The sequence below is a fragment of the Carcharhinus amblyrhynchos genome, chromosome 7 (assembly GCF_965287045.1).
Source record: "Carcharhinus amblyrhynchos chromosome 7, sCarAmb.v2.hapA, whole genome shotgun sequence".
Lineage (NCBI taxonomy): Eukaryota > Metazoa > Chordata > Chondrichthyes > Carcharhiniformes > Carcharhinidae > Carcharhinus > Carcharhinus amblyrhynchos.
The window spans coordinates 3,312,489-3,381,689 of NC_137330.1; the positions used below are offsets into that span (position 1 = coordinate 3,312,489).

Consider the following 69,201-nt stretch of genomic DNA (forward strand, 5'->3'; position numbering starts at 1 on the left):
ACAGTAAAGCAATGGTCCATATATTTCTGAGTCAGGGTCTTATTTGCTGGTGGTTGTAGTCCAATTCTGTCAGTACGGCTAATTTGTTCGAATTTCACATGTCTTGCTTTCAATTTGACAAATTGCTGGTGTCAGTGACTGACGATTCCAAGTCACAACAGGCAGTAAATTAATACGAACAGTTGTGCCCCATGAATGAGACCAGAAACATGATTTTGCTGAGAGGTTGGGGCAGGGCTGGCTGCAAAGGAATGTAACAATGTTAATTTGATCACTACACTTAAAATGTGCTAATCTTATTCCTGACCCTATGGCATGCTGACAACATTATTTATGTGGTGGAGGGATGTGTTTTCCTGAATCAAAATCACACAGTTTAGGGCCCACAACTTGTCCCAGATGGATCTGAACAAAATCTTGTAATATGCTTACAGTCACCCATGGTCATCTTTATGTTGTTATTTATACTCGCGTTGCTGCGTGGCACTGGATAATTCTGTGATCATTTCTATCCAGGTCCTACGATTTATGTCATTCATTTGTACGTGTCAGAAGGGTCTAATGTATGCATCACAACTTCTGGCTGACTACTTTCCACTGCCGAATATTGCTTCACCATGGACAAATAGGGCAGCATGCAGCGACCTAAAATGCAATGCCGAAAAGAGCTGTCCGATCCCCTCACCATCAAATCAGCGAAAGCAGCTCTGTTGTATGTTGTGATGTCTCACATTTCCAACTCAGTGCCTCACTCATTCTTTGCATGGTATGTACCGCACGTATTCAAAATGTATTCATTTCTGGAAATTACAAATGTTGAATACGAGCTTGAAGGTGACAAGAGCCCTGGCAACTTCAGCATTTCTGGCCTCTCTGATTCTTTTATATCACCACCGGTTATCTAGCTTGACGTCTCTGCCTGGCAGGAGCCACAGCTTAGAACTTACGGTATAAGCATCTATCCTCCTAAGACCGAAGATGTAATGGAAGATGTAGGCCATTCGGCCCATAGAGTGTGCTCCGCCATTTCATGAGATTACGACAGGTCTGATGTGCTAATGCTTTACTCCACTTCCCCATCCTTTTTGACATAGACTTTGGTTGACTGGCTGATTCAACATCTGTCTATATCAGCTTATAGATCTCTGCGGTAAAGAATTCCACAGATGTGTTATCCTCTCAGACAAGAAGTTCCTCCTCAGCTCTGTGTTAATGAACGACCCTTTGATATAAGGTGAGTTGTTCCTACAGGCGGATACGACATCTGAGCATCCACACTGTCAAACTAGCTGAGAATTTCAGATGTCTCAATGAGATCGACTCTCATTCCACTAATCTGCCATTAGTATCGGTCCAAGCTATTCAAAATATCTTAGAGTCTTAAACGCATGCAAAAGATCCTTAGGCCCAACGTGTCCATGTCGCCTTATTTTTTAAAGAGTAGCAAATCTAATCGAAATTCCTTCACTTGGCCCATATCACTCTAAGCCCATCTTGTCCGTGTAAATGTCGAAATGCTTTTTAAAAACATAATTGCACCCGCATCTACTACTACCTCTGGTAGCTTGTTCCAGACGCTCATCACCGTCTGTGTGAAAAAAAATGCCCCTCTGGACACTTTTGTATATTTTAGTTCCCACTTAAACCTATGCCTTCTACTTTTATACTCCCCACTTCTGTGGGAAAAAAAAAATGACTATCTAGCTTTTCTGTGACCCACATTATTTCAGAGACCTCTGTAAGAGCACAGCTTTCTACACTTCAGGGGGGAAAAAAAAAGTCACAATCTGTCCAGGCGCTCATTATTACTCAAACTATTAAGGCCCAGTAGCATCCTAGTAACTCTTCTCTGTTCTCTTTCTAGTTTAAACATATCATTTCTATAATAGGGTGACCAGAATAGCACACATTATTCCAAGTGTGGCCTTACCAATGTCTTGTACAATTTCAACAAGACATCCCAACTCCTGTATTTAAAGTTCTGATTAATGAAACCAAGCATACTGAATGTCTTCTTCAACACTCTGTCCTCCTATGACTCCACTTTCAAGGAGCTATGACCTGTACCCTTAGATCAATTTGCTCTGCAACTGTCCCCAGCGCACCCCCCCCCCCCCCCCCACACACACACACACACAAACACACCATTAACTGAGTATGTCCTGCCTTGGTTCAATCTGGTAAAACGCATCACCTCGATTTTGTCTAACTTAAACTCCATCTGTCATTGGTCAGCCCACTGGCCCAATTGATCAAGATCCCGTTGCAATACGAGATAACCTTCTTCACTGCCCACTATGCCATCAATCTTGGTGTCATCTGCGAAGTTATTATGCCTCCTATTTTCTCGTCTAAATCATTAATATAAATGACAAAAAGCAGTGGACCTAGCACTTATCACTGAGGCACATCACTGGTCACAGGCCACCAATTTGAAAAACTAGCCTCGACAACCACCCTCTGGCTTATGTCAATAAGCAATTCTGTATCTATTTAGATTCCTTACCGTGGATCCCGTGGCATGTAACTTTATTCAACAACTACCATGAGGTACCGTGTGAAAGGCCTTCATTAAGCCCATGACTGCAACATCAACTGCTCTGCCCTCATTAGCCTTCTTGGTTATCCCTTCAAAAAATTCATTCAAATTTGTGAGGCATGTTTTTATCTTAACTCACGAAGCCATGCTGGCTGTCCTTTATCAGTCCTTGCATCTCTAAGTGCCTATTAATCCTGTCTCTCAAAATACCTTCCAACAACTTACCCACCACAGATGTGAGGCTCACAGGGGTGTAGTTCCCAGGCTTTTCCTGCAGCCATTTTTTTTAACAAAGGAACAAAATTTGCCACCCTGCAGTGTTCAGCCACCTCACTTGTGACTATCGATGATTCAAGCATCTCGGCTAGGGGACCCACAATTTCCACCCTCGCCTCCCACAATGTCCTGGGATACGTGTTATCAGGTCCCGGGGATTTGTTTACCTTGATGCGCGTTAAGACTTCCAGCACCTTCTTCTCTGTAATATATACACTACTCAAGACACCACAATTTATTTCCCCAAGTTCCCTCACACCCATGCTTTTCTCAAAAGTAAATACGGATAAGTAATATTCATTTTTGATCTCTCCCATCTCTTGTGGATCCACACATAGATTACCTTGTTGATTCTTCTGAGGCCCTACTCTTTTCCTGGTTACCCTTTTGCCCTTTATGTGTTTGTAGAAGATCTTTGGATTCTCATTTGCCTTATCTGCCAAAACAATCTCGTGTCCCATTTTTGCCCTCCCAATTTCTCTCTTAACTCTACTCCTACACCCGTTTTATTGTTTAAGGGACTCACTTGATCCTAGCTGCCTTTGCATGCCATGTGTCTCATTCATATTCTATAACAGGGCCTCAATATTCGAGTCATACAGGCTTCTCAACTTCTACCAGTCTTACCCTTCATTCTAGGAGGAATGTGCTTACGCTGAATCTGGTTAACACACTTCTCACTTATCAGACGTCTCTTTGCCTTCCCACAGATTCCCCCAATTAACAGTTGAAAGTTCCTACCTGATATTATCGAAATTTAGAATGTTAACTTTTGGGCCAGACGTATCATTCTCCACAGCTATATTTAAGCGAATAGAATTATGGTCATTGGTCACAAAATGATCCCTCACTAACACTTCTGTCACCTGCCCTTCCTTATCTACCAAGAGGAGGTCAAGTTTTGCCATCTTTCTAATCAGTCATCCATATATTGAGTGAAAAACTCCTCCTGAATGCACTCAACAAATTTCTCTTCATCCAAGCCTCTCATACTATGGCTGTCTCAGTCAATTTGAAAAAAAAATGTTAAAATCCCCTACTAATACCACCCTGATTTTTTTTTTCTGGGAGTTGCTGTAATCTTCTTACGTATTTTCTCCTCAATTTCCCGATATCTTGGGATTTTAGGGTTGTGCAGTGTTGTACAATACTATCAATATGATTTCTCCTTTCTTACTTCTCAGTTCTACCTATATTGAGTCAGTGGCCGAACCCTTAGCTATATCCTCTCTCAGTACTGCTATGATGTTTTCTCTAATCAAAATTGCAACTCCCCCTCCTCTCTTACCTCCTGTTTTAACTTTTCAATATTTTCTGAACCCTGGAAGATTGAGCTGCCAGTCCTGTTCTTCACTTAGCCATGTTTCAGTACTTGCTATTATATCCCAATCCCACGTATCCATCATCATGCCCTGAGCACATCTGCCTTGCCTGTCAGGCCTCTTTCATTGAAAAAAAACAGTTATACCTGGGATTCCCTTGCTCTCTGTCTTGCTTTTGCTTGATCTGTCTGGTACTATGATTATTGACACTGCCCTTCCTACTTAGTGTGCTCTTTTTAACTTTCATGCTGCCCTCAAGTTTCTCGTCTATCTCCCAACTGTTTTGAATCCTTGTGAAAGTAGTTTAAACTCTCCCGAGTGACTCTTCCTAATCCCCCCGCCAGATGTTAGTCACCCTCCAGTTCAGGTGTAACCAGTCCCTCATGAAGAGGTCACCCCTTCCCCAGAGGAGACCCCAATGCTCCACAAATCTAAATGCCTGCCCACATTACAACGTTTGAACCCACACATTCATCTACCCAATCTCCGTATTCCTACTCTCCCTAGCACATGACACCGGTAATGGGCCAGAAATTACAACCTTCAGGGTCCTGCTCTTTAGCCTTCTGCCTAACTCTGTACATTCACAATTCAGGAGCACATCCCTTTTCCGATCTATGTCATTGGTAACAACATGCGCAAATACCTCTGGCTGCTCAACCTCCCCCTTAAAAATGTCCTGAAACCGCCCGGAAACCTTCTTGACCCTGGCACGAGGGAGGCAACACACCATCTGGGGGTGCCGATCGCAGCCACAGAAACGCCTGCCTTTCCATCAAACTAGTGAGTCCACTACTACCACTGCTCGTTTGCTCTTTCCCTGATCGTGCTCCACAGCAGAACCAGCTGTGGTGCCACAGGCCTGGCTGCTGCTGGTATCTCCCCCTGTCAGGCTATCCCCCTCAACAGTAACCAAAACGATATACCTTTTTGAAGGGGAAATAGCCACAGGAGACTCCTGCACTACCTGCCTGCCTCTCCTGGAGGTCACCCGTCGACCTGACTGAACCTATGACTCGTGCAATTCCTTTACAGCGCAAAATGCTGCACGCATTTCCTGCACAAATGATCGCCTAAAGGCGTGCTGTGTATCGCATAAGGAATGGGATTTCAGGCAACTTCACTGAAATGAACAAGCGTAATCTAACAAAGAACAAACAACAAAAAGAGCCCGGGAAACAAGCCCTTCGGCCCAACGAGCCCGCGCCGCCATTTTAACATTACCAGTCCCCCCTCCACCCATGACCCTTATCTATTGTTTATAACGAAGCAATCAATCCATTCATTCATTTCTTAAATCCAGATTCCATCTTATTTAACCTGTTAATTTTAGTTTGTGCACCTATAATTCAGATTTCTGGCCTCATTATCTCCCCATGCTCTATCGAAACGCCTCTTTTTTTTCATATCAGAAACCCACCTCTTCCATAACTATCCCAAATGTACTCGCGCACAACCTTTATTATTCTGTGAAGCTGCACTCACAGAACTGGAGATACCAATATATTTATCCAGTGATTTCGCAAAAGCATAAAGCAGTTATACGAGCTGAGATCCAAATACTTGAGTCCATCCTTAGAGGCAATAATTACCTACCCGGCGTTGGCCAACCAATCAAGTAAATGTGCTTCGGTCCGCCTTGCTGTCCAACAAGGGGCATACACGCGGCGGGTCGTGCGAAGGCTGCTCTTGGATGTTTCGAGAGTAGCCTAGCGCTTCACGTCGTTAGTGTACGCTTAAACTGGACCAGCTGATGGGCAACACGACAGCTCAGTGACTATCACTGTTTGTTGTGCGGATACATGGATTTGGGCCAGTATCTGTGAGAGTTTGCGCATTCTCCCCGTGCTGGCGTGGATTTTCTCCGGGTGCTCCGGTTTCCTCCCACACCCCAAAGATATGCACTTAGGCTGATTGGTGTAACAAATTGTCCCTAAATTCGTCTCCCCTCAATCTGGTTTCCAATGTGGAGTGCCATAAGCGTAGACAAGGGTCATGGGTGGAAGAGGGAACTCACGATGTTAAAATGGCGGCGCGGGCTCGTTGGGCCGAAGAGCCTGTTTCCAGTGCTGTGTTGTTCTTTGTTCTTTGTTGTTTGTTGTTTAATAGCAAAAAGCATGTGGAGGAAACAATAGACTGATATGCGGCAAATTTCCATTTTAATGCAAAAAGAGCAGAATGTTTCATTACTAATTACACTACCACATACAATGAAAAATATGGTTCACATTCATTTTGACACAAAACGAGATTCTCAAAAAAAACCTCAATATTTACAACCTAGAAAGTTCTCCTACTCACCAAAGTCTCCACGTCTCCAGATTCACTGCTATGTAAGTTGAACTTCTCGTAATATTGTTCCATATAATGCCAAATATTGCCATCACAGCTCTCCTTGGCATACCTTGACATAGTCACTGATCTTGCTTCCAAACAAGTATCTACAGAAATACCTGGAAAGTCATGATGAATATTGTTCTCAGTTCAGGGTCAAACAATACAAATAATGAGAAACAAATTTGTACATCTTGCGCAATTACTAGGTAACGCCCTGCAATATTGTTGTTCACAATATCTTAGTGAGAATGTATTAAAAGAAAAGACATCAATAAACATGCACAACTTATACAGACATTCACGGAATCCCCAGAAAACAACAAGGCCAAAATGGCCAATTTAGAAGAACACTTTATTTGCCATTTAAGAGTATATGCTTGAAATTGAATGGTTAGCAGTGCATCTTATTAATGCAATGTAAATACTATTACATGAGACTTGACAGGACAGATATAAGGTTTCCCCTCTCCCAAGAACAAAGAACAACACAGCACGGGAAACAGGTCCTTCGTCCCAACGAGCCCGTGCAGCCATTTTAACATTGTGAGTGTCCTCTTCTACTTCGACTTTTGTCTACAACTATTGGACTCCACAATAAAGGAACCATAACCAGATTGAGGGACGCCTAATTTAGGGACAATTTGTTAACACCAATTAGCCTAAGAGCACGTTTTTGGGGTGTGGGAAGAAACCGGAGCACCCGGAGAAAACCCACGCAAGCACGAGGAGAATGTGCAAACTCCCACAAACACTGGCCCAAATCCATGTATCTGCACAGCAAACAGTGATAATCACTGAGTTGTCAAGTTGCCCGTCAACTGGACCAGTTTAAGCGTACACTAAGGACGTGAAGCACTAGGCCACTCTCCAAGCAACATCCAAGAGTAGTCCTCGCACGACTCACGGCGTGTATCCACCTTGTTGGATAACAAGGCGGACCGAATTACCTGTGTATTAAAAGAAAAGACATCAATAAACATGCACAACTTATACAGACATTCACGGAATCCCCAGAAGCTCAGAAGTAAGACAAGTGAACCATAAAATATGTTGGAAGGTTCATCGGAGTCAATTGATTCCCAGGAACGTCCCAAGGCTCTTGATCTTTATTTAGAAGAGTCTCCTGTATCCCTCCATCTCAAGTCCGCTCATGTGCCTGTCTAAGTAAACCTTAAACAACTCTAGCGTGCCTGCCTCCACCACCCTACTTGGCAGTGCACTCCAGGCCCCCACACCCTCTGCGTGAAAAAACACCCTCTAACATCCGAATTATACCTCGCCCCCCTCACCCTAAGCCCGTGGCCCCTCGTAATTTTTGTATCCAACCTAGGAAAAAGCTTGCCAGTGTTCACTCTATCTATACCCTTCATAATCTCTCCTCAGAGCTCAGTCCTTTCATACCAGGCAGCACCCTGGTAAACCTCCCCTGCACTGTCTCCAGGGCCTCCACGTCCTTGCGGTAGTAAGGCGACCAGGACTGGACGCAGTACTCCAAATGCGGTCTAACTAACGTTCTATGCAACTGCAACATTAGACGCCAGCTTTTATATTCTATACCCCTTCCTATAAAGGCAAGCATGCCATAAGCCTTCTTCTATCACGAGTTCTTCATGGGCAGAGACATACAAGACAAACTGTATTGCCGATCTATAATACAATTGAGCTGATAGATTAATTCGCCCCATTGATGAGGGCAGATAAGAGTCAATCAAATTACAGTGGTGTCGATGTCACATGTAGGGCAGACCAGATACTAAATAAAGACTCCCTTTCCTTAATTGTTTTAGTGAACTTTTTTTTGCTGTTTTTGCAAGTACTAGCTTTACAGATAAACAGAAGTGGAGGGAAATTAATTGATGTCACCAGAAAACAAGCCAATACTTAGACGTTACAAACTCAATAGCGGAACCACTGTGCCACCACCACCAACTAAATATGCAATATGATCAGTCGCAGTCTAAATACTTGTTTTGTGGAATGGAAAGCGTATGTTGGAAAATCGTCGTTACGTTTCCTTTTCTGTGCGTTTAGTACTGATGGATTTCTGTAATTGAAGGGACAGTGATCGATGAAGAACAAGATCTGCAAGGTGAAATGTAGGTAAAGATCAACAAATGAGATGATAAAATTGGTAACAGGGAATTGATATAGTGATTTGTATTCTGCCTGTATTTGATAAAAGCTTCCACCAGTCGGGAAGCAATTTTGACTTAGTTTATGGAGTTCCAGTGCAACATGGCAAGCTTCTTCAAAAAAAGAAAAGAAACATCGTTTGCAAATTTTGCTGTCAAATTAATGATCATACAATTTGGGGTACATAGACGTGAGCTATAGTACCTTCGGTTTTTTTTAATGTTTCATTTGTAAACGGAAACGTTTTATTCTTCCCAATGTGTTCGTTGTTAACGCTGTATCTCCCTCTATTAAAATTAACATCCAGAAGTATATAGTCATGGAGCAATTTAAGCAAAACCATTAGATTCAGCCTTTTCTGATTCCAAGATGTGTCTGACTGTTCCCACAAGAATGGTTGGGACGTCTAAAAATTATTATGGATGCATCATAGTTATGTGTAATTGTCGCCACTCACAGCAACTGCACTTAGATGATCACTTACTGCTTTGGGAGATGGCATTGAACATCAGGCCATGCCTTACCACTGGCCTCCAGATGATGGCGCCTTATTCTGAGGGATCAATTATGAGATTCTGAAATCTGTGCGTCAAAATATCATCGAATTTAGCACGTGACAAAAATAGCACATCAGAGATGCATGGTCATAATGTAATCCGGCAATACTTGCGATGGAAAAGATTTAAACATTCTACCAAGCAGTTATATCAGTTTTCAAATAAGATTTGTGCAAATATTTACCAACTTAACAACTTAGTTCACCAATTATCATCGTTAACTTCAGCAGTTCTTCGAGGGGAACCGAACCGGGCTTTGCTTTGTGAATTTCCTGTATCGTGAAAAGAAGAGAGGAACCAGGGGAGAGATTGATTGCTATGCATGTTAAAAACTCAGCAGCTTATTTTCTCCAAATGTATCCATTGACTCTGAAAGTAGAGATAACACAACCGCTAGAAATATAGGTTCATGTGACCACTGTAAGCTTCAGTTAAGTTGTGTTTTTGTTGAAACATTTCTAGGCAAATAGCACATTGTTGCCATTATGGGCTTCTCACTTTCTGTCCCCACAATGTCATCTGCACGCCAGAACTTTTTTTTTAATGTAACAAAATAGCGTTTTTAAGGTCAGGTTTGTTCTCATTCTTTGTTCTGATGACACAGGTTCGACGGTGTAACTTAAATCCAGTGAAATGGATGTAGAATTATACCATTGAAGAGTGTGCCCCATTGGTTATAAGTGGGCCGTTGATGGTATAGATGTTATGAATCGTTCGAATTTAAAGCTTAACAGTATTCATCTGTGGTATTAATCATTTAGACATGAAAGTAGAAATGATAAGTTAACTCAGGGCATTGGTGAGGCCGCAGCTGGAGTACTGTGTGCAGTTTTGGGCGCCGCACCTGCGCAAGGATATTTTGGCCCTGGAGGGAGTGCAGAGGAGGTTTACTAGGCTGATACCGGAGTTGAGGGGATTGAGCTATGAGGAGAGGCTGAATAAACTAGGCTTGTACTCGTTAGAGTTTAGAAGAATGAGGGGAGATCTCATTGAGACGTATAAGATGATGAATGGGATGGATAGGATAGAGGTGGAGAGACTCTTCCCGCTCAAAAAAGACAGTAGGACTAGGGGGCACAGCCTCAAGATAAAGGGGAGGCGGTTTAGAACGGAGTTGAGGAGGAACTTCTTCACTCAAAGGGTGGTGAATCTCTGGAATTCTCTGCCCGTTGAAGTGGTGGAGGCTGCCTCGCTAAATATTTTTAAGAAGCGGGTTGATGGGTTCTTGATAAGAGAGGGGATTAAGGGTTATGGGGAGAGGGCGGGAAAGTGGAACTGAGCCACAACAGATCAGCCATGATCTTATTGAATGGCGGGGCAGGCTCGAAGGGCTAGATGGCCTACTCCTGCTCCTATTTCTTATGTTCTTATGTTCTTATATACTTCGTTTCTGTCTTCACAAAGAATCTTAGAATGGCTGAACCCCTCCATGACAAAAGAGGGAATTCGGCCCACCAAGCCTACACCATCTCTTTGACAGAGTATCTTACTCAGGCCCTTGCCCCCACCCTATCCCGTTACCCCATTCAATTTATGTGGCTAATCCTCCTAAGCTACACATATTAGGGCAATTTAGCATAACCAATCCAAATAACATGAACACATTTGGACTGTGGGTGTGAACCGGAGCACTCGGAGGAAAGCCATTCATACACGGTGAGAATGTGCAATGTTCACGCAGACAGTCACCCAAGGCCGGAATTGAACGTGGTCCCTGGTGCTGCGAGGTGGCAGTGCAAGCTTCGACTGCCAGCGCAACTCCGAACAAATTTACAGCTCGTGGAAATGAACCCCGGTTACCAGGGTGACAAGTTGGGGTTCTTACCATTTTACTACCTACCAAAGAACACTAACGTTGCCATCGTCCATAATGATCAGAGGCTTCTCTCCCATAAAGGGAGCTAACTGGGTGTGATTTAACCTGAGGGTCATCACACCTCAAGCGACGAACATGGTTAAGAAGACGGGAGCCATCTGTTTAACATCAGTTATCCCGGGTATTGAACCTTTCGGCATGTCTCTCGGTCACGATCCAGCTGTCCAGCCAACCGAGCGATCTAACCTCCAGATGCTGAGTAACAGACACCCTGTAACGCCATGCAATTTATTCATTTAAAACAGTTAGTGATTGGTAAATCAGTCATGATTACATTAATTGGTACAACAGGCTCGGAGGCCTCCAATGCTGTTCCTATTTCATTCGGTTTTAGAAACAATTAATGTCGGAACTATCAAATTTCTCCACATTAAAAATAATTATTTCAAATGTGTATCGCAGTTCATTTAAACGTTTGTAATTAGACAATTAGCCACCGTTTTATATTGCAGGGCATTCCATACACTAAGAAAAACATTCCTCATGATGTTTTATTTTTCCATTTTTATACTTTAACATTCTGTGTCAACCCGCCTGTTCATGAATTTCAACTGATTAAAATCGCGATATCCATCAGCATTGCATTTTTTTAAAAGACTTTAGTATTACAACTTCTTGCAAATCAAACAAAAAAAAGCATGTTAATCTTTCCTCACATGATTCAGACAGCTGGCTGGTACTTTAAATCAGCAAGATTGATAGCCTGTCCTCTCAGCAATAACCACTTCCCTGTTTGCCAGCAGATCGTTGCAAACGCATCTGATTTATTTTCCTGTGTTAGGACGGTTATCTTGCTTTCACAGTACAACTGGGCCTTGGCAGATATCGGACACTGTGGTCACCGTGACTAAAGAGGAAATGTGATCTCAAAGTCCAAGTATCGATATTTGGCTTGCGCGGATTCCAGTTTATTTTACCACCGTATGTTTTTTTTCCAGTTTATACTCATGTTGTGTTTTCTTTAGTCTTTTCCTGTAAGTTAGAAGATGAAAAATGTTAGAAAAAAATCGTAGTTTGATAGGGTGTCGCAATAGTGGAATAAAACTATCCTATTGTTAGTCCCAAACCTCGTTAATTTCTGACAGTAAAGACAAGTAAGACAATGCAGACAAGATTATTGAAATCAATCGCTGGATGGGAGACTGAGACGCACTTTGTTCACCACAAATGTACCTGCCACTGGATAATGCATCCCCCATCTTTTATGCAGGACAACCGTTACTTGGTGTGTTGTCAATACATATCACAAAAAAAACATTTTATATGTTCTACTTGTAGTGGTTAGAATGAACCACAATTCCGTTCCCTCCTATTGTGGACGCTGACATGAATTATAATCCTGCAAACGTTCCTTCCTAGAATTAATTGCGGTGAAAACTCCGGACGTACTCCCCAGCTGAATAGCAGGTAACGGAAAGTGACATTTTTTTTGTGGCACATGGGTATTTTTGAATAATTTAACGTTTGCAGCATGGAACTGTGTAATCTACCCTGTAAAATTAATTTAGCCGACATTGCTTCATCAAACATAATTTAAATTTTCAGCTTGAGATTCATGACCTTGTAGATTATGTCGTGTCAACTGCATAGACAGACACACTTTAAATGTCATTGGTCCTCTACGTCTGGAATGCCTTTAAGTTATTTGTTCCAGGAACCACCCGTTTCTCTGTGAAAACAAAATCCCTGAATGTCCCAATGTATCAGCTGCATGTTGTTATCAATCGATGTCCCTTTATCATCACAACTCATGCCACACCAAACGTTTTCACTCGAGTGATCGGACCAAATAAAAGTAGGGGAAGGCCATTCAGCCATCGAGCCACCTTAGTGATTAAAGCAGTTATTGGCTGACCTGACTTGGCCTTGAATATCACTTCTCTGCATTTACTAGAGAACAACATAAATGGAAGCTCGTCTTGTCCACCAGCCCTAATCGAGTTGACTTCTTTACTTAAGGCAATTGAGATCCATCAAAGGATTTCCCTCCATTTATCTGTCCACTTCCCTTATCCCTGCATTCTATCAGAGGACAAAAATCTCACTATCAGTGACAAACGATGCACTCAACGATGGGACGCCCTTAACGCCCCGAGGTACAAGATTGCATAGTTTCCCTGCCATTGGAGTTAAGCAAATACAACACTCGAACATAATGTGCACCTCAAACGGAGACTCCGCCCCAGTGTTTTGGATGCCTTAATCAGTCAAAATAATTTATCTGCGTCCACCCTACTAAGGCAATGCAGATGTATGTCAGGTTCAATTATATCATCCTTCATTCCACTATTCAAAATGTGAGAGGAAGTATCTGATTGTCTCATGCAAGTGAGCAAATTAATTAAACTCCGCTCTGCCTCCCCCAATGAAATTATACAATTTGTGCAATGTGGAGGCCAAAACATTCAACGCCGTATCCCAAATGTAAATACACGAAAACGGTATAAAAATCACAATGATTTACAGCGCCGGAAGAAAGAACTTTGGGCCACCATGTTCTCGCCGTTCATTAAACACCCATCTATTCTAATCCAATTTCCATACACGCACTATAGCCTTCTGTGCTCTAGCGTTTTAACTGCTCATCTAAATGCTTCTTAAATATTGCAAGGGTGCTCCACTCTCCCACCCTTTCAGACAGCGGCTTCTAGGTTCCCACAACGAACTGGGTGGAAAGTTTTTTTTTCCTTCAATCACCTCTGCAAACGTGTCCTTATCTTAAATCTATTCCTCTTGGTTATTCATCTCTCCAATCAGGGGAAGGGTGTATCCCTCTCTACCCTATAATCTCACTGTTTATAAACTTCGATCAGGTCCCATCGGCCGTTTCTGCACGGAGGAAAATAACTCCAGTCAGAACCGCCTTTCTTTAGAACTGAAACACTCCAGTACATGCAACGTCATGGGGAAACTCCTTTGCATCAATTCCAGTGGAAGCGCATCTTGCCTGCAGGGTGCGATAAGAACATAACCGCCATCTAACGAGCGTTTTGTTCTCCTTCATAATTCTCCTGCTCCTATATTTTCTGCCTTGGCTAAGAAAGGCAAGTTTCCTATATGCACTTCTAAAAACTTATCTACTTGTCCTGCTGTTTTCAGTAATTTATGCACATGAATCCCAAGGCTCCTCTGGCCGTTTGTAGCTCCTAATGTCCTACCATTCATTGTATGTTCCCTTGACGTGCCAGACCTCCTAAAACAGATTGCATCACGTTTCCATGGTCAACTTCCATGTACCACTTCGTTGTTCACCTAAACAACAACTCTATGTTATTCTGTAACCTGAGTTTTTTTCTCTCTTTTTACTTACCACTGTAGCAAGAGTAGGAATGAAGCGGCTGCATTGCCCTAAATGGTGTGGAGCTCCTTGACAATTCCTGAAGTTGCACTAAGCCAGGCAACTGGAGAGAATTCCCTTAAATTCATGAATTATCCTTGGAGATGGTGGACATGATTTGCGAGCGCGGAGGTGGGATGTAGTCCGTTTTTCACCAGTTCTTGGAACTACATTTTTACATGGCTTTCCGAGTTCAGTTTCTGGCCAGCTAGAGAGCAGCGAATTTTAAAACTTTTTTTTTGTAAAAGGAAAGTGGCTTATCACCATGGCATGATATAATTCGTCAACAAGACGCATAACGACATAATTGTTTCGGAGTCCAGTGTCCTCGAAGTAAAGTTAGTGTGAATGAAGTCGCACAGGCTCAGAGGTGAGCTGTCAAAATAGATGGAGAACTTGCTTGGACAGGGAAGGCAGAGGTTAACAGTGGAATGGTGTGTCCCTGCATGGAGGGTTGTGCCTAGTGGCGATCTCAGGGATCAGTGCTGAAGACCATTGTTGGTCGTAATATATAGATAAATATTTAAATGATTTGGAGGAAAATTAATCTGGTTTGATTAGAATGTTTATGGACAACAGAAAGGTTGGTGAAATTGTGAGTAACAAAGAGGGCTACCTGAGGATGCAGCAGGGTATTGTTCTGTTGGGGGCTTGGGCGAAGAGAAGACTGATGGAGTTTAATTCAAACAAATGTGAGGTAATGCATTTTGGAAGGTCTAATATAGTTGGGAACTATACAGTAAATGACAGGACCCTTAAGAGTATTGATAGGGGCAGGGATCTGTGCGTAAAAGTGCGCAATTCACTGAAAGTGGCAACATAGGAGGAGAAGGCATATAACATGGGCCCGGATTTTGAGTTTAAAAATTGGCAAGTCATAGTGCAGCTTTATAGACCTTTAGTTAGGCCACACTTGAAATACCATGTTCAATTCTGGTCGCCACACTACCAGAAGGATCTGGAGGCTTTGCAGAGGGTACAGACATACTTACCAGAATGTTGTCTGGTATGGAGGGTAATAAAAGTATAAGCTTGTGGTTAAGGTAAAAGCAGACTGTAAAAAGGTCTATTTGTGTCTGTAGAGAAAGAGCACGATGAAAACAAATGCAATTCCCTTGCGATTATAATCAATGTTTTTATTTAATGATGAACATATCAATGTTGACTTACGACGGATACCCGTCGATTCTCCCTTCATAAACGAGGACAAATATAACCGTTATGGTCTATTCTGGGCTCAAATAGTTTTGTGATAAGTGTGCACTGAACGAAGTCAATATTTGTAGTCAGGTTATGTTGAGGAAATTGTTGGTATTGAATGTCGAGTAAAGCTGAGATCCTGATCATCTGCATACCAAAGCACATGAGGAACTTGATCTAGAAACAATGGATGCATTGCTGTTCGCCTTCCAGCATTCTAAAACTCTAGAACAATTATTGCAGGTTTGAGGATAATTTATTCAAGCCCACCATTTAGAAAAGTGAGATAGAGAGAATGCTAGAGAGCATAGACGAGTCAGCCTGACATCAGTACTGGGGGCAATGTTGGAGTCCATTAGCAAAATGGCATAAGAACAGCAATCATTAAAAAGACGGCATCACCAGATATTGTCAGCATAGATTTATGACAAGGAAATCACGCTTGATAAATATACAGATTTGTTTCGAGTTGATGAGAGGTAGCACGTGAATGATGTTTAAATGAAATTTGAGGAGGCCTTTGACAAGGTGGAAATGTACAATAAGGGCCAAGTAAATGTCTGAACAAATGAATACATACTTTGATTCTGTCTTCACAAAATAGGACACAAATCAAATGCCAGGAATATTAGAGATTGCAAGATTTAGTGAGAGGGAAGAACTGAGAGATATCAATATTAGTTGAGAAATTATGCTGCGAAAATTTATGAGATTGCAGGCAGGCAAATCCCCAGGGCCTGATAATCTACACCTCAAAGTGTTTAAGGAAGTAAATCTAGAAATAGTGGATGCATTGGTGGTCATCTTCCTGGATTCTACAGACTCTGCAACAGTCCCTGCAGATTGATGGGTAGCTAATGCCACTCAAATAAGGTAGAGAGAAAATAAGGAATTTCAGAGCTGTCGGCTTAAGATCAGTAGTGAGGAAAATCTCTAATCCATTATCAAGTATTGTATAGCGGTGCATTTAGAAAGCAGTACCAGGATCAGGCAGAGTCAGCATGGATTTATGTAAGAGAAATCCCTACAAAATTGCTTCACAAATCTGCTGAAATTCTTTGAAGAAGCGCGTAGTAGAGTTGACGAGGGGGAACCAGTCGATGTGATATATTTGGACTTTCAGAAAGTGCTTGACAAAGCCCCTACAAGAGATTATCATGCCAAATTAGACTGCATGACATTGGGGGAAGTGCATTGAGATGTGTAGAATGCTGATTGGCAGAGAGGAAACAAAGTGTGGGAATCTATTAGTGCTTTTCAAATCGGCAAACAGTAACTCGTGGGGTGCCACGGGGTCAGTGCCAGGAACCCAGCTGTTCACGATGTGCATTAGAGATTTGGATGAGGGAACAAAATGTAAAGTCTCAACGTTTGCTGACAATACCAAGATGTTGGGGGGAGGGGTTGGGATGTAGAGATCCTTCAGAATGATCTGGACAGGTTGCATGAGTGGGCCAATCAATGGCAGTGTAATTTGGATATGAGTGAGTTTATTCACTTTGGAAGCAAAAACGAGAAGGCAGATAATTATCTGAATGGCTGTAAATCAGGAGGGGGGAATGTACAGCGTGACCTGGGTGTCCTTGTGCACCAGTCACTGAAGGTAAGCATGCAGGTGCAACAGACAGTAAAGAGGGAAAATGGAACGTTGGCCTTCATTGCGAGAAGTTTCAAGTACAGGAGCAGCAGCGAAGGTACAGCAGCAAAGACATACTAGGCTGATTCCAGCCGTGGCGGGACTGATATATGAGGAGAGGTTGACTACGTTAGGATTGTTTTCGCTGAAGTTCAGACGAATGAGGGGTATTTTATCGAGACTTATAAAAATCAAACAGAACTAGACAGGGTCAATGCAGGGAAGATATAGAACGAGAGGTCACAGTCTGAGGATTCAGGATAGACCATTTAGGATGGAGGTGAGGAGACACTTCTTCACCCGAAGGTTGGTAAGTCTGTGGAATTCATTACCGCAGGAAGTAATTGATGACACAACTTTGAATATATTCAAGAGGCGGCTGGATATCGCACTTGAGGTTTGGTAATTGAGTTGGATGACTGTAATGAATGGCGGAACAGGGTCGAAGGGCCAAATGTTTCAATGTCACAAATTGACCGGTAAAATGCAAATGCATGGGTTTGGGAGTATGTTATTGTGATGGGTAGAAAACTAGACGACAGTCAACATCAAACAGTAGGAATAAACGGAGTCAATTGTCAAATGACAGATATAGACTGATGGAGTCAGCAAGGATTAATACTCATAGCTATTCGCAATGCATATTAATGATTTAAATGAGGGAAGTAAATGTAAAATCAGCATATTTGTAGCTGACACAATGCTGGATGTGATGGTGTGCTGTGAAGGTAATGCAGAGATGGTTCAGTATGATTTGGAAAATATGAGTAAGCAGACAGATGCATGACATATCCGTGTAATGTGGATTAATGTAAGACTATCGAATTCAGTGGAAAAAAAAGAAACAAGAAAACAGGTATTTTTCTGAATGGCAAAAGACTGAGAGGCGAGTCTGTATTGAAATTCTGGAATCCTTGTACATCTGTCGCTGAAAGTGAGTATGCAGGTGCAAAAGACTGTAAAGAATGCAAATATGTTGTTCATCGCAAGATGGACCGAGTACTCACCCAGGGATGTCTCTGTACAGCTAAACAGACCCTTGGGGAGACCACACATCGAACATTCGGTGGAGATTCGGTCTGCAAAGAACTTTCTTGCTATGTTTGGAGGGGGGAGAGGGGAGGGATGGGTGGGGGTGGGGGGGAGGTGGAATTGCCGGAACAATGATTCTGACGGCCGAGGAAGATGGAGTCAGGAGTCATAGACTAAGCATCTGTCGTGGAAAATTTAATATTGAGATTAGAAGAAAATTAATCACCCGGAGATTGACGAAGCTGTGGAATGTTCTACCACAGCAAGCAGTTGTGGGCAAACATGATAGATTTACAAGGAGCTAGATATACTCTTGGATCTCGTGAAGTCAAACGTTATGGGAGAAAACGGGAAGCGGTTACTTAGTTGGATGATTAGCCATGATTATAATGAATGGCAGATAAGGATCCAGTATATTGCCGCCAATGTCTATGTTTCTCGATGGTCTCCATTTTTCTATCAATTAAAACGCCGTTCTGCTTGCAGCAACCACGTGGCAAATTCTTGTTTTGTTGCATGAACATCACAAATCTCTTTGAAAATCAACACTAACAGGCTTCTCACGTTTGGAAAAACAAGTTTTCTTCTCAAGTTCAAAAAGGATCATTCCAGAATTCACTCTATCAGCCATCTTGATTCGCCACCCGTTCCTAGACCTGTTTATTTTCAAAGCCTTCATACGTCCTCCCCGAAAGTTAATCTTCCATCTGCGTTAATTTACGGCAAACTTAGATGAATTAATTTTTGTCCCTTCAGCAAACACAGTATTGTAGATTACAACTAGCGGGGGGCCCAACAATGAACCATGGGGCAACCCGCCACCTTGAACAAAACCGGCTTTCTCTGACACTCTGCACTGTGTGTTTTGAGCTATTCTCTATCCATGTTAAAACATTACCCCAAGCTCCATAAACTCATATCCTAACTGTTAAAATTTTGTGAGACACATATTTTGCAAACCTAGGTATACTGCATGAATTCTTGCCTTTCATTGACCCTACTAATTACATCCTCTATCATTCTAATGAATTTCGCAAAATGAATTTCTATTCAGTAAAATCATTTTGACTCATTTTAATCAGACAATGATTTTTTAATTCTTTGCCACTTTGCATTGGTAACACTTCCTCGGGACTAGCCTCCAATTTCTGTTCTAATATCAAATATTAGAATATGGACTTAAAGTTCACTATTTATTATTTCCTCCATGTTTGGAAAAGCAAGATAACATTGGCCAACTTCCAATCTACAAAGAACAAATATAATTACAACAAAGGAACAGGTTGTTTTGTCCTCAAAGCATGCACCAACCATGCTGCCTGACTAAACAACAATCCTGGACCTTTCTGGGGACTACATCCCTCTGTTCTCATCTCATTCATGCATTTGTCCGGGCGCCCTTAAAGGTCATCCTCGTATTGACTTCCATTACTTCCCTCGGCAACGATTTTCAGGCACCCAACAACTTATGTGTGAAAAAAAACTTGTCTCGTACATCTTCTTTAAACCTTATCCCTCGCACCTTAAACCTATGCTCCCTAGCATTTGATTCTTCCACCCTGGGAAGAAGCTGCTGACTATTGACTCCATCCATGCCCCCCATGATCTTCCAGGCTTCGATCAGGTCGCCCCTCAGCCTCTGCCGTTCCAGTGGGAACAAATCAAGTCTATCCAACCGCTCCTCCATACCAGAAAACACCCTGGTAGCTCTTTTCGATGCCGTCCCCAGAGCTTCCACATCCTTCTGGTAATGTGACGACCAGAACTGAACATTGTATTCCAAGCGCAGCCTAACTAATGTTCTCTAAATCTGCAACATGACATGCCAACTTTAAAACTCATTGTACCGGCCGATTAAGGCAAGCATGTTGTATGCCTAATTGACAACCTTTTCAAACTGCCTTGCCAGTGTCTGTGGCCTGTGTGCTTGTGCACCCAGATCCGTCTGTTTATCAATACTATTAAGGGTTCTGACGTTTACTGTACACTTCCTATCTTTATTGGACCTTCCAAAATGCATTACCTAAGATCAAGTGTGTGTAGTATGTAATGACACCAAACCCAACATAAAGAAATAAAAGAAGCATTACAATATTATAGACAGCTTTGCCACCATCTCTGCAGCTATCTCATTTGGAGACCCTAGCTCTAGAAAATTTGTTATGGTGTTCAGTCCGATTTCAATCTCTTTGAACTCTCCAACATTATTTTTCTGTTGATCTTATTTTGCTTAATTTCTGCAATCTTTCCATGCATGCTTAACTTTCCATTTTTCATGCAAAACTTGTGCCTGCTCATGGAAATGTAGAAAACAAAAATAACGTCTCCCTCATTTCCTCATTCATCACAAAAATCCTGCCTCAACTTCGTGGAGAGTAACGTTCTTGAGTACATTTTTTTTTATATACACTGTTTTTTTTAGGTTTGTTTTCACATTTCTGGATAGTTTGCAGGAATATTCTATTATCCCTTTTTTAAATTAATTTTCGTTGTTTTGAAGAAAACTCCCAATCCACAGATTCCTCACTGCAAATTTCAACATCATCAGTTCCTCATTAATTTGTCCTTGACCTCCTGAGTGAGCAATAGATGTGTATGTTTCACTGAAATGTTATTCTTTAATGTGTATATTTTGGAACAAATTGAATATTTTATTTAAATGTTTTCCAGTGTTCAGGTGCCTTCATGCATTTTATCTTTTTTTCCAATTTACACTCAGCCTGTTCTCCCCTCATACCTGAGTGATCGGATTTGTTCAAGAATTGTGCCTGTGATCAAAAAGTGTCACCTTCAAATTTAATATGAAATTGAATTGTATTGATATCACTGTTCCCCAATGGATTATGTGACACGATTAATGATTAACTGTGTCACGTTCTATGACATTAGGTCGAAGATAATTGTATCTTCTATGAAAATATTCTACAAACGTAACTTTTGCACCATAACATTGTCCCAGTTTATATGCAGATTTTAGAATCCTCCACCCAAGACCACAAAGCTATTACATTAAATGTTTACATTGTGTTGCGAGGTCTTTCCAGAGACTGGGTATCAGCGAAAATCCTCAGCAAATACAATGACTCACAAAGCCAATGTCCCGATTAAAGGTCTATCTTTATTTCATCAACGATCAATTGGAGAGATTTAGCACTGCTCAAGACCTTTCTCAAGAGAATGCCCTCAGCATTCAAATCGCACTTGAAGTTTGCTGTCCCGGCATGGTGGCATTGTGGTCAACACCATTATTTCACACCTCTAGTGATCTGGGTTCTATTCCCAGCTTGGGTCACTGTTTGTTTGGAGTCTCTATGTTCTCCCTCTGTCTGCATTGGTTTCCTCGAGATGCTCCGGCTTCCTCTCACGATCTGAAGCGCATGCTGTTTAGGTGCATTGCCATGCTTAACTTTCCCTCAGTGTTTCCGAACAGGCAACAAAATTTGACGACTGGAGGATTTTCACACGAGTGTTATTGTAAGTCTACTTTTGACAAATAAATGAACTTACTAGACACCCGTTAAAACAATTATACTTTTCTCAACTTTGCTTTTCCCGCCTTCCATTCGTTATGGAGCAATCATCATTAGTGGAAATTAATCATTATGAACAGTGGTAATATACCTTATTCAAATGCATTTTACTATTTGACCTCATTGGATTTCAATGGTCGTAGGGTCAAAATGACTTTTCCCCGTATAGCTTAAGAGTCATAGAAACTGAAAATCATAGAATCCTGAGTTGTAGAAGGAAGTCATTCATCCCATGGAGTCTGCAGAAACCACAATTCCACTCAGGCCCTATCCCCATAGACCCATGAATTTCGCCTAGTTAGTTCATCTGACATTAAGAGTCAATTCACCAAGGCCAATCCACCTAACCCGTGCATCTTTTGACTTTGGGAAGAAACCGGAGCACAGAGAGGAAGTCCACGCAGACACGGAGAGAACGCACAAACTCCACACAGACGGTAACCTGAAGGCTCAATTGAACCCAGGTCCCTGGTGCTGTGAGGCAGCTGTGCTAACCATGGTGCCTGAGTGCCTCCCAAACCCAAACACTTAGCTACAAAGGTCAAAACTACTATTCATACCCACCCTTATTTTCCCAATGTCCGAGCAGACAACCGAAATTTTCACGTCTGAGGAGGACTGTCTTGTCAGGACAACGTCAACAGCCCTATTCACGATGTGGCTTTGGAAACCATAGATTTCATAACTGTTGCTGATAGAACTATGTACATTCTGTGGTTTCATTATTCCAAAGAATGCCGTTTTTCTGCCAGGCCTTCACCCCATCATGTCTTGCCACAGCCTGCATTTGGCTAAGGTTTAGAATTAGTTAAAACACAAAGCTGAAATGTATTTTAAAACAACTAATTCATGTTAAAATCAGAAATACTTATTCAAATTACATACGTGTTTAAATTACTTACTTTGTTCACACTGTCTCCATGCAGACATATCACCTGTTAATTTGTGACTATGATCTGAGGTCATTCCACTTAGTGCTGAAAAGTTATTATAGAACATTGATCATTACAGCGCAGTACAGGCCCTTCAGCCCTCGATTTTGCGCTAACCTGTGAAACCAATCTAAAGCCCACCTAACCTACACTATTCCAACATCATCCATATATTTATCCAATAACCATTTAAATGCCCTGTATGTTGGTGAGTCCACTATTGTTGCCGGCAGGGCATTTCACGCCCTTACTACTCTCTGAGTAAAGAACCTACCTCTGGCATCTGTCCTATATCTATCACCCCTCAATTTAAAACGATGCCACCTCGTGCTAGCCATCACCTTCGAGGAAAAATACTCTCACTATCCACCCTGTCTAATCCTCTGATCATCTTGTATGTCTCTATTATGTCACCTCTTAACTTTTTTTCTCTTTAACGAAAACAGTCTCAAGCCCCTCAGCCTTTCCTCATAAGACCTTCCCAGCACACCAGGCAACATCCCGGTAAATCTCCTCTGCACCCTTTCCAATGCTTCCGCATCTTTCCTATCATGTGGCGACCAGAACTATACACAATAGTCCAAGTGCAGCCACATGAGAGTTTTGTACAGCTGCGACATGAACTCAAGGCTCCGAAACACAATCCCTCTGCCAGTAAAAACTAGCACACCATTAGCCTTCTTAACAACCCTATCAAGCTGGATGCAACCTTTCAGGGATCTATGCACATGGACACAGAGATCGCTCTGCACATCCACAATACCAAGTATCTTACCATTAGCCTAGTACTCTGTATTATTTTTATTCCTTCCAAAGTGAATACTTCACAATTTTCCGCATTAAACTCCATTTGCCACCTCTCAGCCCAGCTCTGCAGCCTATCTATGTCCCTCTGCAACATCCTTCCGCACTTGTCCAGAACTCCACTCACTTTTGTATCATCCGCAAATTTACTACCCATCCTTCTACGCCCTCATCCAGGTCATTTGTAAAAAAAAGACACCAGCGGTGGCCCCAAAATAGCTCCTTGCCTTACGCCACTGGTAATTGAATTCCAGGTTGAATATTTCCCATCAACCACTACCCTTTGTCTTCTTACAGCCAGCCAATTTCTATCCAAACCGTTAAATCAACCTCAACCCCATGCCTCTGTATTTTCTACAATAGCCTACCTTGGGAACCTTATCAAACACTTTATTGAAATCTTATGCACCATACCAACTGTTTTACCCGCATCTACCTCTTTGGTCACCTTCTCAAATAACTCAATGAGGTTTGTGAGCCACGACCTACACTTCACAAAATCGTGTTGACGATCCCTATTCAAATTATTCCTTTCTAGATTATTATAAATCCTTATAATCCTTTCCAAAACTTTACCCACAAGGGAAGTGAGGCTCACTGGTTTATAATTACTAGGGTTGACTCTACTCCCCTTCTTGAACAAGGGAACAACATTTGCTATCCTCCAGTCGTCTGGCACTACTCTTGGGGACAATGATGACATAAAGATCAAAGCCAATGGCTCTGCAATCTCCTCGCTAGCCCCCCAGAGAATCGCAGGATAAATCCGATCTGTTCGGAGGACTTATCTATTTTCACACTTTTCAGAATTGCTAACACTTCCTCCTTATGAATCTCAATCTCTCATGGTCTAATAGCCTGTGTCTCAGTATTCTCCTCGACAACATTTTTTTTTTGCCTGTGTGAATACTGTTGAAAAATATTCATTTAACGCCTCTCCTATCTCTTCAGATTCCACACACAACTTTCCACTACTGTCCTTGACTGGCCCTAATCTTATCCTAATCATTCTTTTATTCCTGACATATCTATAGAACGCTTTAGGGTTTTCGTTGATCCTACCTGCCAAAAACGTTCCATGTCCCCTCCTGGCTCTTCTTAGCTCTCTCTTTAGGTCCTTCCTGCCTAACTTGTAACTCTCACGCGCCCTAACTGAGCCTTCCACGTTTCACCTTTACATAAGTCTCCTTCTACTCTTCACAATAGATTCAACTTCTTTCGTAAACTACGGTTCCTTCTCTTGACCACTTCCTCCCTGGCTGATAGGTACGTACTTATCAAGTACACGCAATAGCTATTCCTTGAAACAAAAAACTCCACATTTCAATTGTGTTCATCCCCTGCAGTTTCCTTCCACACCCTACGCATCTTAAATCTCGCCTAGTCGCATCATAATTTCCTTTCACCCAGCTATAAATTTTGCCCTGCGGTATATGCCTATCCCTTTCCATCGCTAAAGTAAATGTAATTGAACTGAGGTCACTATCACCAAAGTGCTCATCTAGCTGCAAATCTAACACCTGGTCTGCTTCATTACCCAGTACCGAATCCAATGTAGCCTCGCCTCTCGTTAGCCTATCTACATAGTGTGTCAGGAAAATCATCCTGCACACATTGGACCAAAACTGGCCTATCTGAAGTACTCGACCTATAGCGTTTCCAGTCAATATTTGTAAAGATAGAGTCTCCCTTAACAACTACTCTGTCTCAATCTTTTGATTCACTAATTGTTTGATTTTTTTTCCTAACCTATTACAAATTTCTCCACTCGTGGGCCAATAATTTCCTAATTGATGCACTTTCAAATACTATAACTGCAGTGAGAGAGTTTACAAACTATACCCAACAGTGTTTTGTGACAAGCGCAATAGCTAATTTTGAAAGTTGCTGACTCCACTTCATGATCACCTGAACCCAGGTCCTTATTCAATAACGTCCTTGAGAGTTAGCATTCTCTGTACGTATTAGCCTACCTCTTCCGAAATTCTGGTTACTTTTTCCCAAGCATTGTTTATGCAGAAATATAAAATGTTCTTGTGTTGTTATTTCGTTCCCAACCGTAAACAAATTACAGCAATGCTCGTTTACTTCTGCTGGTCCTTTCATACTCTAGTATCGAAGTTATATCAATTACACCCAAATGATGGGTCTAACTGCTGTTATTATAGAACTGTGTCATGTATTATACTGCAACCTGAACAGTTGTCACCTTTACCCTTGCTCACGAACCACTTTCAGAGTGTTGTTGAAAACCGAGCCACGTTGTTGAACCTTTTCGTAATGCCTGACAATATATTACAATTTTCAGAGAGGAAAGATATCCATACTACATGTACAAATGACATTTTTTTTTTAGCAGCTCCACTTTGATTGCTTGAGGTGTAGACATGGGGACATCTCCAGCGAGCAGTTGCCCAATTACATTGTATTTATTCACAGGCCCAAATCAACTCTCATTCATCAAATCATTGTTTCGTGGCACTATGGAACAGCAACTCCTCATTTTTTTATGAAAAAGGAACAACTCCTGGACATATTGATGTAGCAGAGGGCAGGATCATGGGAGATATAATTCTGGTTAATTTTGTATTCTATTTTCAAGGTTTCAAATCCTGATTCTGTGCGCTGTAAGGCTGGTTATTTTCATGCTGACTCCTGCCTCTCAGCCTACATTTCAAATTGTTTGTAAGTATCTGACCACTGACAGAACTACAACCGATATGTTCCTAACCTTCGTGCCAACTAATGCATACCTCTCTACTGTCAGGCAATCATACATTCACTCTGCCCACACACTGAAAATCGTATACTTGACCACTGTCACACTGACTAAATAAAATAAATACTGTCACCCGAAATGTTGTTAACTTTTACAACGAGGAGTTAGATTGAAAGTGTTGTCACTCAAGAACTCTCACCACGATTAAGTGAGAAATGCCACACTAACTGTACCTTGCCTATTTTTGCTATTTACAACTGCAAGTCTGACCACAAGAACTGCAACGCCCAGTACTAGTTGGATGAATATATTCGGTGTGAACAGCATTCTTTAGAAAACTGTTATGCTGGCAATTGGTCCCTTGTCCACAATCACACACAATATGATTGGAATTGCTGTCAAATTGTCAACTTTGATCCTGCACAAAAAATTAATCCGAAATATCAAAACTATTATGGTGATCTGAATAATCGCAACATTAATTATGTGGTCTTGAAAACGACCGCAGTGCTAAGTGAACACTCAGGTCGTTGTGCATGCTTTACTGCTCATTAACTGTTCTTGTTGTTATTTACACCCGCAAACTATTTACACAAAAGAGCTGTGTGTACATTATTGAAACAATCCTCTAATAGTTCATCACTCATTGGCACAAAAATTATACTCAGATAGTATAATTGTACATGATGACTAAAGCGGCGAAAATTCTTTATGATAAGGATGTCCCGAAATTCCATGCGTTTACAAGGTGAGACCGTCACGTGCAGACTGTTGTATTACCTATTTCGTTTCCAATGTTCGAAATGTTCTGCAAACAATTCACTATGTCTTTCCTGTATTCCATTATGATGGTGGATTCTGCATTTCAAAAAAAAGTGTTGCAGCCATAACCCCCCAGCCCCCCAGCCTGTGCCCCGAACACCCACACCACCATCTGCTCCACCGGCTCCGTGCTCCCTTAGTTTCACCTTTTCGAATTTGTTAACTTGACGTTTACCGTCTCCTTTTCATGGCGCATTTCATGAAGGGTGCATTCAGAATAATGAGCATCTTATGCACGCTTAATGGAATTATGTATTTGTGCTGAAATTGCACCTTTCCAATCTCTGCTGCCTCCCTTCATTCTGTATTTCTACCTCAAGAGGGCCTACAAGCCCTACAAGGAGAGACACATTAGTCAATATTAAGGTTTGTTTTTTCATTCAGACGATACATACTTATTCACATTTAAGCACTGAATTCCCACGCTAGTTTCGGCACTGCAAAACGTAACATTTGCCTACATCCGATCGACACCACTTAGGCTATGTTTGCTCAGTTGCTTAGTATCTGACTCATAATCTTCTGTTTTCGTTATTGGAGTTGAATTTGCCTACGATTGGACATGTTTAAAGCTTTGTCATACTCTGTACATGATAGATATCATGACTCAACCACCTTATTTTGTGAAACAACTATGTTGCATTCACTTATGGGAAGTGTACTTCGGAACAAAAAATGGTTTGGCCTGACGTTGAAACGTACAGGAAATTACTTTCAGTGCAGTTTCCTGTGCATTCTCTGTCTTTACAATCATCTCAAAATGTTGTTCAGGCTGCTTTTCCTTACGTTGGGTAAGTTTGTTTATCCCAGTGCCATCAGATATTAACAATTATGTTGTTGGCTTTGCTAGACATTAGGTAGCCTTGTTTTCATAGGCAGGGAGTTGCGATGGTTCGATCTTATTTAATGTTGTAAGCCTTTGTAAGCCATTGCTAGAACTTCTGTCACAGAACGAGGACGCTGGCACCTCACTGTCTCACTTAATACTTTCCCAAAAACGTTTCCTCGTCGGCTTATAAAATGCCTTGCCCCAGGGAAAAAAACCTGTAAATTTGTTGTATCTGTGCGTTAGAGAGAACAATTGTGGCTATTTTGGATCATTTTTTGAACATTGTTTCTCCTTGATCTTTGCAGGGTGTTTTTCACAAGCACAGAGAATCTCCAACAAAGGTCAGTGCCTCTTAATCCAAAGCCATTGACTTTGCCTGTTAAAAAAAAGATTTAAAAAGGCTGCTTCAAAAGCATGGGTTACCAAACGGCTGTAAATGCTCTGCGTGTTGTACAGCTCTTTTTTTGTTACCCAAGCTGGCTTAGTAATTGACCCCTGACTTACTGTGTTTCACTTCTGCTATTCAAATCCGGCGAGTCATAAAGGCGAAGGAATTGAGTAACATTGTCAAGAGCGTAATTTAAATTTGTTTAAAAAATTATGTTAAAATATCCTAGCGACGAACTGAGATACGATAGAAAAATGGGAATCTAAAATGATAGATGTTTCTGCCGATCTGTGTTTGGATAGCCAAAGTTATAAATATGGACCTTCCTTGCATATCGCAATGTACCATCTAAATGTTGGCTACGTGAGTGTATGTGCTTGTTAGGGCGACTAACGCAACCGATAGTGAGAAAATAAAGAGGAACTGTCGCAACATTTCCTGCAGCTTTTCTCAAGAGCAGAAAGTTGAGTTTAACATTTTGACTTAGTGCTTTCTACAAGCCCACTCGATTCAGGAAGCACAGGAATATAATGTTTGAAGAACTGTTATGCACAAAAACAGGGGAGGGAAGGAAATGTCCATTCAAGTGTATTTAATTATTACACTCGAGCACAATCGACTTTCGATTGTAATTTATAAGGTTGGCTAAAGAAAGGCATGACAACATCTCCCGAGGGGCGACGTGGTGGCACAGAGTTTAGCACTACTTCCTCATAGCGCCAGGGACCTGGGTTCAATAATGGCTTCTGGTTACTGTCTCTGTGGAGTTGATGCATTCTCCCTGTCTCTGCACGTGTTTCCTCCAGGTTCTCTGGTATCCTCCCTCAGTCCAAAGATGTGGGGGTTAGAGTTGATTGGCCATGCCAAATTGCCTGTAATGTTAGAAGGTGAGGAGGGTAAATATGTGGTGTTACGGAATAGTACTTGGGTGTGATTGCTGTCGGTGCAGGCTCGATGGGCCGAATGACCTCCTTCTGCACTGTAGGGATTTTATGGGATGCTATGAGAAATGAACATTAGAGGTGCCAGTAGTATTCAACAATAATTCCAAAGAACAGCAAGGATACAAATCATGAGTGTATGAAATATAGGAAAAACATGTATGTCACCTAATACTAGATTATTTGGATGAGGGCGTCGCTGGGTCGGCTAACGTCTGTTGCCCGTCCAAATTCACATCCAGTTGACTATTTGCTGTGCCATTTAAGAACAAATGGTGTGAGCAAAATACCAGGGAGCAGAAAAAAAAGAGTGGCAACGTCCGCAAGTAGCAAGTTCCAATTTGACGTTTGACGTCAGAATTGAAGGGAGGGAAAATATATCAAAGTTGAAATTGATAGAAAAAAAAGTTAAGAATAAAAGACTGTGTTGGAAGTAATAGGGTCGGTTGCAATGAAGTAATAAATGCATTTTAGTAAGATATGAGGAAGTTCGAGAAATGTTACAATCTAAAGAGGCCTAAGTTAACTTTGAGTCTGGAGGGCTGCCACTTGCCTAAATGCAGCATCAGGGGGCACCAAGGCAACATGTGGAGAATATGTAAACTCTACACAGACAGTGACCCAAGCCAGGAAAAGAACCCGGGTCGCTGGCTATGAGAGGCAGCAGTGTTAACCACTGTGCCAACGTGCCACCCCTGTTTCAGAAACTTAGATTGTGTTCCATCAAAGTTGAAGGCATAAGATTTAATTGCATCAACCAGGTTGAGGTTCTAACGTTCACTGTTTGTTTTATCATCAAAGACCGTGCTCAGTGACCTCCCGAAATGTGCGAATAAATTCATTTCCAGAACACTTTGAAGCAGTACTTTCCAAACCAAAAATAACTCATCATCTCCACATCACATATTGTAATTTTGGAAACCATCTTCCAAAGGCATAGTACAAGCCTCCCAGGCCAAATATTTCCTATTCAGAGCCCCACAGCACAGGGGCTCTTCACCCCATCGAGACTGCACTGACAAAAAGTACCACAAAATTCGAGTTACTCCCATTTCCCAACACATGCCCACATTGTTGAGTATTGTGATATTAAAATATCCCATCTAAATGCGTGGTAAAGGCTTGGCATTATTTTGGCCTCCACCACCTACCCGTTCAATGCATTCCAGATTCTCACCATTCGCTGTGTGAAATAAAAATTCAGATTCACTCTGAATCTCTTGTTACATACCCATAAGACCATGCCCCTTTGCCATTGACCCCTCAACAAATGGGACCAGCTGGTTCCTATTCACCCTGTCGAACTGTTCACCCCTCAGCGATGTCCTCATCAGCCTTCATTGCTCAGAAGAAAACAATTCAACCCCACGCAGTATCTCCTTAAAGCTTAGATATTCCAACCCAGAAATGTCCATGTAACAAATAGGAGCAGAATTAGGCCACTTGGCCCATCGAGTCTGCTCTACCATTCAGTCATGGCTGTGTTTTTTTCTTATCCACATTCTCCTGTCTTTTCCACATAATGTCTGATCCCCTTATTAATCAAAAACCCGTCTATCTCTTTCGTAAAGACACTCAATGACCTGGCCTCCACAGTCTTCTGCCGGCAATGAGTTCCACAGATTCATCGTTCTCTAGCTGAAGATATTCCTCCTCATCTCCTTCATGGCGTGTGTTGCAGCATTTCTTTACTCAGTGTTGCAGGAAATATTTTCTTTTCTCCCATTCCCTCTGCTATACTTAGTTCCTCAAGAAAGTTCCAATATTTTAGTACGGCAAAAGTGGGCCAGACATTTTGCACAATTTGATACAGTTTTCACAGGGTGACATTGTTTTTGGTCACTTCACAGATCTCATCCAGTGTGGTTACAGCCACAGCTAAGTTTGTGGTCAGCATGTGAACAAGTACTTCTGATTCTTTGTCCTCTTCTGTGGTGGTGGTGGTGGTGGGTGGGGGGGGGGGGGGGGGCGGTGGTATGCATGTCTGTGATATATATATTTCTTTCCCTGGCTGGTATTCAACTCTGACCACTGCAAATAAAGTCGGAATCTTTGGATTCTTTGTGGTGCACATTTCATGGCCTTTATAAGTACAACTTCCAAAGGCATATGATCAGCCCTTACATTCACATATTTGCCACAGACATGCAGGTGCAATTGTTCTAAGCCCAGCACAATCTATTTGGGCACAATGTTTCCGTGTTTCAGCCTGTAGTAGCTCAGGAAGGCCGAAAGGAAAGAACATGATTTATTACAGAATGCAAAATAAAATCAATATTATGGTGTACAAACACTAGTGCCTGCTTGGGACTACAGATTGCCAGGCCTAGCCCCGTGCCTGCCTTATAAAAGGCTCAGGTAATGAGTTCTAGCTGAACAGGCAGTAAGTAGCCTGTTACCAGGGGAACTCATACTCAATGAGCCCTACAGGGAGATCAGTGATTCCCCATGGACCTCGTAGAGGTTATCACACAGCCATTGCCTTTGAAACGTACACCACCGATGCCTCATGTTGCAAGAGGACAGCTTGCCAGCTAGTTTTTGTAGTGTCCACTAATATCTTGATTGGCTGACTGTTATCATAACAGCTTAACATGTGTGTCTGAGTTGGTGTTCTCTTTAGACTGGTCAAAACTTATTGGTGACTTTTCTCGCAGTGCCATTCCACATCATTTTGTCCAGGCTCTCTGAGAGGTGCTGTCAGGTCTGACATCTACAGAATGAAATTCCCAAGAGAGCTCACCTTGCCCAAAAGCGTCTCCAAATTTGTCTTACATTCTGGAGGTGACATATTCGCAACTGCTTCAATTTTACTCTGGTCGGGCATCAGTCCCTCACTTGTTAGCACATGTCCCAGATATTTGATTTAATGAAAACCTATTTTGCATCTTTCCTTCTTTAACTTGATGCTCCTGTTTCGAGCCCTTGCCAGCACCTGCCTCAGTCTGTGGTTGTGTTCTCCTTATGTGACTCCCCAGACCAGCACATTGTTGGTAGAGGTTTGCACACCCCCTAACCCTGTAACCAGCTGCTTCACCATTCTGTAAAACACCTCAACAGCTGAATTAATACCAAAAGGTAAGCATAAAAACTTGTAGCAACCAATACTGTACTGAGGATACGAGATAGAGATGAGTAAAGAGCAAAACATACTAATTAAAATTCAAAATAAATAGATATTGTGTAGTAGAGTACTTGCATGGTCTGTTGTGTTCTAACAGAAACAAGATTGGATTTTCTTACTTGAGAAAGGGAAATGTCACAATAATGAGGTGATTTTTGTGATGGACTCAATATTAGGTGGAGGCTAAACTACGAGGTACAATCTGACTTGGCGTCGAATATCAGATAACATATGTAAGAGAAGATTGTAACAAGGCTGCAGATGTATTCTGGTTGTGTGTTCATGCACTGAAAATGTGCTAGTAATACAGCTAGTTTACAGTAATGATGTCAGCCATCCAGCATCATCAAAACAAGACAAGATCTGATGGCGATTCTGACTAATCAGCAGATTTGTAGTCTCAGCAGTGCCAGGATTGAGTATTGGCCACTGCTGAGAATACAAGCAGGAATAGCATGGATCCCAGACTTCAGGTGAGTGTGGGGATTACGCATCAGGCTCTTTGGCTGACCCTAGTGGGGGGGGGGGGGGGGGATGGAAGTGGGGTTTAGAGGCCAGATGTGGAGGATGAAAGATTATGATGGACACACCTTAGAAGAAAGTATTCCCTCTTCCTACTTGACAACATCCCTCTTAAAGTTGGCGGACTGCTTTGTTTCTGTCTTTTCCTGTGGCAGAGGTGGAATTTGGCCTGACATTGCCATTTAGGGGCTTCAGTTGGCCCAAGGGAAGGCGGGCTGCCAGATGCCCTCCTTGTCCGCTGTAATATGGGAGACAGGTTGAGGGTGGATGGGAAAAGAGCAGGCAATCTACCCACTTTGTTTTACAACGGGAAGTTTAAAATTCAGCCCTGAGGTTATATCAACAACAATTCCCTTCCCTTGTGATCTCTGTCTTGAAGAAACACAAGAACAGCGATACTGTGGGGATACTTTTCATCTCCTCATACCACTCCAGGATACATGCCACCCTGATTTTGATTTATATCTCTGCTCCAACATTGCAATTGGGTCAATATCCTGGAAGTTGCTATCTAATATCTTTACAGATGTGCCATCAATAGATTGGACTGCAAAGATTCAAGATGAAATCTGACCACAATATTTTCAGGGCAGTTTGGAATGAATAATAAATGTAGCCTTGTCATCATTGCTCACGCCTGAGAGCAAGTTAAAAAATGTGAAACTCCTATGAACCTCCTCGAATGCAATCTCAGCATTCCAATAGTGATGTGACGAGAACTGCAAACTGTATTCCTGCTGTGGCCTAACCAACGTTGTGCGGTTGTAAAGCAGGAATGCATGGGGATGGGAACCTAAGCGGACGTCAAGGAAAGTTAACACAAGAACACCATTGAAAGAAAGTACAGCAAAATGTGAGGGTAATCGAGGAGGAGAATCAAATAGGGCCAAAGCACAAACAAAAATAAAGGTGACTGAAAAAGGCAAAAAAAAAGTAAAAGCTTTATATTTTAATGCAAGGAGCATTCTTAAAATAAAAAAAAACCTATGGTGCAAATCAACGTATGTGGAATTGATTCCATAATCATTATGGAGACATTGTTTAAAAGAGATCAAAGTAGAGATCAAAGTAAATTCCAAGGATATTTGAACATTCGGAAATACAGTAGGGAAGGAAAAGATGGTGGGTTAGCACTGTTATGGAGAGATGAAATGCGATCCGTTTTGGGAGATAATCTAAGCTCGAATGATATAAAGTCAATAGAGGTAAGAAACAAAAACCTCAACGGAATAAAGACAGTAAACGTATTGGTGACCATAAACAAGTAGCCACACTAGAGGAAATTTACAAACCAGACATATTATAAATAACATGCAGATAAAACAGAAAGATATTAAAAAAGAATGCAATCATAATTATGGTCCTTATGATCTTCATGTTGATTCAGTCAATAAAGTTGGAAAGTTTGGCTATGGCAAATAAATCATAGAGAGCATTGGGGGCAGTTCCCTAAGGCGATACCTAAGGGAACAAACGAGGGAACAGACTGCCTGAATCTGGTGAAGGGCGATGAAGTAGTTCGAATAGAGACTGAATAGCCCCATAGGGAAAAAAAATCCTCTTTCATGAACGTTTTTATTTGGCTTGATGGTGAAGAAAATGGATCAGGAGGAATTGTGTTTCAATTTAATTTTCGAAACTTCAATGAAATGCGCAAAGAATTTGCTAAGTTGAACTGGTTGGATGCTTTAGCTGGAAACAGAACCAGCGAGCAGCGGTAGACATTTAGTGTGGCAATTCATGATGTTCAGTAGATCGGTAAGGAGGAAAGATTCCAAGGAAGCGACAAATGAACTGTGACTTACCAAGGAGTTTAAGTACGGTATTAAGTTGAAACAAAAATATATGCAGAGGCATAAGTCAGTGCTGGCTTTGAAGAATCGGATCAATGCAGAATCCAGCAAACGAGGACTGCAAATATAATAAGGAGAGAAAAAAAAATTCTACGAAAGTAGGCATGTGAATTAAATTTAAAAAAAAAGAACTACAGTCAGATTGTCTTTAAAGTAACATAAATGAAGAGAGAGGTCCAAGTGAACATAAGCTTCTGAGAACATCAATCTTCAGAGAAAGCAAGGGAAGAGTGAAGGAGTTCATGAGGACATTTCTAACGGTCGTAATGGGGGCGGGGGGATACTTCAAACATCTCATTCATACTAAAACGGGAGGGGGATTAAACACTATTACGAACACTAGAGAAGCAGTGTTAGAGGAACTGATGAAACTCAAGGCAACGGAGTCCCCTGACGTTGATCACTTGCGTTTTATGATTTTAAAAGAAGTAACTACAGAAATAGGGAATACAGTGCTTGTAATTTTCCAAAATTCCTTGCAGTTTTCAGACAGAATGGGGCATTGGAAAACGTCCAAGCTGACACCCATATTCAAAAAGAGAGACAGGCAAAAATCGGGCATTTATACTCCGATTAGCGTAACACCAGTTGCAGGAAAGATGCTGGAATTAATTATTAAACAAGCAGTTGCAGCATATTTCGAAAAAAAAAATAATCCGATCAAGCAGAACCAACATGGTCTCATGAATGGGGAAACGTGTCTGTGTTTTTGTTCTGCATTTTTTCGAGCATGTCTCAACCATAGTGGATCGACGGGGAACAGTAAAAGTGTTTCTTTTTTTTCGTCCGTGAACTTCACAAAATATTAACTCAGATGATAAGAGCCCATAGTTTTGGAGGTAGTATATTGGCATTGATAGAAAATTAGCAGGAAACAGCCAGTAGAGTTAGAATATTATTTCTCAGGTTGGTGACCAGTAATCAGTGGGGTTCCACAGGGATTAGTAGTGGAACGACAAATATTTATTATTAATGATTGGAGGGAAGAAGCCAATGTCGAGCAGTCAGATTTGCCACACATTGGTGGTCATGAATTATCTTATCGAATGCTTAACAACACTTGTTGTCTTTCGTGCTAATCTATCCACCCGGTTCACTTCATCTTTCACTAGCCTCGTTTCTTTTAATTGCCTTTATTTAATTGAAACACGGTTGTTTCCTATCCAAGTTTCTAACTTTCAAATTGAATATAAAATTATATAATGTCATGGTCAATATTTCTAGGGGATCCTTCACTCTAATGCCTTCCGTTAAACCTACGTTATTTCCTATTAAACGAGTTAGGATAGTCTGCTCCCGAGTTGGCTCCATGTATTATTGCTGTAGCAAAGTGCGACTAATGTATTTTATGAATTTGTGGTCAAAATTAATATTGCCAACTTGATTAATTCGATTGACATGAAGATCATTGTAACCCATATTATCGCCCTATCCCTTTTGTATGCTGTTATATGTTACATCCTTTCTTATGGCATGCTATTGGTTGGAGGTCTATACGCTGGTCCAACCAAGGTCTTATTTTCCCTGCTGTTCTTTTACCTCCACCCAATAACCTATATCAACCTCAGGGATCAATGATGGGTCCACTGTTATTTGTCACTTATATTAATGATTTGGATGAGAATATAAGAGGTATGGTTAGTAAGTTTACGGATGACACTAAGGTTGGTAGTATAGTGGATAGTGAATAAACTTATCTCCAACTGCAACGGGATCTTGATCAATTGGGCCACTGTGCTGCAGATGGAGTTTAATTTAGACAAATGCGAGGTGATGCACTTTGGTAGAGTGAACCAGGACAGTACTTACTCAGTCATTGGTAGGGTGTTGGGGACAGTAACAGAGCAAGGAGATCTATGGGTCCATGTTCATAGCTCCTTGAAAGTGGACAGAGTGGTGAAGAAGGCATTTGACATGCTTGGTTTTGTCGGTTAGAACATCGAATACAAGAATTAAAATGTCTTGTTGAAGTGGTACAAGATATTGGTAGAGCCACACTTAGAATACCGTGTGAAATTCTGGACACCTTATTATAGAAAAGAAATTATTAAACTAGAAAGAGTGCAGAAAAATTTACTAGGATATTACCGGGACTTGATGGATTGTGTTATAAGGAGAGACTGGACAAACTGAATCTTTCTCTGGACGGTAGGAGACTGAGGGGTGATCTTCGAGAGGTGTATTAACTAATGAGGAGCACAGGTCAGCTAGATAGTCAATATTTTTCCCTCAAAGGTAGGGGAGCCTGAACCTAAAGAGCATAGGTTTCAGGTGAGAGAAGAGAGATACAGAAGTGTCCAGAGGGGCAATTGTTTCACGCAGAGGGTGGTGAATGTCTGGAACAAGCTGCCAGAGGTATTAGTAGAGGCAGGTACAATTTTGTCTTTTAACAAGCATTTGGATAGTTGCATGGGTACGATGAATATAGAGGGATATGGGCTAAATGCGGGCAATTGGGATTAGCTTTTGGGTTTTAAAAAAGGGTGGCATGGACAATTTGGGCCGAAAGGCTGGTTTTCATGCTGTAAACCTCTATGACTTGATGACTGTACATCATCCGAATATATTTCGACTTCCACAAGTGACATAATTGCTTCTCTTGTTAAGTGTGCTAACACACCATCTGTTCCTTCCTTCCAACTTTCCAAAATGGCTAATATACCTGGATATAACGTTTCCTGTTCTGAACTCCTTTAAAGCATGTGAGTGATGTCATATCCATTTATGTTGAGTTATGCTGTCAATTTGTCAACATTATTCTGAATGTTTCGTCCATTAAGGTACATAATCCTTTGGACAACCTTTGTTCCATCTATAATCACGCTATTTTTTTTCTTTGTGCTATGTCCCTATTTGTCTCTTCATTATGTTGCCTTCGCATTTTAGTGTTCTTACTTCTGTTGTCCTTCTGTTCTCTCTTTTCCTTGTCAGCCTGCTTATTTTACTTCCCATCTGCAATTCTGGGTTATTTGTGCATGAGACATGAAAGCGAATCATTGGACGCATTCACCACAAATAGCTTTGGGAACAGAGCCTGATTGTACGTGTAAGGCAAAGATAGATAGATGTTTTCTTTTTTCGTCAAGGAATCATGGCTTGCGGGGAAAACGCTGTACAGTGACACGTGAGGAACGTTGAATCAGCAATGATCATTTGGAAAGGCGGAACAGAGTTCGACAGGCCAAACAGCCTTCTCCGTTTTCTTATTCTGATGGGTTTATGGTCCAAGTATGACTAAGACGCCACTGTCGATTATTTAAAAAACTCATCAGCGTCATAAGTTTTCTTTAAGGAAGGAAATCTGACTTTCTCACTTTGTCTGGTAATCTAGCATTAGATAAGTGCAATGAGAAAGGATTCGTTGACAATTTATACATTAGGGAACCTTTTGGGAGTGCGAACATAATATGATGATTTTTTTTGTATCAAATTGGATTAGGGTAATTGATTCTGTGTCTTGAATGTGAATAACGGTAACTATGATGAAATGAGGCATTAGTTTGTTATAATAGACGAGGGAACGTTCCTGAAAGGAATGACAGTGGGCAGGTAACGGCCACCATTCAAAGAATGAAAAGATAAACTCCAAACCTTCATTATTCCTATTTGGCGCAAAACAGAATGGGAAATGTGGCCATAACATGGCGTGGAGGAGAAATCCGAGATAGTATTAGCTTAAAAGGAAAAACACTGATGTGCAGAATAGGTGGATTGGTCATGCTAAGTTGTCCCTTCATGTCAGGGGGATTAGCTCGGATAAATGCATAGTGTGATGGGGTTAGGGCCTGGTTGGTATGTCGGTGACTGCAACCCCGGTGGGCCGAATAGCCTTCTTCTGCATTGTTCGATTCTATGATAGTATGATTCACACAAGTTGGCAAGAAATAACAATTAACCTGTCGATTGGCAGTAGTTCAAAATTTAACAAACATGGAACAAGTGATTGATTAAACAGGGAAATAAAACAATAACTGGAAATATTCAATGTGCATGTAAGTAGATAAAAGATTGACAAAAATGAATGTAGGTTATTCCCCCTGAATGTAGGTTATTTAACCTTCATTCAGGGGGAATTCCTAATGAGCAACAAAGAAATAGCTGAGAAATTAAATCCGTACGTTGCTTCTGTCTTCACAAAGGGAGACAAGAATGACGTAATGGAAGTCCTGAGAAATACAAGTTTTGACGTGAGCATAACGGCACCAGTAGGGACGGTGCTGGAGTTCATGTTCACTCATTTCGTAGCACAGGATTTGGAAAGCATTGCCATAATCAAACAAAATCACCAGGGATTTCGATAGGGAAGTCCTGCTTCTGAAATTTACTGGATCTTTTGAACATGTAGAAGGAGAAACCTTACATTCAGTTTAACAAGAACATCAATCTGCATTTTAAGTGCTATAAGCTGCAGGGCAAAGGGTCGAGGGCAAAATGGTGGGCGTACAAGGGGCCCCTGGTTTCCCTCGGGCTAACATGGAGAAGATGACTGGAAGGATGCCCCCCTTTGCTATGGCTTTCCGATGCTCCTATGCTTCTATATAATTAATAGTTGTTGCCACTAAGAACGGTGGATGTCTTTTGATTTGATTTTCAGACAGCTTTTGGCAAGAGTGAACCAGGTAGATTGAGCTAGTGCAGGACTTACTCAGGTCATGGCAAGGCGGTGGCTAGATTTACAGATCAAAGAGGTGTAGGCGTGCATGTTCGTAGCTCCTTGAAAGTGGAGTCAGAGGTGGACTGAGTGTTGAAGAATGCATTCAACTTTCTTGGCTTCATTGATCAGAACGTTGAATACAGGAGTTGGGATGTCCTGTTGAAGTTGTATAAGACACTTAAGGCCACACTTAGAATGTTGTGTACAATTCTGGTCACCCTGCTATAGAAAGGATATTAATAAACTAGAAATAGTGCAGAAAATGAACACGCAATCACACAGCTAACTGGATTTGCTATTGCGAAATTGAGAATATTATATTAATATCTGTCTGAATGAGCTGCTTTATTAAGCTGTAATATATCAACATGGGTTGCTATTACGCAAGGAGATGGTAACATTTTCCCCCGATCATCCGTCGATGCTCTTTGGTTTCTGAAGGAAATTTACTAAGATGACTGATAGGTGAACATCTGTGATGGCGTTTCCCTTGTTCTCAACATTACTCAGGTTTCCATATTGATATTTTCCTTCAACTGTTTTCCTCTCTCATTATTTGAAAGATGATGCCCAAGAGTTACCATCACCAACAATATCGATAGATCCAAGGAGTGGATCATTTGGGGAAGGAAGTTCGGCTCGCATTGAATGCAGGACCCCGAGCAACCATGTAGGCAGCACCTTCTATTTGATACAAGTCGGGAAGGACACGCCAATTGCGGAGGAAACTGTTCCAGATGGAGAGGAGACGGCTACATTTAAACTCCACAACCTCACCGCCCAACATGAAGGGGAATACCGTTGCTTCTACCGAAATAACAAATCAGGCCAATGGAAGAATTCAAGTTTCAGCGATCCAGTTCACTTAACCATGCAAGGTAAGACTTTTTTTTCAAACACAAAAAAATGCATATGAAATCTCATTCTTCAACCCGAAAATGCACTTGCTCCCTCGGGTTGGGACTGAAGACAGGATAAAACACATGGGTAAATTCAACGCTATTGATTGTTGAACTTTTTTACTTCTTAGTCTGATAGACGTGCATGCGGTATTTTGTTTGAATTTCAACTTTTTTTTTCTGAAGTGGGAAAATATATCCAAATAGGATGGTGCTAATTATAAATTAGTTCATAAACTTCAGTGACTCTGGTGAAATTTCACCGTATTTAAAAATCCAACATGCGAATATAATTGTCAAAGGACAATTGTATTCCCGCTTCTGGCAGTCGTCAGAAAACTGATTTAACTATTTCTGGTGAGGGGTTCAAGAACAATGTTAATGGTATACGCTCAGATCAGGTGCTGTAAACTATTGCTTGAAAACTTGAAGACTCCTGTGCATTTCTGAAACAAATTTAATGACATAGATGGACTGAACCGCCGCAAGATGTTACTTCATCAACAGGCATTGACAATATATTTTAGAATTCGAAGGGGAAATACAAACTTATACATCTGCGCAAATGATTAATCTTGTGTGCGCAAATGATTAATATATTAAATTGTAAGATCTCTGCCAATATAGTGGGAAACATTACTGCAGGAGAAACAGCTCACGATTATCATTTGAACGAAACATAACGCATTGATATTCAGTTCTAAAGCAGGTTGCCTTTGAAACTTAACATAAACCGGATGCTGCCCCGATTTTGACTGACATCCCCTTGAATGATATGATATATATCTTTTATATGAAGAGGAACTCACTGATAAATAACTTTCTTTTTCTGATGACTATTTGGAGCCACATGCGTCAGAAACACATGTAAAGGGAGGACTCTACATAAATGATGGATGATGTAATGGGATTGCATTTTTTTTCCTGTCATATTTGCGGGCTCCAAGGATGTCTGGTGCCCCAGCATTCCATTATATCTCGTCTCAAAATGCTGACGTGGTGAAGGGTGTTTGCTGGCGGGTGGGGGCAAGGTGGGAAGGGGTGACTAATCTCATTCGAAATTTGCATGAATGCAAGTAACAGGAAATAAATCAGTTCCTTGTATTGTTCACCATTTCAGCATTCACCATTGTAAAATATGATACAGAACTTTAAAGTGCCTCGTAATTTAAAGAGCTGAAAGGCCCGCGGCGAGAACACTTGGATAACAATTAATGAATAGTTACTTCAAAGCACACTTTGGCCTTGTTCTCGCAAGGTCATTCGTCTCAGTCCAAGAATTATAGGATGCATTTAATGCTGGCATTGGAATCAAGAGAAGTCTATTTTATGTAGATAATCATTTGCGCTTTGATGACAAACTTTGCACCAATGAAACGGAGGTGAAATTGGTTATGGAGTGTTTAAAGAACTGGGTGTGCATATTATCAGGGTGAGATGAATACATCAAATGTAAGTACAATGCTGCGGTTGCCAGTAATAAACATTATTGACATTAATTGCACTGATCACTTCAAAAGCGAGGCAGCATCCGTTCAGGGAGAGCACGGTTGGCTTTTCATATATTGTGAGTTCAAAAGTTCTTGCATCTACAAGTATTGAACTGCCATCAGACTCAGTGCTAACTAAGTTTCCTTTTGCACAGATGTTGGTTACACCGCTGCATATTGATACATTTGTCGTTTTAATTGAATCTGTTGGATATTGGTGTAATCGTGTGTCTTAGAGGAAGATTTATTATTTAAGCATCGTTTCTGACATCTGGATCATATGGAACCAACCTTGAAGTATTAACCAGAGACAGACTTTCATTATTGTGACATTTTGAGATGATTAACCATTGGTGCTGAAAAGTTAAAAAGTCCATGCACGTCTGTCTCAATGGCTTTGGGGCTGCCAATATTACAAAGTCAGTCGTGTTGTTCCTATAGAGATGCCAACAGTTAACATTTAAACAATGATTTTCTGTCGGTAATCGTCTTCACATTGTAGCCAAAAGAATGATGTTTAATTCAAGGCCTTGTTAAAGAAGTAATGTTGTTTGACTTCTGGAATGAAGCATGTCGAATTGTTTTACTAGTTATGCGTTGTCAACTTCATACTTTAGGAATGAAAAATAATTGGATGTGGATCGCAATTGGGGCAGGTGCAGTCGCGTTTATTGTCGTTGTCATAGTGACTGTGTGGTGCATCTGCAAAAAGAAAGGTGAGTACGATCGTTTTAATCGAGTCCATTTTCAGCACGTCCTCTCTGTTCAATCAAGTTTTCTCGAAATTAATGTTTCAGCATCGACACTAAGGGATAACTCAGGTGGTTGTTCATGACAAATTCTGATCATCCTCTCTGCACTGTGTTAATCTGAGGCATGGACTACCTTGTCCAGTAGCATTAGTTTTATGGATGTTGATGTTTATCCAAGTTGATTACATTCCAATTTGTTCATCCAAGATTCAGATTTAAAGTAACGTGTTTGTACAATATTTTAAAACCGGTCTTGTGTGCAATTTGTATTATATGTGCTGGACTATAAGCGAAAGAAGAACACCTTTGCAGAAATTGAATCTCTGCCAGAGACTATAAACCGGGAGTAAATATACATTGACTGATTCCTTACGGTGATATTCCACTGACTTCAAATTCTGAATTTCAGAATAATCTGCATCAATTTAGCCTTACGTGATCTTCCTACTATTAACCCACTCTTTGGGTTATTGTCGCTTGTCTTGTCCGTTTGATTCACAAAAGAGGATGTTGGATGGGACGTGCTCAAGTCGAAAAGGTCTATTTTACTTTCAGCCCAAATATATTATTGTCCCGAATTTAAGAATACTTAGTAACAGTAGCACGTAGTGGGCAATTTCGTCCATGATCTATCCATGTCTTGTTTTTGTTTTCTATCTGCTAACACACATCATTTTATTAGATTTCAATGTCGATCGACAGTTAAACCGTTCGTGCTTTTCTGTCTTACAGCCGAAGCCAGGAAAAGGAAAAATGATGGGTGAGAAATGTTTAGCTTTCAATTAAATTTCAATGTCGCGGAATCACCTTCAGCAACATCGTCTCAGGAAATTTATGGAAATGTATATGTTTCTGCTCCCTGATAAATAAACCCAGGGTTATTTATTCATTTAAGTTTACCTGACTTTTGGAACTTGCACTACGTTATCATCTGAATGCAGAGCTGATTTTATTTTATTATTTCATTCGTTTGCATATCGAAACAATACCGCCTGCTGGTGAAATTCTGTATAGTTAGAAACGATTGCAAATTTGGTTTGAAAATTCAGGAGCAAAAAAAAAGCACATGTTAATTAAAATAGTTGGAAAACTGAACCAACATCTTATTTACGAATGTGGATGCTGGATATCACATCGGGTTCCCAATACAGGTAACCTTTTTTTTATTAAGACAAAGACATACGAGAACGCAGAGTTAAAGTGCCCATGTGATAGGTAGGATTAGTGAACATCCAACTAAATGACAAAATAGGCTTCGAATATCTAACTTCCATCTTCCCATGTGCCTTCCATTTCCTACAGCATTCTGAAATGAACTAATTGATGCTACTGTCAGTATCACGGCGTTTGATACGTTGCAACAGTTTTCTGCAGTGACTTTTGCACAGTCACTGTCCTCAAATGTTATTCTTATGGAGAAATGTATGTACAGAACGTTAAGAACCTCAGCGCATTTCGGCAATTCGAATGGATGATTGCCGAGTTATATTTTCAGCCCATTTGCCTTCCTAGTTTCATGGCCTTTCATCATATTCATAGACTCTATCAATGTATGTCTTCAAAGGTACAACTAAACTAGTACATGCACATTTTTGTGTGAAATTTTTCTGGATTACTATATCGAGTATTGCTCTTCTCTCTAACAATGCATCTAACATTAAGAGCATGTACCCTGCTTGTAGACTTTGCAAGAGCCGTTTTCTTCATTCTCGAAATGTTTCATCAAAACATTAGACAACGTTTTCAAAATTTTAATTAGAAAGCAGTTCGCTACTCCATAGGATAGCCCATAAAACATAGATTATACGCAATATTATAAGGACATTAATATTTTAGCAGCCCCCAAACTAAATGTAATATCCCGTTTGATATACTCACAACAACGAAGGCAAAGAATTCGGTTGCGCTGCTTTATTGCTCAATGGGATGTAATTATTGTTGGTATGACTAAATTCGTTTGACTATTCTGAATTAATCTTGAGAATGTGTTGATTTGCCACTTGAAAGTACTTGAATTTATGCCTTGTTTTACACGTATATCGCAGTGTGGAGGAAATGTTATTGGGCATTTGGTAGATGCTTGTTTATCGAGGGAACAATGTTGCACGTTGTGACAGTCAAGAGAGCTAGTTAGAAAGGTATGGCGTCAAGCACATATCAGGTGAAGTGGTGAGTGCTCCATGATGATCCTGAAGAGTACTTCTCATTTAAAGTGTGTAGCACCGGTAAGAAGCAAATTTGCAGGTCTGCCGAGTTAAGTGGTTGTCCGAAAATGTTGACATGGAGATATATGACGTGGATAATGAAAATGTGATGCGGTTTCGTTATGAATGTTGACTCTTACAGGTTCGAAGGCCATTATGCAGATTATACATTGAGACTTGTGGGACTCAACACATAAAATATTAATAAAGCCACATGGATAATTCATGCCCTTTCATAGCCAATGTGAGACCACATAGGATAGTCGCAGTTATTGGAGGAACTTTGCAGACCTCTTGTCCTTACCAAGAGAGGTTGGGAAATTCATGACTATATGAGTAATGAAAAAGAAATATACTCAATACAGGGTTTTGAGCTCGTCGATAAACTGAAATAATCACTACACATTTGAGGACCTTTGGCAGTAAAATTACCATCTGCTTTATTTTTTAGCTCCAATTTGTGGACGACATTTGACAGCAACATTGACAGTCTACGTAAGTGTAAACGTTTATATCCAACACAATTTTCCCGAATATTACTTTTATTCGTGAAATAACTGAAACAACATCACAAAACATTTCAACATGACCATCACCGAAAATACAAAGACACTTACGTTTTCTACGTAATACATGTTTCACTGTGACGTACTTCAAAACAATTGAAGGGACGTGACATTTCAAATGTTCGGTAGAGAAAAAGGCAATGAAATTTAAGTAGTTAGCCAATTTTCCACTCGATACTTCTGATAAATTTAACAGCGGTAAAGCATTAAAGGAATACATTAAGATAGACTTCTATGTAAAATTCTACACTATTCATTTCTGCGTCTGACTTGTTGCAAGGTTTGTCGCTGATAATTCAACAGAAGTGACAAAGACCGTCGTTCAGTATGTAAACTCTGCATTAAGTTAGATTATGGATTGACATCTTGGTTACAATTATAAAACAAATGTGCTTGTTCGGACGAATATGTGATGCATAGATAGGTTTGCAGCACAGAATGCAGAGAAATCCAGCAAGTCAGACACCATGCTGTATTTGGCTGGAAATACAAATATTCTGCTGAGAATCGGCACTACTGGCAGCACCGGATATAAAGTCATAGATTCAGACAGGTTTACAGCATGGAAACAGGCCCTTCAGCCCAAATTAAACACACGGGCCTTTCTTTTTAAGTGAGTCCCAATTGTCCGCATTTGGCTCATATCCTTCTATGCCTATCTTACCAATATAACTGTCTAAATGTTTTTTAAAAGAGAGAAGTGTACCCACTTCTACTACAACTTCTGGCAGCTTGTTCCAGACACTTACCACCTTCTGTGTGAAAACAAAATGCCCCTCTGGACACTTTTGAGTCTCTCCCCTCTCGCCTTAGACCTATGGCCTCTAGTTTTAGGCTCGCCTACCTTTGGGAAAAAGTATTGACTATCTACCTGATCTATGACCCTCATCATTTTATAGACCTCTATAAGATCAACCTCCATCCTTGTATGTTCCAGTGAAAAGTCCTAATCTATTCAGCCTCTCCTTATAACTGAAAATGTCAAGTCTCAGAGCATCCAAGTAAATATTTTCTCAACTCTTACCAGTTTAATAATACTCTTCCTATAATAAAGTGAGTAGAACTGTACACAGTATTCCAAGTGTTTGTTGAAGTTGTACAAATGCCTTGTACAACTTCAACAAGCCGTCCCAAATACTATATTCAATGTTCTGACCAATGACACCAAGCAGAATGCCCTCTTCACCATTCTGTCCAGCTATGACTACACTTTCAAGAAGCTATGAAACTGTACCCCTCGACCTCTTTGCTCTGTAACCCTCCCTAACTCCTTATTATTAACTCAGTAAGTCCTGCCCTGGTTAATCTATCAAACTTCATCACCTCGCATTTATTTAAATTTACCTCCATCTGCCTTTTTTATTCAGCCCACTGGTCCAATTGATCAAGATCCCGTTGCAATCCGAGCTAACCTTCTTCACTGTTCACAACGCCATCAATCTAGTTGTCAGTTGCAAACTTAATAACCATGCCTTCTATATTCTCATCCACAACATTCATATAAATGACAAAAAAAAGTGGACCCAGCACTGATCCTTGAATTTGATGTAGAATGTTTCAGAAAATATGTATAATGTACGTGGATAATGGCCCCTGGTTGTCTTCGTGCAAAAGTCACTGAAGGTAACCACACAGTGGCAGTACAAAGGCCGAATTGTATTTTGGCTTCCAAACAAATTGGATTTGAATACGGGAACATGGATATTCTAATCCATTTAAGCTGCACATTTGTGAGACAACACATGGAATCGTCTGTGTCGTTCTGGACGTTTTATCGGAGGATGTTCCTACTGTAGCGGCAGTGCCGAGAAAGTTTTCCAGACTTATTTCTGGGATGGCTGGACTGACCTTCAACGACTGATTAAGTCAGTTAGCACTATATTCGCTAGAGTACAGAAGAATGAGGGTGAATGCCATAGAAATCTATACAATTCCAAGAGGATTAGACAGGGCCGATGCAAGGAGGATGCTCCTGATGGTTGGGGGGCACAGAACAAGGGATCACAGTCTGAGTGTACAGTGTAGATAGCTTAGGACAGAGATGAGAGAAATATCTGCACTGAGAGACTGGTTAGCCTATGGAATCCTAGAGGAAAGTGTTAGGGCCAAAAAAACATTTTATACTTTCAATTGGCTGTTAGAAATAACACTTGAGGTGAAGGAGCTGAAAGGATATTGTGGGAAGGGGGGATCAGGCTGTTGGACTGGATGGTCAGCAATTATCAGAATGTATGACAGAGCTGGATGAAGGGCCGAGGGGCTCATATCCACTAAGTTTCCATGAGGTTCACGATATTGAATAGAATACATGACAAGCTCAAGTTAAGGGATCGGTTCATGCACGTCTCCTATAAAGTAGACGAGGAAGATATGCATTCAAAAATTAGAGCAAGGGAACGATTAAGAGGTTTAAAATGGTGTAAATAAAAATCACTGATCCGTGGTATTGTATTGCATTGACATAACTTCTCTATTTAGGCAAGAAGGTATGATTTCATAAACCAAGTCAGGACTTGCTAGTCACGAAGGTGTGTTTATAACGCGGCCAAACGGCTGATGATCAGCCTGTAGATGTTCCCTGTACACCTGACAACAAGCTGTATTAATGCAAGTGTCTCTTAATCAGCCACAACCTTAAAAAGCAGGGCCAGTTACTGCAGGCATTTGCCATCCTTACAATATGATTGTCCATATTCAGCAATGTCCTCGTCAAGGTATGGTAGTGGAAAAAAAGAAGCGGAGATATGACTAATGACGAAACTGCAATAAAATAAATGAATTGACGAAAATACATTTTGACACCAACTTGTGATGACAGCATTGTAGTTTCAGCGGAAATCAACCAACATAATTTTACCTGAGCTGTAAATGTTTACTACTAGCAAGATATTGGTGCATTTGAACTTTGAGCAATTATATTCCGTATAAGAAGATAACGACATAAGAACCAGGAGCAGCAGTAGGCCATCTGGGGCCCGAGTCTGCTCCACAATTCAATAAGATCATTATTGATTTTTTTTGTGGACTCAGCTTCACTTACCCACCCGTTTACCACAACCCTTAATTTCTTCACTGCTCAAAAAATTATGTATCCTTGCCTTAAAAAGCATTCAACGAGGTAGCCTCAACTATTTTACTGGGCAGGGAATTCTACAGATTCACAACCCTTTGTGTGAAGAAGTTCCTCCTCAAGTCAGTTCTAAATCTGCTTCCCATTATTTTGCGGTTATGCCCCCTAGTTCTAGTTTCACCCGTCAATGGAAACAATTTCCCTGCGTATACCTTTTCTATTCCCTGCATAATCTTATATGTTTCTATAAGGTCTCCCCTCATCCTTCTGAATTTCAATGAATATAGCCCTAGTCTACTGAGTCTTTCCTCATAAGCCAACACTCTCAACTCCGGAATCAATGTAGGGAATTTCTTCTGCAGCCCCTCCAGTTCCCGTATATACTTTCTCAAGTAAGGAGATTAAAACTGTACACAACGCTCCAGGTTTGGCCTCTCCAGCACCTAATACAACTGCAACATAAATTCGCTGTTTTCAACGCCAGCCCTCTAGCAATGAAGGACAAAATTTCATGTGCCTTCTTAATTGCATGCCGTATCAGCAAACGAACTCCTTGAAATTCCTTCACCAGGACACTTAGGTCCCTCTTCACAGCAGCATGCTGCAATTTGTTTACCATTTAAATAATTATCCATTTTGCTGATATTCCTACCAAAATGGATGACCTCACAAATGCCAACATTGTACTCCATCTGCAAGACACTCGCCCACTTATAGGCCATCTATATCCCTTTGGAGACTTTCAGCATCCACTGCAAGCTTTGCTCTTCCACCCATCTTAGAGCCGTCTGCAAATTTTGACACACTACACTTGGTCGCCAGCTCCAAATCATCTATGTACATCGTAAACAATTGCAGTCCCAACACTGATCCCTGAGGCACACCACTAGTCACTGATTGCCAACCAGAAAAAAAACACCTATTTACCCCCACTCTTTGTTTGCTGTTAGTTAACCAATCGTCTATTCATACTAACATATTGTCCGTAACACCGTACACTTTTATCTTAAGTGGCAGCCTTTGGTGTGACTTATGCCGCACATTTGAAGGTTTCCTCTGGGCGGAATAAAAAAGATCAAGACAAAAATGGCATTATCGAGTACTTCCAAAACATATGAAATTAATTGCAGTTATTTAAGAAAGATAAAATAAAATGAGCAGGTGGCAAAATGGGCACGCGATTTAAAAGAGCATCGTTGAGCTCTGCGTAAGTGACCCAATTGGTTACTTTTTTTTATCTGCGTCATTACTTTCAATAACTACTTAGCTATTAACATCTCTTTGCATGACGAGTGATTCCTATTGCTCTATTAGCAAAGCAACGTTACCTTTTTGTTGCGTATCCATTTGGACTGCAGCATTGAGTCTCAGGAGGCTAAAAAAAATACCAATTTATAGTTGTTTCATCCTGGAAAATGTGTTCCTTCTTACCCAAGCTAAATAATATTCTCTTCTTCCACAGGCACAGTGAGCAACCGCCAGACCTTCAGGTTTTCACGAGTAAGTTTGCAGTTTTTATTCATTTCTTCACTTTTCTTGATTCCAATCTTTTGTCTGTGTTGAATGTCTATACTTTCTATGGGAAACGTTTTCCTTTATATATTTTTTTTAATTTCATCATGACGAATATATCAAACCTTTTTTTTAAAAAACGACGACTGTTCGCAGGAGAGAGTTTCAAAGAAATCACTCAACATTTAGAGTTGGTCCTCCCATCAAACGGTTTATATTCGCTGGCGGGGAGATGGCTTCTGTTAAAACCAATGCCTCTCTCCGACGAACGAAGGAGAAACACCCATTCTTATACATTTTTCAAACATCTACACAGCCAATGTCGGTTGGACCGTGTCCAATAATATTGATTTCAGATTACATACAGCAGTCACATATCCAATTAAAAAAGGCTTGTGCATGATCAGCTCGTGATCTCATGGACGCGACTCATGGTATCTCATCAATATTGTCTTTCTTTCTCCCATCTGGAGTACTTGACTGTACAATACTTTTTGTCCAGTGGGCCTCCTTATCATCTTCCATGACTGTCCTCCCTAATCCTCATTGGCTGATTTTCATCAGAGACGTCAGATCATGAACTAGTACCATTCACCAGTATCTATGACCTTGTACAGAAGCTTATGCTCAAGCCAACTAATGGTGTTCAGGAATGTGGCTAACCCAACTAGTATCAATTTTGTGTCGTTTTAAAATTCTGAACTCCTGTTAACAGGGTGAAACTTACATGCATGCCTTCTGTCATCGCATAACAATAAATTCATGCACATCTATGATATACTATTTATCCCTGCCGACACATATTGCTATACAGGTAACTACGAATATAAATTATTATCCCGGTGCATATTATTCCATCTAAACCTATTCTCTATTTTTTTCTTCAACCACGACCAACAAAGAAACTAATGGCATTGTAGACTGCTTCAAAGCAGGGATCTTCAAGATTTTATAGGATATCCTCGAATAAATTGTAAAAAAAACCAGAATTACTTAGAGGATCAATAGTCGTTTTGCTTTAAACACAGTACGACAAAGAGAGGATCTAGAGTTGTAAGTTGAGGTATTGCATCCCAACAAGTCACTGATTACGAGTGCAAAGATTCCTCCGCACACTCTGAGAACATTCCTTCTGTTATCATTATCTGTTCCAATTGTCACAGTATCAGTATATAGAAGAAAATGTGTTTACAGCGTAACAACATGCAGAGGGATGTTTCGACCGTGAGGCTTCTAAACTGAGCTGCATCTCTGCGGCTATCAAGTGTTTAGATCAATATTTGTTTTCCAGTTTTGGCCAATGCGTACCATATACAGCATACACACATGCTCACAAACACAGAGATGGACACAAGAGTGGAATTAATAGTAACACAGAGTGACACATACACGCACACAAACACACACACATGGAGGCACAGAGTTACACAAGCACACATTGATATGCAAACGCCTATGCATACATGACCCAAGTTCACAGAGGGAGAGACAGATCCACACAAACACACACAGAGGAAAACAACGGCACTGACTCAGGCTTGAGTGCATGCACACAGATGAACACACAGGCATAGCTTGACGCAGGAACACGCAAAAGTACAAATTCAGAGACAAGCAGACTTGTGCATGCAAATACAGACGCGCACAAACACACACACACACACACACACACACACACACACACACACAGTCAGCTTCATACACACCTGTGCACATACACAGGAGCGACCATGCTTTGAAACAGAAAATTGATGTTTGGAAATTATGTATAAATCTTATATGTTGCAATTACATTAAGGGTCTGGAGCCCCAGGCGCAAGAGGACGGAGGGACCGCCTATTTCGCCAACCACAGTACCGAATTTCTGAATGACACAGAGCTCACGTCAAGAAGATCGCAAAAGAAATCTTATTTTATCACATTCATGGAACAATAAGTTGGATCATCAGGACGGAAACTGGTTGTGTATATGAATGACAGAGCAGAATGCGACAAAGAGCTGATCTTATGGCATCCTGCATGTTACTTCAAAGTTAAAGTTATGGAACGTGCTGCTGCCTCGTAACAGCAGGGACCGGGGAACAATTCAGGCCTTGGGTGACGATCTGGGGTTGGAAAGTTCTCTCTGTGTCTATGTCGGGTGCACCAGTTTCCTCCCACAGTCCATAGGCATGCACATTAGGCGCATTGGCCATGTTAAGTCCTCACTTGTTTTTCGAAGATATGAATATAGGGAGGTAATCGGGATAAAGGCGTGGGGTTTCGAGGATGGGGTTTGGGAAACATGCTGTTGAAGAGTCACTGCAGACCCGATGGGCCGAATGGCTTCATTTTGGACTGACCATTTTACAATTAATTTTGAAATGATAATGCGCAAATCGCCACTGCTAACATCATAATTCAAATAATGGCCTTCATTCATGACTGCTGTTAACAATTATGTTGATTGGTCATCCTGGAACATGCATGATACCATCCTTCTTCTGCCAAATATTGACAAGTCTGAATAGAAAGCGATACACGTGTAAATAAAATATTGCATATGCTGGACAGCCTAAACAAGTTATAAAGTATGTTTGATAAACTCGAGAGACTTTGCAGTGGAGAAACAAAGTTAACGATTGGGATCTAAATGATCCTTCTACAGTGCTGTAAAACTTTTGTAAAGGAATTTCAGTTGCCATCTTCCATTATTCATTACAACACAGAAAAAAATCAGTTAGCCATTTAGATTCACAACAATAACTCGGCTTCTCTGCACAGATGCTGACTGGATTATTCAGGGCTCGGTATATTTGTTCTCTTCCATCGCCAAGACCATATAAAACACTTCCATATTGAGGCCAGTTTCTGAACTCCTGTGAGACCATATGTTGTCCATGTTTCCCGTAGTTTTGTTTGATCCGGACCCACTATTCCACCTGCCACACTATTCCTGAGCTGTAGCACCCCATTTACAAACTCACACAAATTGTCATTCCTCGTGAAATCCCGGCTGTTTCCCTGCCATCATCTCAATTTTGAAGCTGTGACTCTTCTTTCAACTCCTGATTATCACTCCATAACTCTGCGTTCTTCCACATCTCATTTCTCATACAACCCACTCGCCACTCCATGAGTTCTATCATTGATGAAAGTGCATACAGACGTCTAGGACATTATCTCTGACATCCGAAGTCTAAATCAGACCACCTAAATTTCCTCCTAAACAGCACAGCTTCAAACCGACCTCTTTCTTCGACATTAGGTTCCAAATGTTCACCTTTCCTGCTTCAGAAGGAAATTAAACATAAACATCATGGTCTGCGGATAAAAGAGAGGGCTGTGAAATATTACTGTTGTTTCTTCCATTGTTCGCTGCTGAGGAAAATAAGGAATAAACTCTCAATGGCAAACGAAGTTGTGTCTCTTGCCAATAATTCAATACAAATGTACGCTAAGTCGTTATTAATCAGTTAAAAGGCACAGATGAACTGCAGATTTGCCATGAGGATGCAAAAGATGGTGCATATCACACACTTCTAGATAATCAAGAAGCTAAACTTCCCCTGAGAGTTGAAATAACTTATTATGTTGTTTAATGGTGGTGTGCAGCTTCACCAGGTTTTAGAGTGACACCACATAAGTTAACATTCTTCTGTATTACGTGTGGAGTGTATGAGAGAGACAACGATTGGCAGATGAAGAATTAGACAGGAAGAGGGACAGAGGGACAGCTTAGGAATTCTGTAGAAACGGAAACATAATCAGCCGACCGCAGATCGGCTACCGACCATAATTTTGCATGAAAAGGAGAATATTAGTTGATTGCTTGAGGCGTTAGAATTTATATTCATTTTATATTTTGGGAGTGTTACCGATATCTGAAACATGACCTGCTAAATGCACCTGTTATTGTCACCGACATCATCGTTGGGGAGAGAGATGTAAACAAAAAGAGTACAAATTACAATATGTTTTGCTTTTGTCTAAAATAGATACTTCCCAATGTTGATTTAGCAATCTATGCCTACGCCAGGTCAGGTTCGAAAATGTTTATATGCCAACCCTGTTTATTTATTTTAAGTGTAAGAATATCATTATGACCAAAATCCAACCGTGAGAAAGCAATTTCAGAATATTAAAAAACAATTTCAGTGCAGTCCAAAATAATATTTGCTTGGTACTTCACTATTCATTTTTGTCCAGATCTTGAGAAGATTATAAATTAGCTACCCAGGAATGAACGGATATAAAAATAGGCAGCCATAAAAAAACACTTTAAAATTGGTCAAGAAGCAGGCAAAGCCAGAAAGCTGTCAAGGGGTCTATTTATAGCTGGAGTGTCCAATTATACAGCTGGTCCTGGGGCATTTCACTGAAGACAATAAATTTAATTTGGCATTTTCATGTATGGCCTCGAGATTTGGATCCATGCGTTATTCTGATGAGTTTAAGGCAGAACCGGTTTAGATTTGTTTCATTTTACTGAGATGGGCTTGAGAAGAAAGGGAATGAGTTAAATCTCCGATCCACAAAGTGTTCTTCACTCCTTGTCTTTCCAAAATGTCACATGTTCACACCCAAGAGGTGGAACATGGGACCTATTTCTGGAAGCAGCATCGAGATGGTGACTTGATTAAGCAGATTGTGTCTCTCAGTAATGTAACACAGCATCTGCTGTCACCTAGCATCGTTTTTTTGCAGATCTTTAAAGAAGCCCATGCCAATATATATCTTGAATTCTGACATCTACCCTAAATTGGGGCGGTGGTGCAGATTGTGACCTGACTTTCTCTGAATTCACTGTTGTTTTCAATGTGGGAGAATTATTTCTGGAGTGGAACCTATTCTGTTTTGAATACCTTCAAACATTTTTTGCACTCATTTATACATATATAGATATAAATGTATAGTATGCAGGATATATTTTATCAACTTTGATAACAAGAACGGAAATGCAGAATATTATGTCAATAGCCATTAATTTGTAGAGGGGAGTGCACAACACGACCTGGGTGTAGATGAAAAGTGAGGATTGTTGCAATTATGCAGGACCTTGGTGAGATCACACCTGGAATATTGTGAAACGTGTTGGTCTCCTTGTCCGAAGAAGAATATTCTCGCTCTGGAGGGAGTGCAGAGAAGGTTCACCAAACTGTTATCTGGGATGACAGGACTGACGTAGGTGGAGATATTAAGTCGGTTTGGATTCTATTCACTAGAATTCAGAAAAATGAGAATGAACTCACAGAATCCTGTAAAGTTCTAATAGCACTTGACAAGTTCGATTCAATTAGGTTGTCCGCAAGGGTTGTGATGCCAGCACGTGGGGTCTCACTCTGAGGATGCAGGGTGGATAGTTTAGGACGGTGATGAAGGAAAAAAAAAACGTGAATAGTCAGCTTGAACCAAAGACAATAGTTGTGTCGATGGCCTTTTGGTGTTATCGTTATACTATTAATTTGGAAATTCAGCTAATGTTCTGAGGGAACGGGTTTCGAATCCCACAGCAAGTGGTGGAATATGAATTCAATGAATAACATCTGGAATTACGAATCTAATAATGAACATGAAAACATTGTTGATTGGAAATCTTCTGTCCTTACACGGTCTGGCCTGCATGAGACTCAACAGCGACAGCAACGTGATTGATTCTGAACTGACCTCTGAAATAGCCTAATAAGCCATTCAGTTCAAGGGCGATTTTGATGAGCAACAATGCTGGCCAGCCAGCGATGCCTATGTTTCACGAATGAAGAAAAAATAAGTCTAAAGCATTAAATGTTTTCGAGAGGTACCTATAGATAGCACTTTCAGGCGAAGGGGATCAAAGGAAATGAGGGTTGGCAGGGTTAGGCTATTGAGTTGGATGATCTGCCATGATAAATGAGAATGATGAAACAGGCTCCAGGGGCCGAATTACGTCACCTGCTCCTATTTTCTATTAATTTATGCTACTATGTTCCAATATTTTGATGTTCGTTGTTTTTATGTGATCCAATTTCCCTGTCATCATTAATAACATTATGTTATTTATCGGGGAACAGTGCACAGTACTGATTTAGCACTACTATCATGTCTCGTGCTTGCACAATAAGCTTTCCATTTTGATCACTTCAACATCGTTCTATCTGCAAAAAAAAGTCCAGTGTGAATCTAATTACCTATCATTTCTCTTTGATCTATCGTTTGCGATCTATTTTATATAAGAACATAACATAAAAACCGACCACTTGAGCCTACTCTGCCATTCAAGAAAGTCATAGCTGATCATTTCGTGGACTCAGCACCATTTACCTGCCTACTCAACATAACCTTTAATTGCTTTTCTGTTCAAATATGTATCCAACTTTGCTTTTAAAACGTTCAATAAATTAGCCTGAACTGCTTCACTGCGCGGGAATTTCACAAAAGCACAATCCTTTGGATGAAGAAGTTACTCCACAACTCAGTCCTAAATCTGCCTCCACCACCCCCACCCCCACCCACCCTCCCGCCCCCCACCCCCCATCTTGAAGCCTTGCCCCCTAGTTTTTGTTTTACCTGCCGGTGGAAGCAAGCTTCATACTTCTATCTTATCTGTTCCCTTCACAATCTTATTTTGCTCCATAAGATCTCCCCTTATTCTTCTGAAGCCCAATCAGTCTGTCCTCATAAACTAGCCCTCGCAACCCCAGAATCAACTTAGTGAATCTATGTTGCATCCCATCAGTGCCAGTATATCTTCCCTCAGGTAAGAAACCCAAAACTATACACAGTGTTCCAGTGGTGACGTCACCAGCACCTTCTACATCTGCAACATGACCTCCTCGTTTTAAAATTCATCTCATTCAATGAAGGATAAAGTTCAGTTGTCTTCTTAATTACCTGTTGCAACTGCAAACCAACTTTTTTTGTGATTAATCCACAGGCACACAGCACCCTCTGCACATTTTTACAAATTAAATGATATTCCATTTTGCTTCTTTTCCTACAAAAATCGATGACCTCACATTTACCATCATTGTACTCCATCTGCCCACTCACTTAGAACATCTATATCTCTTTGCAGATTTACAATGTCCTTTGTACACTTTGCTGTACCACTCATCTTAGTATCATCTCTGAATTTTGAGACACTGCATTTGGTCCCCAAGTCCCAACTCCAATGTGAATTTTAAAAATTCGCTGTCTCAGCATTATTCCCTGAGGAAAATCATTAGTCACTGATCGCCAACTGGAAAAAAAACACCAACTTACCCCCATTATTTTCTTTATTTTAGCTTATTTTGTTTGTTAGTTATTTTCAAATAATGTTCTGGCACTTCCTATCATGCCGAACAGTCTACCATTCTCATTACATTTTTGTTCCTTCATTTTTCTTCGTTCAGTTCCTTCTGCACCCTATTTTAATTAGCGTGGTGTGTCAACTGCTGGATAGACATTTGCACCTTTATTTATTTAATAATTGGACTGTGTGAATTAAAAAACGATCTGTATTGCAATTAAAACGAGTTCAGGTCATGGTTAGAGTGGCATTGAACATATTATTCCGTTCCCGGGGTATTATGTGTACCAACGGGAAACATGAAACTCCTCGCGGTGATCACAGCTAAGCTGCAAACATGACCTTTTTTTTAAGGAAGTTACTCCTTTATTTTATCACAAGAGAAACGAAGCAGCAGTATGCCCTATAGGACTACTTGAACGTGCTCTGCAATTCGTTAAGATAAATTGGATATGATGTTGTCAGCAATTAACTCTCCTGCTGGCCCCCATAACCTTTGACTGCTCTACATTCAAAACTGATGTCCATCTCATCCCTGAATGGATCAAAATTCTAAGGCATCACAACTCTTGGGAAGGAGATTTCAATGACTAACGAACATCTGAGAGAAAACTTTCTTCTGTGCGACTATCTTTATTGAGTGAGAGCTTAATCTGTGAATAACATCAATTACCTTTTTTCTAACAGGATACCACAGTGGTTGGCTAGTCAATGATTTATTATTCATCACTGGTGGGCCTTGGGAAGCCCTACGCCGTCACCTCAAAACTCGCTGTACGGTTGGAGTTCGACTTTCCTCTGATTATAATTCACAGTCCTTGCTGTAATGGTCAATAACCAAATTGGCATCTACATTAATATTGGCATTGTATGTCAATTCTGGAACTTCAAACATCAGGGTAACCGGACCTACATTTAAGCTACTTTCTACAGACTCGACAAAAGAGCATTCTACCCAGATCTACTCCCGTCCCCTCCCCCCGCCTTCAATTCGTATTTCCATGCATAGTTTCCATGACCAGTCCACCTAAACTACACGCCTGCAGACTGTGAGAGCAAACCCAGACAGAGACAGACAAAAAAAAAGCCCACGTAGTCACCCAACGCCAGGATCGATCCCGGATTTCGGGAAGGATCTCTGGTGAGTCAACAGTTTAAACCATTCTGGTACCATGCCGCCCAGCGAACAAAAATATATATGTTAATGTTTATTGTATTTTTGTGTAGTGCTTTAGTCCGTTCCTACTTAATTCAGGATTACAGGAAATAACAGAAAATGGTCCAAATAATGCATAAAATAGTTTTTTTTTACAGTGACAATTAATAGGACGTCTGTTTTTAGTCGAAATGACTTGTTTGTGCCAAAGTTCTACTGGCAATTTCATCTCATGTAATGCAATGAATGATGTTACACTGTGATATTCCATGGTTTTGCCCTTATATGCTTCACCTTCGTAAGTTTCATTCTTCCAAGATCAGAGCCAGCTTATGTTTTAATTATGTCATGGGATGTGGGCGTTACTGCTGAGCATATCATTCGTTGCTCAACCATAGTTGCCCATGATCTCAATGGGTTGCTCAGCCATTGCAGAAGGCACTGAAGGTTCAAACGCAATGCTGCGGGCCTGGACTTACATGCTGGCTCAAATGAAATGGATGACAGTTTGGTGTATTGGAAGACCAATAGTGAACTAAATAGATTCTGACAACAGGAATCAACGATAGTTTAGTTTTCACTATGGCTGAGATTTGATGTAGACTCCAGAGTTCACTGGTTGAATTCAGATTCCATCAGCTGTAGCATTTTTAATTTGAACACATTCACCCAAAGCATTATCATGGACCTTTGGAATACGTATTCCGTAACACTATCAATTTCGCAGACTTAGAATTATATTGTTAAAATCCAGCCCCAGTCATTCACGCAGGAGACACATACAAAATGTTGCGGTACTACCAAAATAGTTATAGAAGAACACAATGTGAGCAGAATTGTTTAGATATTAATAATAAATTAAAAAAAATAAGTGTGTGCCAATGTGACAGTTGTAGGCCCCAGCTCAGACTTCTTGGTTGTAAAAAAAGGCACCTAATTCAATGTAGACGCTATTTGCTAAACATGCATATGGAGAGATCATAGCCATTGCACTGTGGAAAAAAAATAATACTTGATGAGTATAACATCGGCGGTAGTTGCCAGAGGCCGTCCATCAAGAACGCTGATGGACATGCCGCAACAAGTTAGTTCAGATGGCGTGTCGTCATCTGGCTGTAATTCGCTGATAGATGAAAAGACAATCCATTTGAGGCAGACTCTGCCTCATATAATGCACATGCAGCCTACTGGTGTCATTTGTGCGTGGATGTTTACGGCTTCGGCCTCCATTTGCAAGTTGCTGCAACCACGGTTCATCGTCCTGGCCCATGCAAGGCAAACTGATATGTTTTCATTTCCTCCTGCTCGTGATTCTCAGATGCGATAATGATTGTTAGGGCCTTCATGTCATGTGTGCTGTCATCCCAGAACCGAGATCTGGCAGGTTCACTTTTATTTAGCAAACTCATAAAAGTGATAATATTTGGCCTCTAAAAGTCTCACTCCTGCCGATGTCTCTGAGCAAGGGAATCTGTTTTGTAAATGATAGAAAAAACATGTTCCATCTGCCTTCCGTCAGACTGCTAGTCGTGATTTTAATGTTCCACGATATATCCATAACATGCGACAAACAGCAAAACTGACTACCCTTCAACCACGTGTCAGATCCACACTAGGTGCCAGCTTGGTATTATTCCATGACCATGTCGTGAGGCCGCCAATAATAGGGAATGTTTTAGTTTTGAGTCTATCATTTTCCGCACGAAAGAACTATTGTCGGAAAACGTGGAACCCAGGTGGGAAAATGCGCTCAGCATTTCCACGGAGATGTTATTTACTGTGATTTGCTGGAGTAGCCTTGCAATTGATTGCACGTTGAATAATCTTTACTTTGACTTGAATTTTATGTGACTAATCATAAAGGCGGATATAGGCCCAGCACTGATAATGTGGCTGATTTGACTGAAACCCAGGCGAATACTCTGGAAGAGATGTTCGACCCCTCGTGGCAGCTGGTGGAACTTCAATTGGAATAATCACTCAGGAATTAACAGCAAGATATTTTAAGTGTGACCGCCTTGCAATAGTCATTGATTGGTGTGGCAGGGAAAAGGACAACATAACATGACCCCTTGAGGAAGTTAAGTTGCCGTCTATGTTTTTTAATGGTCCACATGGGCATCCATGTCCACAGCTTAAAAATGACATTGAGATGTTTCTCTTAAAGTTTAAAGATGGAAGAAACGTTCGACCCCTCGTGGCATCTGGTGGAACTTCAAGTAGAAGAATCACTCAGGAATGAACAGCAAGTCCTTCTTAAACGTGACCGCCTTGCAGTAGTCATTGATTGGTGTGGCAGGGAAAGGAAAGGATATCATGACCCCTTGGGACAAGTTCCCATTTTTGCCTTTTAATGGTCCACACGGGCATCGACGTCCACAGATTAAAGATGGCATTGAGAAAGAAAAATTGCAACAGACTTCTGTTTGGACTGAATCAGTAAACATTTTTTTGAAATCCTTCATTTGCTATGCATTATTCTTTCTGAGAAAAAAAGCATGAGATATGATCATACATCAGCCCAAACGTTTGGATTAGATTAGACACCTCAAGGAGGTGTTCCAGTTACAGACTGGTGGCAAAATAATTTGCTTCAGTCCCTCGCCAAGGCGCGGACTCAATTTCGATTCCAGCCTTGGGTGACTTTGCAAGAATTTGCAAGTTCGACTCGTGTCAGCGTGAGCTCTTCTCGGTGCGTTGGTTTCGCCCCATTGGTTAGATGGAGAAGTCTTCGTAAATACACAGGGTACAGATGTAGGCTGGAAGTGGAAGTCTCGGCCGCATGCGGTTTTGGAGAGTGGGTGTAGACTTGATGACACTACACTGGAGGGATGTCACAGTTTGTCTCAGAAATCATTCATTTTTCGACCGTGGTTTAGCTTTCATGATATAAATTGATCACTCTTGCAAAGTGAATCGTGTTAGTTGTAAAACAAGGGACTTAGGACTTTGGAACACAGAAGGCCAGTCTGCCCTGCACTTCTGCACCATGTAGGCCCTTCGTTATTTTCATGGCAAATCTGCTGTTGTCCAGCCCCCCGAATTCAGTATCACTGTCTCTTTGCTCCTTTCAATAAAGCAGCGCCCCGATCTCCCCCACCCCCGCCGCCACCACCAATTAACCCTTAAACTCTTGTCTGTCAAAAAATATTTAACTGAACCTTGACTACATTCGCTGGTCCAACTGACGTTGCGGGTTGAGGGAAAAAAATCGCATGCAAAAGAGAACTTCGCAGCATCAACAAAAATCCTCATTCCACCCAGAAATTCTGATTTCTTATTCACAAACGTTGTTCCATTTTTCTAGTCTATTATACATGTGGCAACATCCATTACTTTTTTGTGTTTTCAAAGCTAACAGTTTCTAAATTTCGATTAGATAAGCACCATTATTCTAAATTCTAAATGGGCCCTTAAGTAATATAAGGATTATTTGTTCCATGAATCTAAGCATAATTGATTGCACAAGTACGAGGACACTCAAAAAGTAGAAACAGTCGTAGAACATCGCACCCCACAAACTTGCCACGGCATTAAATACGATCATGGGTGATCTATGTCGACCACAACTCTTTTAGCATGCCATTTTCCCATAGCCCTCTCTTCCTTAACCTGTGGAATATATATCCACATCCACTTTAAATTCTTCCAATGACCCAGCCCCCACTATACTTAACGACCGATAAAGCACTGGATGCCATCAAAATTAGTCTTTCATCTAGCACGTTGATTAATTACAAATCTGCCCGTCCAGAGTGATATTAACCCTTAAAAATAATGAAACACAATTTATAAATAGATTGACGTTAAATATGCAGCACAAGCCTATCCTACCTCTCTTCATAACACGAAATGTTTCCCCTCAAAACTGCGAGCAGATGTATTGTGTATTGTTCGTATTTCTCTGCTTCCCAATATTTCATAACATCTGCATACGTCTGTTTCTGTCTAAATGTCGCTATCATTCTGTAGTGTTCAATGAACATGATATCGTATGTAATGCTGAACCATACGTTGGTCAAACTGAATGCATTCATATTGGGTTAGAAGTTTATCTGCCTATCTGCAGAATGCCGAGTTCACCATCATCCTATGTCCTTCGATCAGTTTGTCAACGGGAATTATCTTAAAGTAAATTGTTGCTTGGAAGGTGGCCCGGAAATTATGACAGATTTCCCGACGGTGAAGGTGTATGCTGGCTGTCTAGTCTCAATAATAGGCCAGGAAGACTTTTTTTCAGCATAAATTTTATTGATATCCTCCAACTGTTCAAATTGTAATTGGATATTATAAGCATCATTCGCAGAGTCGCATTTTCTGCATTTGGACCATCCTATTCTATTCTGAACCCGCAATTAATCTAAAAGCAATCTCAGCATCGAAAATAATCTTTAAAAATTGCCATCTTCAGTCAGGCGTTGCAATGCTATATCCTAAAGCAACAGTTGTGTTATAATAAATGATGATTGTGTTCCGAAATGTCAAAGTCATGTTAGCTTACGTACCTTTCAACGTGACTATCAGTATTTATTGTAACCTCACTGCAGGTCCATCCAATTCCACTGTAATTGACGAATTCTGTTGACCATTCTGCTCTCTCAGTTACACCAAACTCTTAAGCTGACGTGACTGTATTTTAATGCTACCTCTAAAATTGCACCCCGTGTCGCTCACTCCTTGCGCGCAGCTACAACGTACATCTCTCTCGCAAGTGTAAGTCATTGACTGCATTACAGATGCTATTTGGAGAGCCCTCATATCCTCGCGTATAAAGCCTCCCTGCTCTGGACGTAATATACAAGTTGAGCGCGAACGATTAGCTTAAATAGTTCAACATAACGTCATTGTTCGTTAATCTATGTAGCTGATAATAAGTCCCGGGATACGGGGAGCTTTATATGCCGATACTTATACCTGTCTTGACATGTTTAATTACTTATGTTGATATTTATATAGATGATCTGGAGGAGGGAACCGAGTGTATGGTGTCGAAATTTGCTGATGACACCAAGATTGGTGGAACGGCAAATTGTGCGGAGGGTGTGGAGAGTCTGCAGAAGGATCTAGATAGGCTGGGCGAATGGGCCAGGAAATGGCAAACGGAATTTAATGTTGGCAAATGTGAGGTTGTCCACTTTGGTAGGAATAATGGTAGGAAGGACTATTACTTACATGGCGAAAAACTGCAGCAGGCGACGGTGCAGAGGGACCTCGGGGTCCTTGTGCATGAGTCGCAAAGACCCAGCCTGCAGGTGCAGCAGGTGGTCAGGAAGGCTAATGGGATGCTGGCCTTCATAGCGAGGGGGATTGAATATAAAAGTAGGGAGGTCTTGCTGCAGCTGTATAGGGCATTGGTGAGGCCGCAGCTGGATTACTGTGTGCATTTTTGGTCGCCGCACTTACGCAAGGATATTTTGGCCTTGGAGGGAGTGCAGAGGAGGTTTACTAGGCTGATACCGGAGTTGAGGGGGTTGAGCTATGAGGAGAGGCTGAATAAACTAGGCTTGTACTCGTTAGAGTTTAGAAGAATGAGGGGAGATCTCATTGAGACGTATAAGATGATGAATGGGATGGATAGGATAGAGGTGGAGAGACTCTTCCCGCTCAGAAAGGACAGTAGCACTAGGGGGCACAGCCTCAAGATAAAGGGGGGGAGGGGCGGTTTAGAACGGAGTTGAGGAGGAACTTCTTCACTCAAAGGGTGGTGAACCTCTGGAATTCTCTGCCCGTTGAAGTGGTGGAGGCTGCCTCGCTAAATATTTTTAAGACGCGGATTGATGGGTTTTTGATAGGCAACGGGATTAAGGGTTATGGGAAGAGGGCGGGAATGTGGATCTGAGCCACGACAGATCAGCCATGATCTTATTGAATGGCGGGGCAGGCTCGAAGGGCTAGATGGCCTACTCCTGCTCCTAGTTCTTATGTTCTTATAGCCGCTGTTTTCTCTGTTCCTGCATACATATTTGATTGTTCACATTTAACTTACGTGGTGCCTACTTGCTGTAGCTATAAAAATGATGTATTTCATTTTTCTCTACATTCAAACGTACCTGTCCAGTCGTTCAAGCAAATTGCCTATGTCCTTCGGAAATTATTTATACCCTTTGCACAATCCAAAACATGTGCACAGCATGTCAGGTGATGTCCTGCACACCGAGTTTTAGCTTGTGAAAATATATCTAAAAGATCATGGACCCCAACATTGGCCCTTTGGAAATGTAACTACAAACCTTCTTCCAGCCCGAAAATAAGAATAATTTTACATTGTGTTTTTGTGAAACATGTACAAATTGTTGAATACTGCTCTGGATTTACTACAAGTCAATTACGATATAGGTAATTTCTGAGGAAACGCGATCATGGTCTGTGTTATCAAATCTAGAAGAATCCAGTCTCATCATTTTAATTGGTCCACTGACATATGGCAAGTGTCAAATTTCCTGCAAAGTGCACCAAATTCGGGACACTTATTCCTCGCAAAAAAAACATTTTTTTTTTAACCTTTGCAATTCTTCACAGTTTCAGGCTGCTTCACTGTTTTAGAAACTAATGATTCGCCTTTCTGCAGCTTATCAAGTGTATACACGCTATGTTTTTTGTAAGAAAAGGTTTGAACGTTACATTAGTTACTTATTAAGAATCTTGAGCGCACAAAGATTTAGTTCTTGTATCAAAGAGGACACCTTCCTTCAACGATGTTGTCTCCAAGTGACACCGTGAATCAGGGGTCTCTTATTTCCCTGTGCATTCTTAACCAAGAACATTCTTGAGGCAATTTAGTGATGCCTGATTCATGTTCAAGTTCACAATAGTAATGCTGCAGATGTCGATCACATATGTGGTTGTAATCAGCTAAGCATTGCTGCTAATGACCACATATGAATTTCAAACAATCAGAATGAGGTTTCTCGGCAGGGATATATTGTGTTTGAATGGTACAGTCTTCACCCAGAAAACTGTATCCCATTAAATCCAGCCCTATTACGTGAAATGAGCGACGTGCCAGTCAATCAATCTCACGCAATGTCATCATTTGGAAGTAACAAGTTGGCAGACGGCCAAGTTCAAATTCGGTACCCACAGAACTTGGTATTGAAATAAAGAGACAAATCGCGGATTTTCTTGATGAAAGATATTCAGTCAGCTTCTGAATGTCCATTAAAGAGATCATTTAGTTTAACGTGTAAATATTCGGACATTCAAACAGATGCATTGCAACTTCAATATCACGTTTTAATTTTCCTTTTCAACCAGTATTTCTCCTATTTTCGTGGACCGTTTTCATAAGCATTTGAATCAGAGCCGATTCCTTCCTCCACTTCGACTCTTTCCAGATTCTCTGCATCGTTTCTGTGATTAAGAGTGGCATACGTGATGAAATTATCGTTGGTTTCATCTGAGGTTACCTGTAATTGAATTATATGTGGATGAAGTTAATGATGAGTCTAACGAAGACCAGAGCAATGGACATTTCAAGAAAAGCAAGTAGTTCGAGATTGAATAACTTAATTCCTAATCATTTCTCTTATTTTGCCCTGGATTTGCGCTACACTGGCAAGTCAGAAATTGTTGCCAGGAACTATTTTAAAGGTGTAGCGCGCTAGACTATCACATTGCATAGCTAAAAATCAAACATATTTCTCAGGGCCTTCAGTGCTTTGTAAATCAAAACATTTGAGGAGTACCGAATTCCCTCTCTAAGATGCATCAGTAAACCCAGATGTAGCTTTGTTTTACAAGTCGCGCAATTGTTTTACGTGCGTGGAAATCAAGTCGGTCTTGTGAAGTGACAGCACACTCCATTTCTACGCAAGTTGTGCTTTATGCCCATTAGATCGTACAAGTCTCCTGCCGAAGGTAGTCTTGTAAATCGAGAAATGACCTTACTTTGATGAACCAGTACTTTACTCCAATTCGATTTCCAGGATCATTTGGTTGTAACTTGCAACATGAAAGAGGCACGTTTTCATCCCATCAATAAAAACAATATACATTATCGAGGATGCCCTCCTTGATTCTGTGCCCTGGAGCCACGCAAACGCACCTTCTAGGCTCTTACACTTTTTAGTGGCTAACGGCTGCTTCTGACATTGATTTGATCAAAGGGTAATTTAATTTTAAAGCATTATATGAACTGGATGTGAATGTATGTCATTAAAATGCTTTAAATTATAATGTCCTAGCATTTTTTATTAGAGTAGCAATTAAGTATCAACTCTGCTTTGCGAGTCAGTCCTAGTTGAAATCTTAAATTGCTGTGTAAATTTATCACCTTGTTTATATGAAAACATGATATGTTAAGAAAACTCATTGCATGACTCAGCTGCTCATAATGAAAAGGATGTACACAAACACATTAGGTCAGTGTGGATCATTACACATCAACTTTAATCGTAGCTTCCAGAAAAAAAAAACTAAACATGTTTCATAGCTATTCACTGAGACCTCTAGAAACAACATCTGTTCCACCATTCATTTTTGACCATGGTTGATCATTGAATCCTTTTCAACAAATAATGCCGGCTTATTTTGTTCTTTCTTTCCAGTTTTCAGCGGGGGCATTAAAGGCCAGTATGCGCTGCCAGAGGAGGTGGCGGAAGCATGCACATCCGCAACATTTAAGAGGCATCAGAATGAGTGCATTAATAGCGAATGAATCGTGGGATAAGTGTCGGTATAAAGTGATCGGGCACAATGATCAGCACAGGCTTGGAGGGCTGTTCCTGTGCTGAACGTTTCTTTGTTCTTTGATGCAAACTGAATATTTGCTGGCAAGCGTTAAGCGTGGAAGATTGTCGACGCTCTATTCAGGTGCGTGAAGTAACCGGCACACGCACCCTCAACATTAAAGGATGCTATACGGCGCCATTGCATAACGGCAACCTAATGGCTGGTCGGGTATTCGCTTCTGCTCCTTTCACCTATCCAATCTCTAGAACTGACGGGTGGATCTTTATTTATTGGGCAAAACCTTGAATTTATGGCTGATGGCTTACATTGCGGCAACAACCGCTAACTCGATCAGAACGAGCTGTGTGAGTGCAGCCTGGAGATGTGTGTGTTGGCGCGGGGTGGGGGGGCGGGTACGTTGTGGGGAGGCGGGGCTACTATGGTAAACAACGATGTTTTCTCTTGGATGTTGCTCAGCCTTTCGACGAATATATCCCAGTGCTCAGTGGTGTTCTGAGTGATAATTCATAGAATACATGTTAGAATGGGTTAGGCAGATTAATGAGACACAACAAAGCTGAGTTGTGGGGTGGGAGCAGATTGTGGGATGAAGTAGGCTCATAATAAGATAACCCATTAATGATATGAATAACAGAACTGTCTATCAGGGAAATTAGCCGACTCCGGATTCTAGTTCTACCACGGGTTTCCATAGATAGCCCCTTACTACATAAAAAAAACAGGGGTTAAGGGTGTTTTTTCACTGAACGAAACAATTCCAAATTATAATTGAATTATTGTTTCTAAATGGCTTAGTCTGAAAGACACATGTCAGAAGTGTCATTCAGACCTGCATACTTGTCCTTTAAAGAACATTTAGAAGTCTATTTGACTCAAATAGATAAGCAAGCAATGGATACATTCTTCAAACTTTGATAAACGAAACGAGTGTCTCAGAAAACAAAACAAGCGTGTTTGTTCCCTTCCAATCTAATCTTATTCAGTTTGTTTCAGGAAAAAAAATGAAAGCTAAGCACACACTTCTGAATGGCAATTTAAAAGTCAATATGGCAATGAACACGAAAGTCAAGTTCAAGCACTTCTCCAATAATAAATTCCACTCTTCAGTACTAACCCATCAGGTTTACAATCAAACACATGTTCATTAATGTACGGCAGTGAAGTAACAAAGGCATTACTCCATCAGCTGTGAGCATCCGGGCATCAGGCGCAAACACAGTTATAATTTGAGGTTACTTTCAGGTGCATTGTGCATTTATAGTTAATCTGCAAACCACAGCCTGATTACTGTGTACAAACATGGCTTAGTACTTTATTTTCCCATTTCGATATTACGTGCACTTTCACTTCCTCACTGTATCTCTCCGATCATTGGTTGACCTTCAATAAACTTGACTTGGTCAACGTTTATTTTTTCCCACGAAGTGCATTAATAAAACAATATTGTCAATTATTCCGCTTGCAAAGCTCTAGAGGATATACGCTGACGGGAACATCTCGTGGAAAGTTAATGCATGCAAATTAGCTCTGCAGCTGCTTTGTCGTTGGCAAGATCCTCCATTTATTAGTCGAAAAACTAGACAATAGCGATCGTCTTCATATTATGCTGTTGAGCAGAAATGAGAACTGTAAAATGGTGATGGGATGAATTCTTTGTGGGACATTCCTCGATTCCTCCATGCTGTACATCAAACGGCCCAATCTACTTTTAGTAAAGTATTACCCCTGATAATTCGAAAGAATGAAATATCATCATTGATGATAGCTCTCAGTTTCACCTTTACTCAAAATATCATTCAATTTCATGATTTACATTTTTTAAATTGAAACGCCGCCATTTCTCATTGGAGCACTTGTCCACGGAATATTAGCTGGAGCTGAGGAGGATTCCTGAAGTCAATGAATGTCTCTCCAACTTTTGTGGATCAAACAACATCACAGAATCATTTTGCTGTTGTTTTATTAGTTCATACTGCAACAGGTAAATCACAGATCCTTATTATGGGGACTCAGATTACTTTCATTGGGAAGTCACCGATTTGCTGCAGGTTTTTCACGCCCATTTTGCCTGTAATCCACTCAATGGATCAGCTTGATTTTATAATTTTAAGAAGTGAGCAATAACTGAGCCTCTGCGAATGAGAACCCTTTTCTATGTTAATAGTATGTCACTAATTGAGACATTGTAAAATAACGGATCCAAATTTGATGACAACCGTATCTCAGCTGAAATAAGAGTAAAGTGTAAG

At 40.9% G+C, this 69,201-nt stretch overlaps 1 protein-coding gene across 1 annotated transcript; it reads left to right on the top strand.

Annotated features, from left to right (window-relative positions):
• The first annotated feature begins 27,769 nt into the window (after window positions 1–27,769).
• LOC145345305 (uncharacterized) lies at window positions 27,770–57,932 on the top strand. Its single transcript, XM_080193121.1, has 7 exons — window positions 27,770–27,843; window positions 28,187–28,222; window positions 39,927–40,241; window positions 42,370–42,468; window positions 43,237–43,264; window positions 45,160–45,203; window positions 57,793–57,932. The coding sequence occupies exons 1-7, from the start codon at window positions 27,813–27,815 to the stop codon at window positions 57,930–57,932; spliced, it is 693 nt and encodes a 230-aa protein (XP_080049247.1). The 5' UTR covers window positions 27,770–27,812.
• Window positions 57,933–69,201: the final 11,269 nt, after the last annotated feature.

What these genes read in the sequence shown, in the direction of transcription:
- LOC145345305 (XM_080193121.1), top strand. Translation starts at nt 27,813, where the DNA reads ATGTTGTTCAGGCTGCTTTTCCTTACGTTGG. An exon ending in GCTGCTTTTCCTTACGTTGG is followed by an intron (nt 27,844 to 28,186) that starts GTAAGTTTGTTT and finishes TGATCTTTGCAG; the next exon opens with GGTGTTTTTCACAAGCACAG. An exon ending in AGTTCACTTAACCATGCAAG is followed by an intron (nt 40,242 to 42,369) that starts GTAAGACTTTTT and finishes TTCATACTTTAG; the next exon opens with GAATGAAAAATAATTGGATG.